This window comes from Cricetulus griseus, chromosome 2 (assembly GCF_003668045.3).
Source record: "Cricetulus griseus strain 17A/GY chromosome 2, alternate assembly CriGri-PICRH-1.0, whole genome shotgun sequence".
Lineage (NCBI taxonomy): Eukaryota > Metazoa > Chordata > Mammalia > Rodentia > Cricetidae > Cricetulus > Cricetulus griseus.
The window spans coordinates 394,151,315-394,217,882 of NC_048595.1; the positions used below are offsets into that span (position 1 = coordinate 394,151,315).

General features: G+C 43.1%; 2 protein-coding genes across 4 annotated transcripts in view; both read right to left on the bottom strand.

The window, feature by feature from the left end:
• Nucleotides 1-26,702: 26,702 nt before the first annotated feature.
• Rpap3 (RNA polymerase II associated protein 3) lies at nucleotides 26,703-56,515 on the bottom strand. Of its 2 annotated transcripts, none has more exons than XM_027396409.2 (17): nucleotides 56,397-56,483; nucleotides 53,745-53,903; nucleotides 52,003-52,143; nucleotides 48,904-49,026; nucleotides 46,858-46,985; nucleotides 45,285-45,406; nucleotides 44,326-44,396; nucleotides 42,405-42,530; nucleotides 39,927-40,054; nucleotides 36,616-36,737; nucleotides 35,751-35,821; nucleotides 35,540-35,641; nucleotides 33,233-33,459; nucleotides 31,390-31,576; nucleotides 30,588-30,685; nucleotides 30,076-30,176; nucleotides 26,703-27,167 (listed from the first exon to the last, which is right to left on the bottom strand). In XM_027396409.2, the coding sequence occupies exons 2-17, from the start codon at nucleotides 53,895-53,897 to the stop codon at nucleotides 27,082-27,084; spliced, it is 1,986 nt and encodes a 661-aa protein (XP_027252210.1). In that variant the 5' UTR covers nucleotides 53,898-53,903; nucleotides 56,397-56,483; the 3' UTR covers nucleotides 26,703-27,081. The 2 variants fall into 2 exon arrangements, with proteins under 2 accessions (XP_027252210.1, XP_027252209.1); XM_027396408.2 differs by having other exon boundaries at nucleotides 26,878-27,167; nucleotides 56,401-56,515.
• A 6,428-nt stretch (nucleotides 56,516-62,943) lies between these two features.
• The window catches only part of Endou (endonuclease, poly(U) specific), a 14,745-nt gene continuing 11,120 nt past the window's right edge, over nucleotides 62,944-66,568 (bottom strand). For both annotated transcript variants that reach the window (XM_035440846.1, XM_027396411.2), the window contains 4 exons: nucleotides 66,217-66,330; nucleotides 65,521-65,627; nucleotides 64,722-64,864; nucleotides 62,944-64,050 (listed from right to left, as the gene is read on the bottom strand). In XM_035440846.1, the coding sequence (XP_035296737.1) occupies nucleotides 63,930-64,050; nucleotides 64,722-64,864; nucleotides 65,521-65,627; nucleotides 66,217-66,330 (485 nt within the window). In that variant the 3' untranslated portion in view covers nucleotides 62,944-63,929. The remainder of the gene's footprint in view (nucleotides 64,051-64,721; nucleotides 64,865-65,520; nucleotides 65,628-66,216; nucleotides 66,331-66,568) is intronic.

The window sequence follows — 66,568 nt, forward strand, 5'->3', positions numbered from 1 at the left end:
GCAACAAATTCCTTTACCTACTGAGCCATCTCATATCCTTCTGGTTACTTTTGTACTTGCTGAAGCCAACTGTGCCCTATGAAAGGGAAAACCGTCATGTCTTCACATGTCAGAAGAGTTCAGGAGGCATCCCCAGCCCACCAGCCCTGCTTACAGGAATACTAATCCACACCTTCCACAGGCCACACCTCCCAGTACTTTTGCATGGAGGTTTAAGTTTCCAGCACATGAATTGGGGAGATAATATTCAGACAGTAGCAAGTGCTTAATTTCCCTATGAGATGCCTTGAGAGATGCCTTTACCATTCCCATGTTTACCTACATTCTGCTTGTGTTTGTTTATATATTCTTTAGAAGACGAAACTTTCCCATTTTCCTTTTCTCCCTAGACCTTACCAAACTCACCTTTCAAAACACCTCAGCACTCAGGAGGCAGAGGCAGGCAGATCTACAGAACAAGTTCCAGAACAGTCAGAGCTACACAGAGAAACCCTATCTCAAAACAAACAAACAAACAAACAAACAAACAAAACAAACAAACAAAAACCCCACCAAACAAAAAATCTTTATGGCAACATTGGCATTTATTAGTGTTGTGTTGTACCCAAGGAAATGCAACACACAAGTCTACTCATCTTAGACTGGGAGCCCACAACAGACCAAAGTACAGATACCACCAAAATCCAACTTAGTGAGCCAGTGAGTTTTATTTATAAAATAGGCATGAGGGATTACTGACAGGAGCAAATATGATTCAAAAACAGCTGCATCACCATGGCCCACCTCAGCATAGGGAGTTGAAAACTTGAAACTCGCTGTACAGCCTGCAGGCAGCTGCACAGTTTGGGGAGTGTCCTTCCCAAGTGACTCAGTTGGTCTGAACCTCTTCCAGGCAGCTCCACTATTCTCAGTCTTCTTTGCAGCTCCACATGTCTGAGAGTGACTGAGCAGTCATTATTGTTTACTCTGGTTGGGAGAGACCTAGTGAATCTGGTCGGTTTCAGGGACTTCCTGAAGCTATTTTGTTTGAGTTGTTTACCTCTGTCTCATGGAGCTTCCCCAGGACATTCAATTGCAGAGGAAATGGCTACACAACAATTAGCATACCTCCCCTCAAAAGGCTTCCAATCTCTCCCCATTGGTCAATTCTGGCTAATAAAGGACTCTAATTTGGCCTTTTGTATGTGGCAGACTGTGTTATTTTATCAGATCCAACCTACCACACCCAGCAACTTTAAAAAAATAGGGAAGAAATTTGTCTGTTAAAGTTGTGCATGCTCAAAGTTCAGGATCTGTGCATTGTCAAATCAGTGGCCGGTTGACCACATTTCCTGGGTCATGCATGACATCCTCAAACAGGACACCAAGATCTGTTTGTTCTTGCTTTGTTTTGTCATAAGTACTAATCTCATTCATGAGGGCCCAACCCCCATGACCTATTCACCTCCCAGACCCATATCCTAAGACCACCACTGGAGCTAGGACTTCCAGATGTGAATGTTCAGGTGGGAACTCAGCCCAGAGCACCACTGAGTGTTTCAGAAGGGCCCACACGATAAAAGCCTTCTGCACTTGGAAATATCTATCGCTAGTTAAGAAAATGCATTTGCTTTCTGTGGGCTGCATTACTTCAAAGCAAATGCTTGTAAAAGCAACGTTTGATTTACACATTTTAAAGTTACTGATGGGCCTTGATTGCATCTGAAGAAATATGAAAGAGAAAGAAGTGACAGGTTCAACTAGAAAAAAAAATTAAATAAAGCTCAGTCACTCCCAAGAGGCATCTTCATGTCAGTTCAGACTATGTGACTTGATTGATGGAAACCTGTTTATCATCCATCGAGTGCTATGTGCAGGTACTCACCCTTCCACACTCTGCAATAACAATTTGGGGAACACATAATTATTTCTGCAATTAAACCTAGCAAGCACTAAAAGTGGCTTACAAAGCAGCCACATGGAAATTGGATTCTGAAGGATTTGGAAGATAAATACTCGATGGAGAAAAACAGCAAAGACAAAGATTAAGAGGAAAGAAAGGAGAAAGGCAATAGAAAGAAAGACCCCAGAATCTTTTTTTTTTTTTTTAAACTGAAAACCCATTTTAAAATACTGCTAAAGTGAGTAGTATCTGGCTCCTCTTTCTGCAGGGTCTACATGGTTACTTCTTAATATTTTTTCTATTTTAAAAGTATTAGAGCCCCCCACCCCTACCCCCAGAAACCCTCTGCCAGGCTTTGCCTGATTAATTCTTTTCTCTCGCTCTGAGCTCAGGGATCTAAAGAAATCTGGCAATGCTAGATCTCCATTTGCTAATGCTCTGACCTAGATTGGGCCTATTTCATTTAATAAACAGGGAGAGTTGTAGCCTCAGGCTATCAATGCATCTGAGGCTGCTACCCTGCCATGGTTTGTTTATAAAAGATGTTTTTGCCTGCAGTAAAACAGGCATCAGACATTGCTTTCTTCTTCTGAGTTTATAGAAATAGACTGAAATCTGGGGGAAAATTGTAGGCTCTTCAAAAATGCTCACGAAGCTATTATTTTTGTATCTTAACAGACTCAGAAAAAAAAAAAAAAAAACAACAAACTGAATGTCTTCCCAGATAAACTTTGGCAGTCCCTGCCCCCTTCAGATAACTACCTAGAGGCAAAATATATCACCCGCAATACCTGGCCCTCAATAAATCATCCTTGATTCAGATCCATTTCCAAATCTCCTGGATTCCCTGAATCTAGATTGGTTCCATGCAATGCACAATGGCAGTAATAGCTAACTATCAATGATTGTGTCTTTTTGACATACCAGGTTCAGGGCAAAGATCTTTGCATTCATTAACTCACTCAAGCCATGTAAGAACACCATGAGGTAAGCACCATCATTATCCCACCCTATGGGTATCCAAGAGCACATATCTGAAAGTACAACAATTAAAACCAGGGTTTTTCTCACTCCATGTAGTCTTGCCTGCATCATAACAATGATCAGGAGCCCACGGGGTCACAGGACCTCAATCATTGTAACTACTGTAACCCCTCCTGATTCATTTCTCAGCTCTCTCTCTCTCTCTCTCTCTCTCTCTCTCTCTCTCTCTTCCAATCTGATCCATTTCTCAGCTTTCTCTTTCTCTCTACACAACCTGATCCATTTCTCCACTCTCTCAACCCAGCCCTCTGATTGCACCAATCCTTTGGTTTTTTTTTTTTTTTTTTTTTTTTTTTTTTTTGCTCCTCCTCTTCCTCAGTTCTCTCTCCTTCTATGGGCCAGGGCCAGTGCCAGAGGGCCAAAGAGGGCCAGAGAGAGCCAGAGAGGGCCAGGGGGCCAGGACCAGGGTGGCTGGCAGTCAGAGAGTGTAAATAGAAGGAGAACTGAGGAAGAGGAGGGACAGCAAGAAAACAAGGAGAGGAGGAAGTCAAGGGTCAGCCAGCCAGGCAGCCATGGAGTAGGAGTGAAAGTAAAATATACTAGAGAGAATGGTAAAAGGCCAGAGAGAAAAGGTAGATGGGATAATTCAAGAAAAGCTGGCTAGAAACAAGCCAAACTAAGGCTGGCATTATAAGTAATAATAAGTCTCCATGTGTGATATTTGTGAACTGGGTGGTGGGCCCACAAAAAGCCAAAGGAGTAAAGAATAAAAAAATAAAACACAACCCATAGTGTCAGTGCCCAGGGTCAGGCTGGTAGCTGCTGGCCTTTCCCAGCATGCTCAATGTCCCATGCAAACTGACCTTGCAGTTCATTCCTCGCCCTCGGGGACCTTCCTTTGTTGAGAGTTCATTACTCATCCAATAGGAAGCCTGAAAGATGATCACTGTTGTTATTGGGACTGTGGCCTCAGAGCCTGTGTGGGTGGGGGTGGAGGTACCAGAACTCCTGCTGGGTAAGCTCTTGGCATCAAGACACCCACTAGTGTCTGAACAATTTCTCCATAACAGGAAAGAGGGAAAAGGAGCCTCAGACCCATGCAGAACAGGGAGAGTCTGGGAAGCCCAGACGGTGTCAGGAGCCCCGAGCCTCTTTTTCAATAGATTCAAACCTTGAATACTATTCCAAAAATAGGACCTAAAAGCCAGAGGGCTCCCAAGTGAAGTAGAGATTTAATTTAGATAGCACGGCAGAAAAAAGCATGAAATTGGAACTGACAGCAGGCAAAGGGCTAGGATGCTTCCTCCAGGACGTGACCAGGACTCTAGATGAGAATAAGTGACACTCACCAGCATCCCTAACCAGGGTGCCCACTGCTGCATGGCTGCAGCCCCCTCCGATAAAAGGCCTTGCTCTCAGCTGTAGGTGATGAATAAGAGCTGCTTAGAGCAAGAGATACTTAGGGACATCCTTCCTTCTGGTGCCATGTCAGTGAGCACCCTCACCACCAAGGTCCTTCCTTCAGTTGCCTTGCCGATTTGGGCCATAAGCAGAACTGAATCGCTCTGGCTTCTTAAGTCTATGTCACACTTTAGATATGCTCATCTGAGACAGCGCACCGGCCACACCCCCTCTCAATCCACTTGCTACATACATTTCATTGCAGTCTTCTCAATCCTGCAGTGTGTACATATGGTGTGTTCACACCCAAGGTTAAGCCACAGCAACTACTCTCACTGACTGTCCAAGTCTGCTTTCTATGACTGTGATAATAAACACCATGACCAACAGCAACTTGGGGAGGAGAGGGCTTAAATTTCAACTTACAATCCCTCGTGAAGAGAAGTCAGAGCAGAAGTCAAGAGAAACCTGGAGGCAGGAGCTGATACAGGTACCACGGAGGGGAGCTGCCTACTGACTTGCTCTTCATGGCTTGCTCAGCCTGCTTTCTTATACAACCCAGGACCACCAGCTCAGACATGGCCCCACCCACGATCAGCTGAGTCCACCCCAACCCACCCCACTTGCCTACATGCCAGTCTGACAGAGGTATTTTCTCAGTTGAGATTTCCTCTTCCCAGATGACCACAGTTTGTATCAGTTGGAGAGAGAGAGACAGAGAGAGGGAGGAGAGAGAGAGAGAGAGAGAGAGAGAGAGAGAGAGAGAGAGAGAGACTAACTAGCATGCGATGTTGCAAACCCCATGCCAAGCATTTTACTCTATGAAGTGGCTTGCTTTTTTGTAATTGACAGTTGGGGAACTTTGGGTCACACTGGCCCCAGAATGGAGCTCAAACATCTGATTCTTCAGTATAAGCTCTGATACTGTACCACCTTTGTACACAAGACACACAAAATCAGAAGTGCTGTCCTTCATTCATCCACTCAGAAAGCATTTTCTGAGTAACTACAAACCATTTCTGGTGGGTGATGACAGTGGACAAACAGGATTGCTATTTGTAAGGAGCTAACATTTTAGACCTAGAAAAAGGTGAGAGATGAGTGCCCTGATACATGAAAAAGATGAGCAGTGCCATGATAACATGAATGGGGAAGGTGGGAGATAATTCTTAAATTGGTCTGTAGTTAGGATCCTGGATTGGCTCAGGCTGAACCTTGACTGCATTCACTTTGATCCAAAATGGGTACTCCCCAGTTCTTCTCAAAGAAGCCCACTTTTCCAGAATCAGTTTTCGCTAGAGGGCTTTTCCTCTGTGGGAATTTCAGAGTCCCTGGTTCTTGCTTCATCCAGTCAGGTCCCTGCTGTCACTTAAAATAACACAAAGTGCATCTTGCCTGATTCAATTCAAAAAGGAAAAATGAGACCTGGTCCTGGCCCTCATCCTACAGAAAAACAGTCCAGACACCCCAGGGGCAAAAGAGTATTTCAGCTCTAGACCCCAGGCCCCACACTGGAATCTTGAGGGGGCATGTGTGCATGTATGGGGTGAGTACCCTCCTCACCAATGGCTTCCTCACTTGGCTGAAGGCACAGGTCTCTCCAGTTTCTAAAGGAAAAAGCCTGTATAAGACACAGGAGGAACCCTTACACCTATGGGATGCCATCCTCATTTTGGGGTAACAAATTCTCAGGAGCCATGCTTGGTGTTACCCAGAGACCCAGGTCTGAGCAGGTTGGGAATCAGGCAAAGACCCACACCAGCTTCCCAAGGACAATGGATGGTGGGCTTATGCCACCTTAAACTCAATATAGTTTGCCCAATCCATACCCTTGTGTGAAAGACCTTTCAGAATAGCCCCCAAACCCATATTCAGCACAGGAAGCAGGCACACAGGCCAGCGTGTGTTTACCTCTCCTTGTCTCTGCTTCCACACGCAGCTGTCATGGTTCTTTCCAATAGCAAGGCTAATTAAGGAAAGGCACACAAAGCCTGGAAGGACGGATACAAGCCAGAGAAAACTTCCATGGACTCTTGGAGATAGAGCAGAAGTTCATTCAGTGAGAAAATTAAGTCTATTCACCCAGCTCTTTAGCCAAATTCACTTTTATACTAACATTAATATATGTTGAGACAGTCCAGCCTACTCTCAAAGCGCTGACAATTCTGAATGTGTCTCTCAGTCTCTCTCTGCATTCCCCTTCCTAATGCGCTCTTATCTCCTCTTCCACACCTGGAAAAGCCCTATTCATCTTGGAAGGCCTCGTTCATATACCATCCTCTGCAAAAAGCTTTTCAAACTCCTCATCCCTCCCACCCCCAACAAGAAGCACAGTATTCTTTATCTTGGTGCTTTGTTCTCCCTCCTGCTGGAGATTTACCAAAGTGTATTCACACACTCTGCAAGGCCAGTGGCTCATGCTCCTGTTACCGACATGGGCTCAGGGTCCACAGGAAGGTATGAGCCCTGCTTCATTCATGCTTGTAACCCTGGTGCCAGGCACTGTGCCTGGCATACATGTGCCCTTAGTGACTGAATGACTTCTGAGCCTCAGTTCCTCCTCTGTAGAGTGTCAAGGCCATCAGCACCTAATCGTGTGTACTGTGTCAAATGTGAAACACTACCTTGCCTTCCATGGACTATCTTACCCAAAGTTGACTCTGTTCATCTCTTCAGCCTCTCTGCATCTTAATGAACAAGAAACAACAATCCTGATGTCATTGTCTTAGGGTTTTATTGCTGTGAAGAGACATCATGACCACAGCAACCCTTGTACAGGAAAACATTTAACTGGGGCTGGCTTACAGTTCAGAGGTTTAGTCCATTATCGGCGTGGCCAGAAACATGGTGGCATGCAGGCAAACATGGTGCTGGAGAAGGAGCTGAGAGTTCTCCATCTAGATCCTCAGGCAGCAACAGGAGACTGTGTACCACACTGAGGGTAGCTTGAGCATTTGAGACCTCAAAGCCCACACCCACAGTGACACACTTCCTCCAACAAAGCCACACATCATAATAGTGCTACTCCCGATGAACCAAGCCATACCTATTCAAACAGGGTGAATAGAAACACATGCTAGCAAATAAGTAACTATGCCAGAAGATAGCAGAGACTTTGAAAAAAATTAAGCAATATTAATAAAGTTTCATGAGTAAGAGAAGTAGTTAGAAGTGTTCTCAGAGGGAGTGAGACGTAGCAGGTAAGTGCAAAGGCCCTGAGGAAATGCAGCCAGAGATAATGAGGGGGGAATGAGCAAGTGATGCACAGAAAGGATAGACAAGAATTAGTGGCAGGAACAGACAGTGGGTAGATCATGGGGAGCCCAGTGGACTGTAATTAGGAAGGCATATTGGGAGCTGAGGTGGTTAAGAGCACTTGCTACTCTTGCAGAGGCCCCAGTTGGGTTCCTAGCACTCTAGTTCTAGGGGAGCCAACTCCCTCTTCTGGCCTTCATGGGTACCAGGTACACACATGGTGCACATACATACAGGCAAAACACTCACACATATATTAATTAATATAAAAATGTTTTAAAAGAAGCCATATTTTAATAAAAGTGCAATGGCATACCACTTTCAGATTCTTAATCCGGGCAGTGGCAAGAACTGATCTGTGATTTTGTAGGTTTGGTGGTAACTGGTTAAAAGGTGCTTACTATGAAACCCTGACAACCTGAGTTCTTCCTTTCTTTCTATCCCCAAATGTGGAAGGCCAGCTCCATGGAGTTAACTTATCACCACACATGTCATGGCAGGTTCTCTCTCTCTCTCTCTCTCTCTCACACACACACACACACACACACACATATGCATACACACACATACATTGATATAAGTTTTAATATTTAAGTTTGTTCTTGCTATAGAGAATGGATAATGGGGGCTAGGATCAGGGAGAACAAACAGGAACATCCTATGGCAGATGAGGGAGATTGGTGAGTGAAGAGAGCAGGGAGCATGTCTGAGTGAGCTTCAGAGAGGGAACCCAGAGGACCTGGGGGACAGGTGGGGGCTAGCCAAGGACAGCGAGGACTATCTCTCGACATTCAGGCTGCCCTTCTGAAGACCAGAGGCAGGAAGTCCTAACAGATTCAGTGTCTGGGAAGGGCCTGTTTTCTCGAATGGTGCCTCCCTACTGCTCCCTTGTGGTACAGAAGGAGCAAGGCGGCTCTACAGGGCTCAGTCCTCAAAACCTAATCTCTTCCTAGATTATGTCCTTTCCTAGCTGCTGTGATAGACACCTGAAGAGGAAAGATCTCTTTAGAGAGGACACCATCCACTGTGGCAGCGTTCACAGCCTGGCAGTGGGAGCCTCAGGCCCACAGGTTGAGAATCGCTGCTGTAGACTTTCGTCTGTCAGCTAAGTGCAGTATCCAAAAAGATTCCATAACCTCCCAAAACAAAGCATGACCAGACTGAGACCAAATGTTCCAAAACAGGAACCTGTAGGCGGCATTTCACATTCCAACCATAACATGTCCCAAAGCCAGCCTGTCCCCTTTGAGACTCAACCTAAGCGTGACGAGGACACACAACAACAACAGGCCATTTTTTCCTTAAACCCCTGGGTGAGATTAAAAATATTGCTAAATAATTAAAAGTCAGTGCAATTTTGCATATTTCAAATGCTAAGTTCAAGTGATAGGCCTGGGCATTCTATATACATCAATATAAGAAGACTCCAAAAGCCAGGCATAATGGCACACACCTTTAATGCCAACATTCAGGAAGCAGAGGCAGGAAGATTTCTGTGAGTTTGAGGCCAGCCTGGTCTCCATATTAAGCTCCAGGACAGATACATAATGAGACACTGTCTTAAGAAGAGGAGGAAGACGGGGAGGAGGGAAGGAAGGAAGGAGAAGGAGGAAGAGGAGGAAGAGGATGGCTCAAATAAAGTAGAGAAAAGAAGCAGACTGGCCAGTGTAGACAGAAGTTTCTATCCCGCCCAGCCCCTCAGCTGTTTAGTCCCAAATAAACACACAGAGGTTTATAGTAATTACAAACTGTTTGACTGATGGCTCAGGCTTTTTATTGGCTGGCTAGCTCTCTCTCTCTCTCTCTCTCTCTCTCTCTCTCTCTCTCTCTCTCTCTCTCACTCAATTATTAACCCATATCTATGAAGTATCTCCATGTGGTTTTGGCTTACCGGAGAATGCCTGGTGTCTTATCTTCCCAGTAGCTACATGATGTCTCCTTGACTGTTTGAATTTCCCACCTGGCTAAATCCATTGAATTAAACAGCTTTGTTCATCAACCAATAAGAGAAACATATATTCATAGCATACAGAGGACATCCCCCATCAGATTAGGGGCCATGGATATGGAGAACACAGTGTGAATTCCCTGAGCTTAGTGTTGGCCTCAGATCCCCAACAGAGCTACAGAGGCCAACAAGCCAGAAACCAGTGGGCATATATTCCAAATGAAGCACCTAGAAGCCAATGCTCAACCAGAAGACTGGGAAACAAGTATCCAAGCCAGACAGAAACTTCCAGATGACAACCTCTCTACTACTCCAGTCAAACATCACAGAAGCTCTGCGGCCCTGCTGTCACCCACACTAGCAAAGGCAGAGTAGACAGTGCAGAGCCTGTACTGATAAGCTTGTAAAGATGACCGACAACCCCCAAGTGGACCTGGTGAAGAACAGCGAGGAGCAAGCAGTGTCCATGCCGGCCAGTGAGAAGCACCTCACCTGTGTCCACAGACCACGGCACACCTGGAGCTGTCCCTTCTCCAAAGAGCAAAGAAGAAACTTCTCAATCCCAAATGAGGTGGCACCAGAGAAGCAACAACCTCAGGACTTTGGCCACCACTCAGAAATGAGATGTGGAAAGATCTGGAAGGAACTTGGAGGGGGAAAGAATATGATCAAAATATTTGTGTGAAATTAACCCTAGCCCTCAAACATGTTTAGAAGAAATAATGAGAACGTTCCATGCCAGTCACTACATACTTGGAGACCACATGGGAAAACAGACACCCAGTTCCACCAGTCACTGATGAGGAGCCTATGGCCCTTACCCACTCTATCCAAGCTGAATGGGATCTATTGCCTTTGGGCGATTGCAGGGAGTGCCAACTCCTCCCTTGACGAAGAAATAGAACCTTGAATGGGGTCTTTGTTTTTACATTTCAGTATCTGTACCTGTGTGCATGTATACATCCACGTGTGTGAGCACACTTATACATGCCACCGAGAGTGGAGAGGGGGCTCAGAGACAATGTGCAGGAGTTGGTTCTCTCCTTCTGACAGGTATGTTCAAACTCAGGTCAGACTTGCCGGCAAGTACATTTACTCACTGAGCTGTCTTCACAGCCCTAGACGGGTTAAATGAGTCTTTAAAATAAAGTTTAAATACATACTGTGGAAAAAATCAGCATATAAAGAAACTTTTCCAACTGTATGATGAAAAGGCAATTAATAAATGCTAACCCAAAGATGATGAAAATGCTGAAATGATCTAAAAGGGTTTTAAAACAGTCAAGATAAAAATGTTTCAAGAAGCAATTGCAAACCTGGCTGAAACAAGTAAAAAATAGGTTGGGCACAGTGGTACATGCCTTTAATCCCAGTACTTGGGGGGCAGAGGCAGGAGGATCTCTTTAAGTTTGAGGATAGCCTGGTCTTGAAAAACAAGAGAGAGAGAGAGAGAGAGAGAGAGAGAGAGAGAGAGAGAGAGAGAGAGAGAGAAGAAGGAAGGAAAAGAAGGAAGGAAAGAGCTAAAAAATAGAAGCTATAAAGAAGAAACAACTGTAAACTTAGAACTGAAAATAAAGTACCTGAAATGAAGGGGCTGGAGAGACGGCTCAATGGTTAAGAGCACTGAGTGTTCTTCCAGAGAACCTGGGTTCAATTCCCAGCACCTACATGACAGCTCACAACCATCTGAAATTTCAAGTTCCAGGAGATCCAATGCCCTGTTCTGGCCTTTGTGGGCACCAGGCACACATGTGCTGCACAGGCATACACACAGGCAAAACACCCATACACATACAAGAAATGAATTAACTAAGTAATTTTTAAAAATCTCAGCCAAGTGGACTGGGAAGATTGGCTCAGTCAGCAGAGTCCTAGGCATCGAGGCCCTGAGCTCAGATGGCCAGCACCCAGATGAAAGCTAGGAATGGAAGTGCATGACTACAGCCCAAGAACTGGAGAGGCAGACTGGAGGAACTCTGGGTGGAAAAATAGATTCAGGAAGATGAACAGTCTCAAGGATCTGTAGGGCTGTAAGAAAAGAGTCCTAAGTCATCTCTTTGGGGTGTCAGGAGAGAGACAGATAAGGAGGCTAAAAAGATACTCAAAGAAATAATGGCTGAAATCATTCTAAATTCAAAAATATGAGCAATCCTTAAACAGGATAAGGCATAAGAAATCTATGCCAACACACATTATGATTAATTGAATTAATTAAACTCACTAAAACAAACACAAGTCTACTTGAAATCAGCCAAAAGAAGATGGCAGCTCACCCATAGGGGCAAAACAAGAGATTTCTCACTAGGCACCATAGCTCAGAAGGCTGCAGGATGCAACACAAATTTTTTCAGCATTGAAAAAAAAAGAAAGCTGTCACTGGGTGGTGGTGGCACATGCCTTTAATCTTAGCACTAGGAAGGCAGAGACAGCTGTATCTCTGTGGGTTCAAGGCCAGCCTGGTCTACAGAGCAAGTCTAGGACAGCCTCCAAAGTTACACAGAGAAACTCATCTCGAAAAACAAAAAACAAACAAAAAACAGAAAAAAAGCTGTCAATCAAGAATTCTGTATCAAATCAAAATATAATTCATTTGGCACATGTTTGTTTTGCTTTTGCAAGCCTTGTAAGTCCACAGAAAAGTTTTAAGCTTTGGTGGCTTTTTAAGTTTCTATTTTGGTGCCTGAACATCTAGTACCATATTTGATTGATAAAAATAAGTAGACCCCTTTTCAATTTTTCTAATGTCTTAATGTAGTGTGATATCAATGGACAGCTATGTAATGAAGTTGACAGCTCACCACCTTACCTAATCAAGAGTTTATGGAGTAACCACCCAGCTTAAATGAAAAGCACAGCTCCATATCCTGGTCATAAGCTAACAGTGTGGCTGTCTAAAGGTGCAATTCTGGATTTACTCAAAGAAAACAGTACCAGAGTAATTTAATTAATCATAAAAATTAGACTATTTGATTTCACAATAGCACATGTAAAAGACAATGTAATTAAAATCAGTGGCTATCACTATAGTATGAAACTCTCAGTTCTGAGTTTGGGTTGTCTCTAGTTAGTTGCATTGATTTGTTAATAGAATAGGATCTTCAGGCTTGAATCAATTCTCTGGTAACAGTGTGTCATAAGGTCGGTTCATGAAAGCCTTCTTCTGGTGCCTTTATCTATCTCTGTGTTTCTCCTGTAAAATAATAATAATAATAGTAATAATAATAATAATAATAATAATAATAATAATAATAATAATAATAAAGTTTAAAAACAGGCCAGGAAAGGTTGTTCAGCAACTAAGAGCATTTACTGCTCTTGCAAAGGACCCAAAAGTTCAGTTCCCAAGGCACCCACACTGAACAATTCACAACTGCCTGTAATGACAGTTCTAGGGACCTGACACCCCCTTCTGGCCTCCATGGGAACTGCACTTACCCAAACATTCACACACACACACACACACACACACACACACACACACACACACCATGGGACACTTGCATCTACAGCTCAAACACATACACATTACAGACACTGTTAATAATAGTAATAATTTTAAAGAGGATTGGCCATGATGTAATCAGAAAAGTCAGATCAATGATCACAAAACTATAACATCTTTTTGTTCTCTTTCAGCAGTTTGTCATTGCAAATAACTACTTCTCCATAATTTACAACCTGCCTATCTATAATCTGGGTCTGATGAAAATGCACATTCGGTTACCTCAGTGGGAATAATAAATACCAAACTTATTGTATTCTATGGTTTAAATATTCTAATGGGACTTAGGAAGTAAACATCACAGCAATTTGCTGCTACTGAAAGTTGAGAGACAAAGGAAGCAAAAAGGAAACAGGTGTTCCTAGGTGACCACAGCTGGCAGCCCTGACAGCCCCAAGAGACATTTGGCCACCTGCTCCTTCCTGCCTACCTTTTTGTAGAGCTCCTCATTTTCAAATTCAATCTGATATTTATTTGAAATCTGATGGGGCAGGCATGCACTGAAATACTAGGGGGTGGCTTTCTCTAAACACCTTCCAAGTCCCCGGAAAGACCTGATACCCATCTACCAAAGACTTTTCCTTTGGGGTGGGCAGCTGGCATGCCAACCTAGCCATGGCTGAATGCTGGCTAAGAGCTGTGAGCTGTGAACTGTGAGCTGTGCACCTGTCTGGATATGCCACCATGAACCCAGATGCTATGCCTGACCTGCCTACGGTGCAAGGACAGGGTGAATCCCATAGCCCTCCCTGTGGGCTGACACTCAGTTACACCACCACAGTGACTGGCACAGAGGCAGCCTCCATGAGTTGCCTCGTGCATGAACAAGCGAACAAACTGTTTCTGCCATAGTCCCTACAGTCCCTCCACTCACCATGTCCTCTTCCCAGACAACACATTCAAAGATTATGGTCTTAATTTTGCTATGGCTAATCCTGTTTATCAACATGACAGCATCTAGAATCCGTTAAGTCCAGGCTACTGAGTACCCCTGTGAGGGAGTTACTTAATCAGAGTATTTGAAACAGGAGGGCGCACCCTACATCTGGGCCACATTTTTGGTGGCAGCCCACAAGAAGGACACAGGAGAAGAAAACTTTTTGTTGGTCTGCTTACTCTCCTTCTCCCTGACAAGCTCATCTAGCCTGTTGCTGCTGGTACTAAATCCACCTTCTGTAGGTTTTCAACATAGACTGAAGACCAGAGCTCTCAAGACCTTCCAGGACTCCAGTACCAAGTCAGGACTGCAGAGACATCCAGCCTCCTGAACTGAATGACTACCGAATTATCGGGCCTTCCATCAAGAGAACTCTTGTTGGACTGTGGAGAGCACAGCCTGTAAGCCAATTTAGTAAATCCTCTTATATATTCATCTTATATCTTCCTTTAGAGAACACTGACTAATGCAACACGCTAAAATAAGACCTGCAAATACAGCAGCCAGTATTTACTAAGAAATTAAAGCTACCAAATGGCTACCAAATGTTGACATAATGTGCTATTTTCTGAAAAGCCAGCAGGTGGCAGTAGTGCCCACGAAATGCCAACGGTCAGCCTGCTGAATGCTCCAGCTGCTGTGTCTCTTGCTTTCTCACGAAGGTCGTTTGTAACACAGTGAAACAGAAGAAAGAACACAAATGTCTAAATCATAGTAGCCTCTGCTCGACCCCCAGGACAACCAGTCCCTCTTACCCTTTTCTGAGATGAAGTATTTTACGCAAAGCCCAGGATACAATGCCTAACAGTTAGGGTCTGTATAATGCTAGCACTAAGCCCATTTGAAGTGCTGTGACCCACCAAAGAGAGTTCCACTGAGAAACCTAAGTGTAAGTCCTATTCTTTCTTCCTCACTCAGCGTTCAAAACACTTTTGAGAGGAGCAGCTCTCTGAACACGATCTTGTAAAAGAGAATTGCCCTAATATCCATTAATGATGAGACAGGTCTTTAATGTTCAGATAAGGGCTTTGAGTAAGCTCAAAGGCTCTCTCCATTTGGAGACCTCATTCTCATTCTGCATCATTTGAATTTATTCGTTGTTCGTTTATTTACAAATAGCTAACTTCAGATAACAGCGCATTGCCCGATGGAGCCACCTTTATATGACTATAACCACACAGAGAGCAGCTTCATCCTAGTTCCCACTTGCCTTAGCTCGGGTTTGCTTTAAAATACATAAACAAATAAGCGGCTTAAGAAGCAAACATTTCTTTCTGTTCTAGGAGCTGAGAAGAAAAGATCAGGATGCTGCGGACCCAGTGCCTGGTGATGGTCCCCTGGTTACAGATGCCGTGGCCCCTGTGCCTAGTCACAGTCCCTCTGGTTACAGATGATGTGGACCTCATGCTTGGGGAAGGCTCCCCTGGTAACAGAAACCGCGGACCTCGTGCCTAGCAATGATCCCCTGGTTATAGATGTTGCAGACCCCGTGCCTTGGGCAGGTCCCCCTGGTCACAGATGCCGTTGCCTCCGTACCTAGTAACAGTCCCTTGGACCGTTACCTGGGGAATATCCCCTTGGTTACAGATGCCGTGGACCCTGTGCCTGGTGAAGGCCTCTCTGGTTACAGATGACCATCTCACTGCATCCCCACAATGTAGAGGAGAGAGTAAGCACAAGAATGAGAGGAGAGAGGAAGATGTCTCCTGTCCTCGTGGCAGGTTACCTCCCAAAGGCCCCATCTCCAAATGCCACATTGGGACTTTTTGGTTTCAACATACAGATCAGAGGTGAACACAAACATTCAATCCATAGCACCGCCCATTACACTCAGTAACCTCGATACTCTTGGAGTCCATGAGTCGCTGGAAGGAGGTTTGCAAAGCATGGAAACAGAAACTAAAGTCATGTGACTTTGAGCAACAGTTTAACTTTTCTAGATTTGTTTTCTGTGCAAATGACAACTGTTGCCAGTGTCTCACTAGACAGCTGCAAGAGGCTAATAAGATACAGTGCCAACAGTTTGTTTTGTTTGTGTGTGTGTGTTCACCCTCCAGCAGCCAGCATGAGGTTGCAATCCAAACTCTTTCACTGTGGCCTCTTTCTCTGGGACAAACTTCCCAACGCAGTTCAGGGGTATTTGTAATTGTGTTCATAGTAGCAACGGACACAGCTACATCTGGCTACAGAATGGTGGGGATTTGGGGTTGTTTTGTTTTATTCTACTTTCTATTAAGAGCCAACTAATTTAGGATTCAAAGCACAGAGGTGGCTGAAGTAAGCATTTCTTACTGGTCAGCAAGTACAGATAGCCCCCTAGGACTCTGCCTGGGCAGCTGGGTCTCCATGCTGAGGCAGAGAGGCAAGACTCCTTACAAAGGGTAGCCAGGCCAGAGCTTAGAGACACATTTAATATATTTCAGTAACAGCGGAGAACCTTTTATTATTGATGACATTTCTACATGTTCTCCCGTTTTTCTTAAAGCCTTATCTAAACTTTATTAATCTCATTTTCCCCTTGATTTTATCTTCTTCCTCAGTCCATGGTTGGCACAAATTTCATAAAAGAACATTTTCCCTCAGTCTTGGGGTGATCACTCATTAGTATGTTCTGTGCCCTGGGTGATTCAAAATGCCTGTTAGCAGAGCAGACAGAAGCAACAGACTAAAACAGGCCCAGAACTTAGGTACACACACACTCCCAGAGAGACCATAAAACTGACGATGGAATATCACACAGGCTTTATCTTAGCTGCACAAGTGTCTTCTCCCTTAATCCTCACTCCAACCCCTTGGTTTGCTATTTCTAAAACAGGAAGCTAAAATGTTGAAGTACCCTCATGTAAAATATAAGATCCTCCAACAGGGCTGGTGAGGTGACTCGGTAAAAATACTTCCTGGGCCAGCATGACCATCCAAGTTCCACCCCTACAATTCACACTAAGGTGGAAGGAGAGAGTCGAACCCATAAAGTTATCCTCTGCCTCCACACCCACACTGTGGCATGTTCATCAACTCCCCTACACACACACACACACACACACACACACACACACACACACACACACACAATGTGCATGCACACAGGGCAATAATATTTTTTTAATCCTCCAGTAGACAAACCAAATGACCACGGTAGTACAGTTCTCTCCCTAAGATGTCTCCTGGGTGGACAACCCTGAGCCTTGCATGTTCAGTTGGCAAACTGCTGCTAGGGTGATGTCCATCCCACCATTTTGCTACCCATGTGACCTCACCAGTTAGGACTGATCCCGAAAGACAGAAGTTACCCGTTTCACCACCCATCCAGATCCTAGCTGTCCTTGCCGGCCACACTTGACAAGCTCTTCTGTGTGTTCCTAGAGGCCGTCTCCACCCCCATCTGTCAACAACCCTCCTCCATGAGCCCTTCGACACACAGCCCAGCTTGTTTGCGGGGATCTACCCAGAGCCAGTCCCTGGTGCTCTACTACTGATACAGCACTCCATGGGGAACCAACAGGCTCCCGCCCAAATTTGTTTGACAGGCTATGACCAGAGAAGTCAAATTAACATACATAAGGGAGCACATTAGACACATCTCATGGTCCCTGGATGGGGGGGGGGCAGGGAACCAAGCCCCCTGGAGCCCCTCTCCCAACTGTTAATGGTAATCTCCTGCAGGTTGTGCTCAGTAGACCAGGACAGGAATGTCTCATACAAACCTTGGCTCCCCTTGTTGTTCGCTATGTTGGCTATTACAAAATATAGTTTTCTAGAATGATCTTTATCGGAGCAGGATGCTCTAACAAAAGACCATAAATGGAGTCACTTAAGAACTCGATGGAAATTTCTCACACTCTGGGGACAGGGAAGGCCATGATCCAAGTAACATGGGTGTGCAGTCCCTCTGTGAATTCACACAGCAGAGACAAGGCAGCTAGCTGGGGCCTCTACATGGAGACACTAATCCTGAACCCTGGTGACCCAGGCACCAATACAGAGTACCTTCCCATGAGAGCATCACTTAAGTAATTGGTTGTCCATATCTGAACCTGAGGATACACAATTAGACCATGATAAGCACATACATAGGAAATGAACATTTATTAAACAGATTAACCACAGGCCTTTTGGGGGGGGCAAGGGGCTTATTTTTAACTGTTCTCACCAACTCTTAAATTAATTTTTAGTTAGAATATAAAGAAACGGGTTTTCACACAGATATACCCTTTATCATTACACTGTTTCCGTCTGCCTCTACTGCCTGTCATGGGGTTCTCCCCTCCACTTTCTGCTGGTCCCTCCCACCCTCCTTATAACTCTCCCTCCGTTTTCATTACCCTCTCTTGTTCACTCCTCCCTCCCTTTCAACCTCTCCCCCCTTCTTATAGCCCCCCCCCCGACTTCTGTGTGTGAATTTAAATCTAGATTCAGTCTGAGAGAAAACACAGTATTTCCCTTTCTGAGTCTGGCTTATTTCACTTACAATAATGAACTACAGCTCTATATGGTCACTGTGAATTTCACAACTTCATCCTTTAGTGATGAATAAAGTCCCCATCATGCATGTGTACCACATTTTCTGCATCTATTCGCCTATTGATGAACATCTAAACTGGTTCTATGTCTTGGCTATTGAAGGCAGGGTTTAAATGAGTCCCCAAGATCCAAGATAAATGATAAACAGGTATTAATTAAGGAAGCACTTACACAAATAATAGTAAATAACCGCTGCGGTCTTACTGTTCCTGAAGATGTGGTCTCTGTCTTTCCAGTGCTCTGACCACAACCCAAGAGCACCAGCCAGCCCCTCCTCTCCCTTACAAGGGGTCAAGTCTGCACACCTGAAGCCACACCCCTAGGATGTGGTCATCACCGCAAGTTCACTGGCAAAGCAAGGTGCTACTACAAGCTATGGTGACTGGAGCAGCAACAAAGGTGACCAGGCAGCCTCTCTGTAGCATGAGAGAGTGAGTCCTTTGAGTGTGTTCTAAGGAGGGAAATAGCCGAATCACAACTGCTAGTTTATTGAAGTATCACCTTGCTGATCTCCATAGCGGCTGCACCTGTTTACACTCTACAGCAGTGAGCAGGGGTTTCTTTTTCCACAGCCTCACCAACATTTGTTGTCATGTGTTCTCTTAATGCTAGACATTTGGACCAGGATAACATGGGATCTCAAAGTAGTTTGAATATGAATTTCTGTGACAGCTAAGCATGTTGGATGCTTTTTCAAATATTTGCTAGCTAAGTGTATGCCTTGTTTTGGGAACTGTCTGATTTGTTAGCCTTTTATTCTCTGAATGATTTGGGGCATTGGGGTTTTGATTAAAGATCTAATTATAGATTCTAGTATTGTTCCCCTGTTGGGGTACAGTTGGTGGAGTTTCTTCCATTCTGTAGACTGTCCCTCCAGGGATGGTTTCAGGAAATCCCTCCTCTAGAGTGACTAGTTTGTGTCAAGTGGACATAAAACCAGCCCGTATAACTGACCCCTTGTCAACTTGACACACAAACACATCACTGTTAAGCCACAACCCTTCCTTTCTTATTCATCCCCTAAACCATGTATTCACTTGGACACCACAATATAAAACATTTTAAAAACTTACAAAGTCGCACAGTCTATAAATCTGCATTTGTAAATACTTTACATTTCAAAGTTCACAGTCTCTCAACTGTGGGCTCCTATAAAATCAAAATAAAATTAAATACATCCTTATTTCAAAAGGGAAGAACCAGGTCACAGTCACAATTTGAACAAAACAAACCAAACTCCAAAAGTGGACATCACTTGATGTCTAATTATGTGGGATTCAATCATGATCTTCTGGAGTCCTCCAAGGATCTTGGATCACTTCTCCAGCTCTACCACCTGCAGCACACATAGCTTGTCTTCTAGGACTCCTCTCCCCACTGCTGCTGTTCTTGGTCATCCCACAATACTGGCACCTCCAAAATGTTGGTGACTTCTGCTGCAACTGGGCTGCGCTTTCACCAATACCCTCTTATTGTCTCTCCTCGTGGTGCCAAACCTCAACTTCTCTGCATGACCCCTTTAACTCTGGTCTTCAATTGCTACCAAGGCTGCATCTTCACCAATGGCCTGTCCTGGCCTCTCACAGTGCCAAGCCTCAGCTGCTCTCTATGACCCCCTCATGCCTTCAAAACCAGTACCACCTGGGTGACTTTTATACAAGTCAGGCTGCCAGCACAAGGTACAACCTTGGTGGCCTCTGAACACAGCTTCTGTGTGTTGACTCTCAGGAAGCACTTCCCAGAAGATTTCAACTCAGTGATGCTGGTCTGTTAATCACAGATAATATTTTAGCTCCAGCCGACTAGCATCCATTCACAGAAGGAAAAAAGAAATGGTAGTCTTTACTTCCCTCTGAAACTTCCCAAGCCAGGCCTCCATTTTCTGTCCTGCTCTCATTATTCTTATCTTCCAAGTTCCCACAGAACATTCCACCGAGCTCTCAACACTCCCTGGCTTTTTTAGCTCCAAGTTACAAAGTCCTTCCACATTCCTCCCCAAAACATGGTCGTATCTGTCACAACAATATCCTACTATGTTGGTACCGACTTAGTAGGGTTTCTATTGCTTCGATGAAACACAACATCAAAAGCAAGCTGGAGAGGAAAGGGTTTATTTGGATTACACTTCCTCATCATTATACATCATTGAAGGAAGCCAGGACATGAACTCAGACTGGGCTGGAACCTGGAGGCAGGAGCTGATACAGAGACCCTGAAGGGGTGCTGCTTACTGGCTTGCTCCCCCGTGCCTTGCTCAACCTGCTTTCTTATAGAACCCAGGGCCAACAACCCAAGGTTTGCAAAACCACAATGGGCTGGGCCTTCCCTCATCCATCACCAATTAAGAAAATGCCTTACAGCTGGATCTTATGGAGGCATTTTCTCAACTGAGGCTCCTTCCTCTCTGATGACTCTGGCTTGTATGAGTTGACAAAACTATCCATTATGCCCAACAACCTGAGTGTGACCCTCACACCAGGGTTTCTCCATTTTCACTGACGGGAACCTGCCATATTGGGGTTCTGAACAGAGTCATGAGGGGGAGGGCAAGGATAAGAGAAAGAGAGAGTAAATGAGAGAGAGAGAGAGAGAGAGAGAGAGAGAGAGAGAGAGAGAGAGAGAGAGAGAGAGAGCGAGCAAAAGCAGTAAGTCAAAAGTTGGGACCAGAAGAGCTGAAGGACTGATGACCCAAGCCAGCAACTCTGTTAGCGCCACAGTTCTTTTTATACTCCTCAAATGGGGAAGCAAAATGCATGTCAGTCAAGAGTATCAGACAGTAGAATTACAGGGAACTTAGAATCCCAAGGTACCCCTTAGCAAGGTGCATTATGGGAAAGCAACCATAGCATTTCACATCTCAGTGTCTGGAACATTTAACCACATATATATGAGGGAAATGTCAAGTGCCAGTCCCCTGACTACTTCCCCCACCTTCTAGGCTCTAACATCAGCTCACAGCCGGCCTTGCATGGCATGACTCTGGCTAGGCAGGGGACAAGATGCCCACATCCCATCACTAGGGCCTCTGGACAGTCTCCAATCCAGTCTAGTCCCCACTGTTTACCAGTTCTAATTATTTTCCTAATATTCTGCCAGAAACAACGTAAAAGAGAAAGTTCTCCTCACAGTTCAAGGTATAGTCAGTCCATCATGGAGAGGAAGTTAAGACAGGAGGGGCTTGAAATATCTGGTCACATGACATCCACATTCAAGAAACAGAAAGATGATACATCTGCTCCTTGAGTTCTCTGTCTCCATTCCACAGTCCAGGAGCCCATTGGGGATTCCCACTTCAAATAATTTAATAAAGAGAATCTCCCTTGGGCATGCTCAGAGGCCAGCCCATCTCCCAGATAATGCCAAGTTTCAAGCTGAAAACTAAGAAAGCCAATCACAACCAGCCTCATGCAGTCTTCAGAGATCACTATGAGCACCTGGCCAGGAAGAACAAGAAGAGCTATGATTTCCTATTTTCTTTATTTTATGTTTCGTGTGTGTGTGTGTGTGTGTGTGTGTGTGTGTGTGTGTGTGTGTGTGTGGTGTACATGTGGAGGTCAGAGGTTATCCTGTGAGAGTCCTTCTTTCCTTCCACCACATGGGTTCTGGGGATTGAACTCAGGTCATCAGGCTTAGCAAGTACCTTTACCTGGGGAGCCATCTCGCCAGCCCTTGTATCCTATGCCTTGAAGAGACATGTAGCCCACTGGATCCAGAGCATCAAGGACTGAGGTCTTCCCACCAACCAGTAACTGGAATCTCTTTTTGCTCTACTTGGAAAGAAACTGTGGGTAGATAAGAAACTCTTCAAATATTCATTTCCAGCATCTATTGAGTCCACAGCTGTTTGACAGCAGAGAGGGACAGCAGTGGGCAAGAAGATATAGTAACAAGCAGATAACAGCCCCCATGAAGGCCTTCAGCATCAGGACCCTTAGCCCTACAAGTATTATAGTCCCTGTGCAAGACTTGGGTGCTGGAACTCTTGGTACTGGTAACCAGTGATATAGCCCTCATCCTCAAAGATGTGCAGTTCTTTGGAATTCTTCTGGTAAAAAGGGCTGTAGGTTCTCTGGCTCCTCAGTCTACTCTCTCGTGTCTTCCATCTTCTCTTCATCCTTCCATGCTCTCTTCTCCATCCCTGGCCTCTCTTAAAGTTTTAAATGCTGTCCAGTTGTCAATGACCACAGCCAAGACTTAGGAGTACTTGCCTCTGTGGAGATAGCATAGGAGAGGCAGGCTAGAGCTGGGGCGCCTGCCTCTAAAGATCTGAGGCATCTAGAGGGCCATTCAGGAACTGGATGCGGGATGTGGCTAGGATCAGCCAGGCATCCTCTGCCACAGTGAGCAGGAACCTAACAGACAGGTGGGGTTCTGGGGCAGAATCACAGCAGTATGGGCAGCGACAGCACACCATGCCACAGATGGATTTGAGCCCAGGGGTATTTCTAGTACTGAGGCTTCTGATGGCAGATGCTTCCTCTGCTGTCACATGGCACATGGCACATGTCCACAGGCCTCCAAGGACTACATCCACTGCATCTCCAGCTCTTAAACAACACTCGTCAGTCCTTTGTGCTAGAGAGCCAGATCTGACGCTCATGAGCTGGGCAGCATCAAGTCCCAGCTCTGGGTAGTTATGGTCGGCTCTGCACAATGTTCAGCTGTCAAGCTGGGAGGCGGTGCGTGTGATATCTGTGCTGTTAGGGTCGCAGTGGCACCTGCAGGACCCTCCGCTGTCAAATCATGGCCCAAGGCAGGAGCGTTTTCAACCATCAAGCAGCTACCTGGAACAGTGCCAAGGCTGGCTGGCACTCATCCTACTGTCAAACCATACCTGCTGCCACCGTCACCATGGCAGCCACCTTCTGCTGTCCCATCTATTTCTTTTTTGTTACCAGCTCAGCCTGCACTCCCAAAAGTAGGTTAAGAAAAGCCACTTGAGAGAAGTCTTTATTAGACCTGATGTCGCAACACCAAGGGAGATGGTACAGGAGAGTCCCCAGACAACTCTGATCGAGCCTAAGCCACCTACTGACATAGGCTGAGAAGGGGTGCTTAGACTAGTCACCTTGACACCTGTTGTCATAGTCCCTACCCCAGGGGAGGGGCTCCCTCTATGGACAAGGAGAAAGTGGTTATCTGGGCTGGTGATGGCAGAAAGCCTGGAGCATGCCATTTCTAACTGTCTTGGCAGAGGCTGTGCCTTCAAGAGCCAGGTAATCAGCGCACTGTAATCTTTTGCATAGTTGTGTCAAGGGATCCAAGGACTATTCCAGATGGCCAGTGCTGGCATAAGGGGAATCAGGTGACTTACAGTCCTTTTGTTCAAAGCATTTCAGCTTGCATAGGAGTTCATTAGACAGTCAAATGACCCAATTTCCAGTGCTGGTGCTTGTTTATAGGAAAACAAACATAAGGAGAGTTTATAAACGTAAATGAAAACTTAATACCAGTAGTGATGTTTTTAGATTTCAATGGTTATTTAACAGTGCTTTAGACCTGTTGAGTGTTCAGGGACAGACGGGTCCCCAGTCTGTCTCAGCCCAACCTTGGGCAAGCACACCGTGTGCAACTTAGCAACCACAGTTGACTGAGAAGTGGGGCTTCTGCATCCCCTATGGCACCATAGCCTTAGTCCCAAAGTCCTGTCAGCAGGTATGGGCCCTGCTCAGCTACGGCTTGGCTTGAATGAGAATGCTCGCAATAAGCTCTGATGTTTGAATACTTCATCCCGGGTAGGTGGCGCTGTTTGGGTAGGTCTAAGAGGTGTGACCTTGCTGGAAGAGGTGTGTCACAAGGGACAGGCTTTGGGATTTCAAAGACACGCATCATTTGGTTTATTTTCAGCTTCCTGCTTGTGGTACCCCATGCAAGCTCTCAGCTTGCTGTTCCTACCACAATTCCCTGGCATGGCATACTCTAACCCTTTGGAACTGCACGCCCAAATAAACACCTCCTTCTATAAAGTTGCCTTGGTTGTGGTGCTTTTATCACAGCCACAGAAAAGTAACCAAGACTTCCTCAGAAAAGGACTGCCTTATTGAGGAACTCTACCACCAGCTTAGTAGAAGAGCCCGACTTCTGCCAGTTATGAGCCAGGTGTGTGGTGGGAGTGACAGGCAGGTGGAATGCTTTGATAATATGAGCCATTTGTAATTGTTGCTTTGTCCTCCTCCCTCTCCCATTGTCTTCCCCGCTCCCCGGCCAGCCCATTCCTTTCTGCCCCATGCTTGTCTCTGAAATTTATACTATGTCTCAGGGAGGAATCACTGAGGTCCATGAAGTGCCGCCACCTGGTTTAGACACAGTGTTGGGCATCTACATGGGCAATGCTGTTTACCAACACCCACTCACACATTCACACATGTACACAAAGAGGCACTCCCCACAAGCCTCTCCAGATTTGTGAATGGATGAGGGAGTGGTCCGGGCATTGTAGTTTTTGTGTTGTCTTCTTTCTACAAGGTAAGAGGATTAAAAGCAAGACTACCTCTCTGTAGTGTAGGAAAGGGGTCTATTTCTCCCATCCCTGCCTCTACCCCAGACCCCACTCCCTCCCTTAGAGCAGAGACTGTGCCTCCTCTTCACCTTTGCCTGCTGGTGAGGTTTTGCTGAATTCAGACCTCATTAATTTTCCCGTCTGTGATGCTGTTGCACCTCCACCCAAATCTCCTGGCACCCCCAGCCCAGCAGTCTGATAAATCCTGGGAGTCTGGCTGACTTTTGGATCTGTCTGTCAACAGCTGTTTGTTTTGATGCCAAAAAGAATTTGAAATGTTTTTGCTTTCTGTAAATAGAAATGTGCAATAAAAGGTAAATTAAAGCCACAGAAACTGGCAAAATCAATGTGCAGTGAACCAGAGTTAAAAATCAGTGAGGGTAAGTGTAGAAATTACAAACACATGAGATATGGGAGCCAGTAGGTGTTGGTGCACACCTTTAGTTCCAGCACTCGGGAGGAGGCAGAGGCAGGCAGATCTCTGTGAGTTCAAGGCCAACCTCGTCTACTGATCGAGTTCCAGGACAGCCAGAGCTGTCTCAAAAAACAAAAAAAGAAAGAAATGAGGTTGGAGAGATGACTCAGTCGTTAAAGGCTAGGCTCACAGCCAAAAAAAAAAAAAAAAAAAAAAAAAAAAAAAAGAAAGGAAGGAAGAAAGAAAGAAAGAAATGAACGGTAGTAGAATGTTAAGAAAGAGAAAAGAGTTAGGAGATTAGGAAAATTTAAATTAGAAAACAAAAATCACAAAGAGAAAACTGGTAATCAGATAAATGAAGGGAAATAAAAGGTCAAAACATAGAGCCTTTTTAAAAACAACAAAAATTGAACAAGATAGCCAAACCAGTTCTAAAAGTATAAACAAAATGAACAAATGGAAGGAAGGGATATGGGGATGGGTGACAATGGTTGCTCAATAATTTAAGTGTCAATTGGTCAAATGCATGAAGAGAAGTGAAAGGTAAAAAGTATTTTTAACACAATAAGTAAAAACACTACCAAAAGTTGTAGGGGATGTTGTAGCCAGGCCTACGTGGTCAGGGTGACGTAGGGAAGGTTTAAGAGTGAGGGACGCCCACATGGCGGCCCTGCTTTGGCTTTCATCTTCAGCTTGCTGTACAGACTGCTGCCCCGCCAGCTGGCTAGGTCGCTCTGTAAGTAAGGCTTTTCCCTATCAAATTCCCTTGTATTTTTACCTGGCTCCGTATTGGTAATTTCCCACATTAAAAAGTAGAGTTCTGCTTTCAAGGAACATAAACACTAGCTAAATTAACTGGAGACTGTACGTTCTGTTCAGGAGAGGACCAGCTGAACCATTGTCCCTGATTTATGTTGGTGCTGAGCCTGGGTTAGTGTCTCAAGTCTGCCCAGGCGGTCTTCACTTCAGGAGAGCCCCTTGCTGGTAACACTCAGGGGCCCCTACTGGTAACTCAGCTTTGTGGTGTGTGAGCTGAGCAGGCTCTCCTAGCCTCCCTCAGGTTCACCAGCTGGGGGTGCCTCCCAAGTGTTAGGGGTGTGGGAAGCAAGCACCCCACTAGGTTAGTCAACACTTGCTCTAGGGCTTGCTCTAAGACTCACTACCCTCATCTATGCTGGGCATAGAATCGGATTCTACATCGCTAGCTGGACCGGAACTGCCAAGTCTAGTAAGCCATGAGCATCACAGACAGCCCCTCTGAGGGGCTGAGGACATGTCTTTGGCCCTGCTGTTGATAAAATGGTTTTCATTTAGATGGAAAGGAAGGGAAGGAGACAATTCTGGTGTCTCTTCAAATATCCTCTCCACAGAAATCACTTTATTTAGGTGGTAATGAAGTAGCTTTGTGTGTGGTTACAAAAATTCATGAAACTATAAAAAATGTTACAATCATGAGACACTTAGGAATGTAGCTAAATATAACATTTCAAGTTATTTATATAATAAAATACTGACGCTTACAAATACATTTCATTACTTAATTTAAATTTTCATAAAAAGTTTATTTGAAGCATTTCTCACTAGCTAGGTCACAGTACACTTTACATGAATTAACACCATTGAGATGAGAGTTCTCTCAGGTATGATTTCATTTTCTTAAAAAGACAAACAAAACACTTGATTTCTATGAGAAAAATAATGTACACGTAGAAGACAAAACAACCTCATGGATCATGGTCAGCCACCATATCTTTTCTTGAGTTCTTCAATAGAATCTGACTTCAATTCTGATTTTTCTAAGTGACTGAATAATACATTTGTGACTGAAAAAGAAAATAGAGCATATATTAAAAAATAAGCCAAACGTAAGTTCAAGGTCATCCTTAGCTACAAGTGAATTAAAGGCTAGCCTGAGATTCATGAAAACCGGTCACAAAACAAAGGGAAAATAACAATAAAACCTAAGCCAGCAACATGATGCATGCTCTTTAGTGAATTTACATCACGATTTACTAGGCTCCATGAAGTTGAAAGGCCAGTTTGGTTTTGACTTACTTTCTTCACAAAAATCCAGAATGACTGTTTATACCTAGGTGAGATCTGAATATCCCCAAAGGTTTTTGTTTCCTATCCCTGCCCCCCCCCCCAAAAGAAGGATAGAGCAGAGTCTGAGGAGATGGTTCAGTAGATAAAGCACTTGCCAGATCCGCCTGAGGACCAGATCCCTAGATCTCACATAAAGCTGGATACCGTAGTGAACATGAGCAAGAGAATCCCCTGAAGCCCAAGGGCTGGCTAGCCTGGAGTATGCAGCAGCAAACAAGAGACCTCGCCTCAAGCGTGATAGAAGACAAGAACTGATACCAGAGGCTGCCCTCAGACAACCCACATTCATACAAATATCAACACATGCCGGGCGTTGGTGGTACGCCTTTAATCCCAGCACTCGGGAGGCAGAGGCAGGCGGATCTCTGTGAGTTCGAGGTCAGCCTGGTCTCCAGAGCGAGTTCCAGGATAGGCTCCAAAGCTACACAGAGAAACTCTGTCTCAAAAAACAAACAAAAAAAAAATATCAACACACATATACACATACACATACACACACACAAACACACACCACATACTCCTACACTCACATGAAAATATTTTTATTTAAAATTCTTTTTAAAAGATAAAACAGAAACTTTTGAGTTAAATTCTTTAAAAAAAAAAAAAAGATTCATTTTATGTGGATGAGTACTTTATCTACATGTACATCTGTGCACCATGTGTGTGCCTGGTATCCAGAGTCAGAAGAGGGCATCAAGCCTAGTAACTGGAGTTACAGATGGTTGTGAGTCACCACGTGGGTGCTGGGAACTGAACCCAGGTCCTCAAGAGCAATAAGTGCCCTTAACCACTGAACCATCTCTCTAGCCCTAATTACTTTTTAATCCCTCCTGTCTACTTCCTGACGTAAGGGTGTCTTTCTCTTGCTGCTGTTTTTTTTTTTTTTTTTTTTTTTTTTTTAAAACAAAGTCTTCCCTGTTATAGTCTAGGCTGGCCTCTGAAGGGGATGTATTCTATATATATGTTTCTCTTACTGGTTGATGAATAAAACATTGTGGCCAATGAGGCAGAAAGTGTAGGCAGGACTAGGAGAAAAGGAGAATTCTGGGAATTGTAGGCAAACAGCAGATACTATGTGAGACTGGGAAGGTAGGACATACCTGGTGTTCTCCAGTAAGAAAAGACCACATGGAAATACTTAGATTAATAGAAATGGGTTAATAATTAAGACAGAGCTAGCCAATAGAAACCCTAGTCACTGCCCAACAGTTTTATAACTAATAACGTCTGTGTTTATTTGGGGCTGAGAAGGGCAGCAGTACCTGGCAGGATAAAAGAACCTCTTGTAACAGGCCTCAGCCTCCAGAGGGTTGAGACCACAGTACATGTACCAGCACACCCAGCTGACAGTGCCTAGACCCTGTGTGTCTGGAATAGAAACTAGGACCTAAGAGGCGCCCACCAATGCTTAGTGTAGGGAGCATCTGAAAGGGCACACTGAAGATTTTGTGGTTATTTTCAAGACAGGGTTTCTCTGTGTAGCCCTGGCTGTCCTGGAACTCGCTCTGTAGATCAGGCTGTCCTGGAACTAACTCATAGAGATCCTTTGCAAGAGCATCCTTTTAACCTGTGAACTTTCTCCAGACCTTGTTTCTGTTTGAGACATGGTCTTACTGTATAGCTCTGGCTGGCCTAGGACTGACCAAATAGATCAGGCTGACTTCCGACTTGAAGCAGCCCTTGTGAGTGCTGAGTGCTAAGATTACAGGTATGTGCCACTGTGCATAGCTAAGAATGCTAATTTTTTTAGTTTTAAAACTTAGCAAAAGCTGGAAGTGGTGGTTCACACCTTTAATCCCAGCACTTGGGAGACAGAGGCAGGGCAGATCTCTGTGAGCTCAAGGGCAGCCTGGTCTACAGAGCAAGTTCCAGGACAGCCTGGGCTACAGAGAGAAACCCTGTCTTGAAAACAAGAAAGAAATGCATTCTTTTAATTGAATGATTTACCTTTTGTCTAAAACCAGAAACAGACCCCCAAACTCTGTATAACTAAATTTTTACAGAGTTTGATTGTTGTGCCACACTGCAGTATAAATAAGGGCTAGAATTCAAGGTCATCATCTGCCATATTGACCCCAACCTAGAATTCAGCTGCGCTGCGCTGACGACACTCTGAACCTCCAGCACATGCTGCTCCCTCGGCTAGAGGCTTCTGTTCCCTGCCCTGCTTTGTCTAACTAACTTCTGCACTCGAGAATTCAGCTGGAATTAAATACTCAGGAGGAAGCCCCTCAGAGGGATGACAAGAACTCTGTACCCAGCTCCGTGGCAGGAGCCTCTGCGTGCTCCACCATGGCAGGATTCAATCTGTATATAATTCTGTACTACATTCCAAGAAGGGCCCACACCACAACTGGACAGCCTTGGCTCAAAGCTAACCCTGTGACCTCTCCATGCCTTGGTTTCCCCCTGTAAGAGAATGATAACAGTACCCACACTTGAAAATACTGCCAAGAGTTACAACACAATTTTAACTGTGTGTATCCAAATGCACATCAATTAACTTAATTAGAAGTAACTTATACTTGACTGTATGTATCTTGTATGTGTAAAGGGCCAGTCGTAACAAACCAGCAGAGGAGGACGAGGAGCTGTGGTAAAGCTTGCCTTCTCAGAACTTACTCTTTCTCTCGGGTCCTGACATGAACATCACTGCCATGTCAAACCTTCTCAGTTCAGAAAGCCTCTGTAGGATTTCGAAGATGAGAGCTGGCTTTTCTTTCCTGAAATAGGCCAAACATAAATACAAATGATCAGTGTCAGTAGCCTTTTTTTTTCTAGTAACAAGTTCTTCACTTTCCCCCGAGGTAAGTTTATATTTTAATAGGATAAAGAAATGTGTCCAGCCGACTGAAGACATTACAGTATCTTAAAGAGAAGCACAGCCTGGTGCTACTGCTGTCTCTCACCCAGGGTACTTTATACACTACTTGACTCTAAAAAGAGGTCTTGCCCCATTTAGACTGTCCCTTCTTTATGGTTTGTTCTTGTCATCTCTTCATTTCTGTAACAGTAAATCTTACTAGGAACCTAATGTTGTTATATACAAGATATTATGATCAAAGAGAATGAATTTCCCGAATCACTGGACATAACATTACAAAGTGAGAAGACAACTAAAAAATTCAACTTACTCAATGTAAAAGTCATGCAAAATTTTAATGATTTGATTGAATACATCTGGATCTAGGTTCTTCTGAAACAACTTTGGATATAAAGATGGTTCGATTTTCTTGGAAAAATAAGAGTTTGAAAGTTGAATTGTGACAACATTCATATTACATGTATTATATAATAACTGCTCAGGTAAAAATAATTTGAATAATTACTAAACACTAATATTTAATGAGAAACAGTGGAAGAAGGATGGACATGATAGGGACATAAGATAGTCACAACTGTTAGCTGGAGAGATGCTCACAGTTAAGAGTGCTTCCTGCTCATGCAGAGGACCTAGGTTCAATTCCCAGGACTCATGGCATCTCACAACTGCCTATGAATCCTGCTCCAGGGGTTCTGACACATACTCTTATGTGTACACACACACACACACACACACACACACACACACACACACACACACTAAAAGCCCACTTTCAGGAAAATAAATGCCCAGATACTGCAAGCACTGCCTGGCACACAGAAAACACTCAAGGATTTCAGTTTCCTTCCCACCTCTTGAAAAATGAAATATTAAAGCTTAGGTTATAAAATATGAAATTAGACTTAAGTCATTTTAGGCCCTGGAACTTCACACACAGCTCACTTCCCTGATTACAGCCTGTCCATCAGTCTGTCCAGGACAAAGCACACCAGGCAAGGGAGAAGCATCTTCTACAGTTTCATTACACAAAAGGCAAATGCAGCATTGATATAGCAACCAGAAGATAATCTCAGGCCTGCTTCTAGGGGCACTGCTGGCTCCCTCCTGCTTACCTTTAAATACTGATACAACATATCTGGGGAACTTCTCAGATGTCGGAAGTCAGACTCCAGCTGGAAGGAGTTGGCAGGAACTGGAGGCAGAACAGCAGTGGCAAACTGAACCGGTATCTGCTCCACCTTCACAGGGATCTTCTCACTGAAAGACTGGCCCACTTCCTGCTTCAAATCAACCTGTGGTCTGGAGTATTTTAGAGCATTAGTCAATCACCTAAAGAAGTGTAGTCAAAAATCCAATAAAGGAGAGCAATAGGAAATTTCTAACTTCTGATTTTGTTAATATTATGCTTCCTATCTGCATTCTGACAGTGTTCAATTCTTTCGATGTGTGTTTGTGTGTATGAGTGTGTGAGTGTGCCTGTACACAGCATGTATCTTTACAAGGGTGTGTGTGTGTGTGTGTGTGTGTGTGTGTGTGTGTGTGTGTGTGTGTCCTTGCAAATCTTCCACATTCTGGCTTTGCAATGATGCAGCATGTATCTTTACAAGGGGTGTGTGTGTGTGTGTGTGTGTGTGTGTGGTGTGTGTGTGTGTGTGTGTGTGTGTGTGTGTGTGTGTGTGTCATTTGCAATGTGCAGCATGTATCTTTGTGTGTGTGTGTGGTGTGTGTGTGTGTGTGTGTGTGTGTGTGTGTGTGTGTGTGTGTGTGTGTCCTTGCAAATCTTCCACATTCTGGCTTTGCAATGATGCAATGGCTGTAGTTCCTGCTGGGTGGTGAGCTAGGCCACTCTTTGAGAATATCACCTTTATTTAGTACAACTCAGCCTTTCAGAAATCTGAGTTATCACAGCTTCAAGACTTTTAAAGGAAGAAATACTTCACTTTAAAGCCACCTAGTCAGCATTTCTGAATAATCCATACACTACCTTCAATAAAACTACTACTAAAGTTCAATGTTTTTATTGAGTGGCAAGACTAACCAGTAGCCCAAACCAACCCTGTGACTTTTGTGTCTTCTCTACCATCATCAGTAAGAAAATGGTGTGAAATTAATTTTAAGTTAGAATACATTTTCATACACATACATCATCAGACTGTGTTCTAATTCACCACACTCCCATAACCACACTATCCCTGCCTCTGTTGCTGAGGCCCCTTCCTCCCAGAAATAGTCTCCCTTATTTGTTTTTGGCTCTTAATTCTAAACCATACTTAAAAGGTGCTCAACAGTCTTCAGTATTGATGAATATAACAATGATAACATTTAAACTCTTCTTTTTGGGGGGTTTTTTGAGACAAGGTTTCTCTATGCAGCCCTGGCTGTCCTGAATTCACTATGTAGACCAGACTGGCCTCGAACTCAGAAATCAGCTCTTCATTTTATTATGACGCTTACTTCGATCAAATATTCATCATCATATTCTCTCTCTCAACAGTAAAACTGATATATACTGAAGGTCTACAGAAGAAAATAAGCACAATCAATTTGAGCAAGAATCAAGTCAGGCAGTGATAGCAAATGCCTTTATTAGAAATAATACAGCACTAAGGAGATGGAGGCAGGAGGGTTGAGGTTGAGGACAGCCTGGTCTACAGAGTGAGTTCCAGGACAGCCAGGGCTACATAGAACCTGTCTTGATAATCCCCACCCCCGCCACACACACACAAAGAATAAAGACAATTTGTTCACTTCTAAATCACCTGTATTTCCTTTGGTAAAGGAATGATTGTTCCCTAAGCAAAATCTCACAATGCAGATGGAAAAGCAAACTAGAGCCTGCTGACAGTCAGCTGCTCAAGCATCAATGATAAGAACGAATGAGAACTCTTATCTGTAATACCGACTGCTTATGGAATTACTGTCATTATAGAGACTATTGTAACAGTAGCTACTCACTGTAGGGCCAAAGTGTCACTGATTTCTTCTATTTTCAACACTTTGGCTCTTGGAGTATCACCTGCGGGAAAGGTGTCCCCCTGGCTTGAATTCTTCTTGTTTTCGGTGACCACAGCTGCTGTTGAATCTGCTTGATTACTCTGGGGAGCAGCGGCAGTGCTATCTGGAGCATTAACAGTCTCTATCAACTTGCCAGTTTCTTCAATAAAAATCTTCTTGAGTGCTTTCTACAATAATTAATATCAATTCTTTAAATCAATATATTAAAAGCTTTCCCATCCTAAGGTCACAAGTCTAAAAATACTTCTATGTTCTTACAGCTAATATCCCAATTAAAAGTAAATTAAATTTGTTGGCTAGATAGATTTAGGAACATTATATGTCTGAGAATACAAACAACAAAAAACTATTTGCCTACCCCAGACACCTAAATGGGAAGCAAGGGATGTACATAATACCAGTAACAAAGGTGAAAGCTCACACTGCCAGAGCAGGAATGGCAAGTAGAAAGAAGGCTGCAAGGCAGTCCATGGGCAGGGAGGAGTAGTGGTGCAGACAGCTTGGGGAGGGTCTGAGGACAGCCAGCACAGGAACCTGTGTGCACACCAGAGTCTGGACTCTACCCAGGACCACTCTAACAACAATGCTGTGGCCTAAGGGAGTATCACAGGACATATAGGAGCAGTGCAGCATATGAAAATCTAACTCGAAACCCTAAGTACACTCATGAGTGTGTGACAGCTGGGTAAACCAGTCCAGGATACACATCTGCCAAACATTTACAAGGTTGGTAGGGGTTATCCAAAATGGTTTTCCAGTTTAATAACATTCACTACTGATCATGGAAGAACCAAACAGGAAGAACTGCTCTTGCTTCTGCTGCTATGCTGTGCTCTCCAGACCAGCTGCCCAGGAGCTTCTGGCTAATTTGTCAGAATGTTGGGACCACAAGATGTACATCCCTGAATCCAGCTTTTCACGTGGATCCCAGGAACTGAACCTTAGTCAATAAGCCTGCACAGATACTGCTTTTTTCTTTGTCTAGCCATCTCCCTGGGCCCTTTTTTGTTTCATTAATCTTTTACTATATTATCTATTGGGAGGGGTCTTGTGGAGGTCAGAAGACAACTTACAAGTCAGTTCTCTCCTCCCACTATGTGAATCCCAAAGATCAAACTGAGGGTGACTGGCTAGGTGACAAGTGCTCTACCCACTGGACCATCTCACTGGTGTTTGTTACGTCATTTTTAAATTTTTGACTTTTTTTAGTATTTACAAATTTGTACTGTCAGTTGTGCTGTAACTTGTACCTCACTGGAAAAGGCATGCATGTCTGTCCTTCCTTTCTCTAAACCTAAGACACAGTATTTTCTTGACAGCTTTTCATACCTTCAACACTCTCCTCCTTCTCATTCTTCACCCCTCTTTTCTGCTTTCCCACTCCCCCTCATTCACTACTTAAATGCTGATACCCTTCACTCTGAAACAAAAATGCCATAAACTATATTTTCTCCAACCAATACCCTAGTGGTCTCACTGACTCTAAGCACGGTGAAATGCCAACTATGTCAGCTTTCTCCTGAACATAGATAACTCCAAGCAAAAACAATCCATCAGGACAAACAAAAACATCTGGGGAAAACTAAAATCTGAAGAACACATACATCCCAGATGACATACAAGCACAATAAAAGAAACAGCAAAAACCACGAGAGCATTCCACTATGGCATACTCCCCCCCCCCCCCAAGGCTGACATCTGATAAGAAAAACAAAGATGATGAGACGCCTGAAATGCCAGAAAAAAACTTGAGTTCTACCATATAAAGGACCCAAATAAACAGATAAGGAAATCAATTCAGGACATAGACAAGAAGCTACCAAAGTGAATGAAATTATCTGTAACTTAAAAAGGGAAAATGCAGCGAGGAAGCTGACGCTAAAAAGGAACCAAACAGAAATTTCAGAAATGGATCAATCAATCAAAAACACATTAGAAAATGTCATCAATGGATAATACCAAACAAAATTTCAGAGACAGAAGACAAAGTTGAGCCGATAAAATATAAAACTGACTCAAATTCCTTTATAGAAGAAAAATACATAAAAATCTGTAAATGAAATTCTAGAATGATTTCTCCCTAAGTCTGTCAATAAATTATATGAGGCATTTATTAATAAGTATTGAATAGGTATATCAAGAGTTTTCAATATTTTTTTATGTTTACTAGTTCAAAAGTTTGTTTCCAATTCTAATAATGAAACAACGATATTCTAGAGAAGGGAGAAATGAAAGTGATTTACTTACAGGTGACCCACGATGAGGCGGATTATCTACAGGTTTTATCACATTGTGTCTTTGTGTGGAGTCAAGAAAGACATCTTCCCAATGTCCCTTCTCAATTAATTCCTTGAAAATAAATTTGTAATAGCTATCAAAATATTCTTAAGTTAATCATGTAACTAACAAATTTATTTAGCAGGTGGTATGATGATATACTGGGGAAGAAATATATTACCTTTTTAATTTTGGAAAGCTCGGTGACTGCCTGCGTATTTCCAGGTTCCAGGAGTAATACAGTTTCAAAATCTAATGAGAATAAAAAAACAGCAAAATAGTGAAAGTACTTTTATGACAATCAAAACACAACATCTTTAGTCAATAGTCCCTTTATTTTATTTATTCATTTATTTATTTATTTTGGCTTTTTGCAACAGGCTCTTGCACAGTCCAGGTTGTGTCAAGTTGAGATAAAACTAGCCAGTACAGACTTCAAAGGAAACAAAAAGTGAGAAATAACAAGTGAAACCCACAGATGAAGGAACACAGGGCAAAAGGCAACAAAAGAAAACACAAGTAACAGAACTAAGTTAGTGTTCTGAAGAGAGATAAAATGAATCTGCAGGACAAGACCCCAAAGAAGAAAGGAAGGCTTGTAAGATATATGTATGGAGGCACATGTCTTTGATCCCAGCACTTGGGAAACAGGCAGGAGGTTATCTGTGGTTCCAGGACAGCCAGGGCTACATAAGAGACCCTGTCTTAAAACAAAACAAAACAAAACAAAACAAAATAAAAAGAGTAAGCAAGGAATCACTGTAGCCTTCGTGTTACTCTCTATGCCAGCTGCTGATTCCTTCTCCTCTCATTTCTGACTATTTCTCACTTTTCCTATTCATCTACAATTCACATTTTCCTTTCTTTCAGCTGGCCATTGACCAGACAGAGTATGTTATAAATAGTCAAGCATACTAGGGAAGGTGCAGTTTTCAAACTTACCTTGATTACCAGTGTGCTTCATGAAATTCAGTATCCTTGAACCGTGGAAAGCCACAGAAATCTAGGAGTCTTATTAGGGTGAGTGTGAGATCTTATAGCCTTACCTTGCTTGGCCTCACTGATCTTTCCCAAAAATGTTCTTGCAGTTCCTCTCCTGGCAAAAGCCTTTGCATAGGAGCCGTCTAGTAAGATAGCTTGTGTGCAGTCTCTTTCAGCTTCTTCATATCTATTGAACATGATAAACTTACTAACTGGAAAACATGCAGCTTACAGAAAACATAATACTGGGACTGGTGAAATGGCTCTGTGGGTAAAGGTACTTGTTACCAAGCCAGAGGACACAAATCCACTATCTGGGATCCACATGGTAGAAGAATCAGCTTTCACAAGTTGTCCTCTGACCTCCATGCCATGGTGCATGCACAAACAGGCATGCATGCACACATACAATAGAGAGATGACAGGTAGATTGATAGACAATAGGCAGATAGACAGAAAGAAAAGCAAGAAAACAAAATACAAGCTAAGTTTTTGTTGCTTTGTTTGAGACTAGTCTTACAATGTAGCCCAGGCTGGCTTAGAATTTGCTATCCTTCTTCCTCAGTCTAGCATGTAATTTCAATTAACAATTCCCAGGGAAAGACTTTTTTCAAAATTTCTCAATCCCACTAAATCTCTGAACCATCTGGAAATGAAGAGTCTCAGACTAGAAAGAGTCAGGGAAGGATGGAGCCCATGACAGCAGAGCAGTCTAAAGAACAGCAATGGCACATAGCTCTACAGCCCCAGTGTGCAATGGGCTACATGACAATCACAGCCAGCACTACTGGCTTCCTAATAAAGCTCACCAATCTCTGAGTAGCTAACTTAGGGGGAAAACCCACACAAAATTGAAGGCTTGTTAGGTATGTGAGTGATGGCACATAGCCTGGTATCTGAATACTAGTCAGCCATGCAAGGAGTAGTCAGTTCAGACTGGTAGGCACTAGTCTACAATTTACAAAAGAACAGACACACACACACACACACACACACACACACACACACACACACACACACACACACCCTACGCCTTCAGGCCCTCTCATGACAATAATAAATAATTGCTAATTTATTAGGAATGATAAGCAGTATTTTATCAATGTATAGGACATTCTTTTCTTTGGGAATGAAATCTGTTTCATTTTTTAAAAAAAGACAGATACCTAGACTTAACTGCATTCTTTTCTTAGTTTGAAATCCTGCAGTATACTTTTTTCCAATATCCTGTGACTACATTTTCTGACAACATCTGTCATCTAAAATCTCTGGTTTATTTACTTATTTTTTTACTTTCTTCTTCTTCTTTTAAAGGCAGGATCTCATGTAACCAAGAGTGACCTTAGACTTCTGAGCCTCCACCAAGTGCTGGGACCCCCCACAACACCCAGCTTTTCTTTACTTTACTTTCAGCACAATGAGTATGTCTGTGCCCAAGCTCCCATCAACAGCTTTTCTGTGTGTGACTTTCAGATGCCTGCACAGGCCCTGTACTTCTGAGGATGCCAACCTTTAAGGAGCACAGAGGGACTTTGGTCTTCTCTGTAACCTTGCCATACAAACCATGAAGTCTCCACTCCTACCCATTTTATCCTGAACACCCCTGTCAGGACACTAACCTCTAGCCCAGGGAATCTCAACCTCCCTAACGCTGCAACCCCCTCACACCATAAAATTATTTCACTGCTACTTTATAACTCTAATTGTGCTATTGCTATGAATGTAATGTAAATATCTGATATGCAGGCTATCCGATATGCGACCACTATGTGGGTCATGACCCACAGATTGAGAATCTCTGCTCTGACTCCCTCCATTTCACCTGACTGGCTCCTGCTCCTTTCAGGGCTTTACTCATCTGAGCTCCTCAATCAGCTGTCCATAAGTCCTCACACCTGTGCTCAGTCCTCATGTCAGCATCTCCCCACCTGTGTGCCCTTACGCCTGCCCCTCGGCATCATCACTGTGCACTTTAACTATTATTGTCTTTGATGTCTCTCCCTCCTTTAAGAAACTTTATGTTTATTAAAAGCAATTGTACATTTACTTATTATCTGTTTATTTAACACCTTTGGTGGTGCTACCAGGACACCTAACACATTTTAGCTCAATAAATGCTGGCTGTATACATACATACATACATACATACATACATACATACATACATAATACATACATGCCAGAAAACCATATAATAATTCAAAGAAAATTCTGAAGATAACTGTTTAGAAAGACAAAAAAAAAAATCTAACAATCAGTCTGAAAACCTAAACTCTCTAAAAGACAGATGGTTATTGTTTGTCAACAGAAGTGTTTAATGTTTAATATCTCATATGTACTACCAAGTATAAGCTGGATTTAGAAAAATTCAATTTATAAGACCTTTAAGGTAGTGGGGAAAACCAACTAATAAAAAATAAACAGTTCAGAGAATGGCCAAGTCCTGGCCTAGCCCTCCAGACACCCTACAGCACAAGTGTCCACCCGTCCCAGTCAGCAGTAACTGACCCCCTTGCTAAACAAATCACAGGGCTTCCGGTTCTAGCAACGAATATTCTACCTTTTGTGGGGACCAATTCCTAACTCTGTTTCCTGTATCTAACACTACTGAGTTGTGGGTTTGTTCGGTTGGTTGGTTTGTTTTTTCAAGACAGGGTTTCTCTATATGGCCCTGGCTGTCCTAAAACTCGATCTGTAGACCAGGCTGGCCTCAAATTCACAGAGACCAACCTAAAGCCGTGTGCCACCACACCTGACATACTACTGAGTCCTTTTCATATGTCTTATCTCAATCTGGCACCTCAAGAATAGGACCCAGATGAAGCCCTTCCTCAAACACCTGGCCATATTATTTCTATCTCATACCTCGACAGCTCTTCTGAAGCTAACCTTTCACCAGCCTACATTCCACAGTTTGCCTGCTTGCAGACCTCCAGTCACTGTAACTCAAGGTTGCCTTGCTCATCTCCCTGAAACCAATTATTGATACAACTACCACTCAAGAAACAGTATTTCTTATATACATTAGCTAGCTTAACAACTTGAATTTCTTTCTTTTTTCTTTCTCTTTCCTTCTGTGTGTGGTATATGTGCTCCTATGTGCACATGTGGAAGCCAGATGTCAGCATCAAGTTAAGTGTCTTTGATGACTGTCTTTTGTGAAGCTGGAGCTCACCAACTGACCAGACTGTGCCTGGCATATCAGAGGTCCTGGATTCTAACCTAGCACCAAGAAGAAAGAAGAAACTGGAAAGAGGGAAAAAAAGAATCAAAGACAGATGACAAAAATACTAAATCAACTCAACTTTATTAGTTAATTAAAAATGCACTCTATAGTAAATTTTTATCATGAAAGCAAAATATAAGCCATACTTACTTCTGAATCTTCAGGTAGGCCATGGCTCTGTTAGCGGGAAGGAGGGCATTGGTACTATCGGCAGCTATCCCTCGAGTGTAGCATTCAATTGCTCGCTCATATTTTCCCTCCTTGAAAAACCCATTCCCCTATTATTTTGGAGAAAGGTATAAAAATTAAACATGTTGAAAATTCAAACCTTAAAGAAACATACCAAAACCAATATTAAATCAGTAATTATATTATATTCTCATTGTTGATAATCTAGAGAGGGGAGACAGCCCAGTGAGTGAGGTGCTAGCTGAGTAGGCATGAGGACCTGAGCTCTGATCTCCAGAACCCACAGAGAAGTCAGGAGTGATGGCACAAGCTTAAGTCCACACTATGGAAAGTGGATAAAGAAATCAGGGGGTTCGCCTACCCAGGCGGTCTAGTCAATTTAAGCTCCAAGTTCAGAAAAGACCATGTCTCAAGAAGAAGAAGAATAAGATGAAGAGTAACAGAGAAGGATGATCTGTGGCCTTCACACAACCATACCTCACACACACACACACTTAAACACACAAAAATAAATAAAAATCTAGTTCATGAGACATTTAGAATCTATTAACATGTTTTTTTTTTTTAATGACACTACTCTCTTTCAGCACAAAAATAATTACTCTACAACTTCATCATTATTGTACTAATTAAATAGTAAAGGCCCAAACATTACACTAAGTCTTTCCTTACATTAGGAATTGATCAAAAATGGGTTGAGGGTATGGTGTAAAGATGGAGAGTTTGGCCCTGGTTTTGATTCCCAGCACTGAAAAGCCAGAAAGGGGGGAGGGGAGAAGAGGAAAGGGAAGAGGAAAGAAAAAAGAGTAAGAAGGAAGCCAGGAATAGAGGAGGAGAAGAGAGGTGAAACTACAAGAGATGTGCAAATGCTTTTCTGACACAAGATCTCATACAACTGAACCATCTCAAAACACACTAGGGAGCTGAAGATGGCCTGAGCTCCTGATCATCCTCCAACCTCCACCTCCTGAGAGCTGAGATTACAGATGAGAACTAACATTCTCAGCTCCAAAGTTAATTTTTGTGAATGAACATAGTGCTAGAATTACACAGCCCGCTCTTAAGTAACATTAATATACCTAAATATAAGGAAGACTTTTAATTTTTTGAGATTTTTATTTTATGTGTACAGGTATTTTGCTGTGTGCTTATCTACACATCATGTGTTTGCCTCATGACCAAGGCCAAAAAGGGTGTCAGATCCCCTGGAACTGGAACTTCAAATGGTGGCCAGCCATGCGGAGTGCTGGGAATCGAACTCAGGTCATCTAGAAAACAGCCAGTGCTCTTAACCAGTGAGCCACTTCCCCAGCCCCAATATAAGCTAAACTATATTGAAATAGAGCTTCTAGTTATAATCATTCAAATCAATGACAACCAGTGATTCCATCAGTACTTTTAGGCATCCTCCATGGACCCACAGAGACTATAAATCCTTTAGATTAGGAGTTGGAGAGACTCAGCAGTTCAGCTGGCTGCTCTTGTGAAGGATCTGGGTGTAGCTGCCAGCACCCACATAATTCACAGCTATCTGTGACTCCACTTCTAGAGGTTACAATTTCCTCTTGATTCTGAGAGCACCACGCATGTGTGTGGTGCACATACATTCATGTAAACAAATGTGTACTTTATGTTTATGAAAATACACATAAAATAAAAATACATCTTTACACATTAAATTTATGTTTTCTTTTCTTTTCCAAGTCAGGGTTTCTCTGTGTAGCCCTGGCTGTCCTGAACTCACTCAGTAAACCAGGCTGGCCTCAGAGATCCAATCTCAGCCTCCAGAGTGCTGGGATTAAAGGTCTGTGCCACCATGCTTGGCTGTTAAAATTTTAACTAAAATATAATTAGATTGCTTCCTTCCTAAAAAATTCATTAAATCTTCTCAATGAAAAATAAAGAAATTTCAATCAGAAAGTTTTGAATGAATTACAAGCACATTAAGAATGAACTGTACCTTAATTCTATATTAAATCTATAATTAATCTACATATAATTAAATTTGTTTTCTTAAATGTATGTAATTTGCTCCCTAAACTTAAATGCAATTATAATTATTTTGTACATGGTTATATAAGTCATCAATAACTTAATTCTGAATTAGTAGCCACCAGAGGTTTTAGTGTATTTAATTTCAACTTCCTAATCAGAACACTTTTTTAATGTTAGAGAAATTTAACTGACGTATAGGTACCTAGGAGTAACATCCTGTTGAGCACACTCTAACTGATTACAGGAACCTAGGAGCAATGTCCCACTGAGCACACTCTGACTGACATACAGGAACCAAGGAGTAATGTCCCACTGAGCACAGTCTGACTGACTACAGGAACCTAGAAGTAACAAGCTGCTGAGCACACTCTAACTGACTACAGGAACCTAGGAGTAGCATCCCACTGAACACAGTCATTACACATCAGGATCCCACTGGATTACCAGATCTTTCTCTGAAATGGCCTTCTGCTTGTTCTGCTGTTCCTCAATTTGCTTCTTGTCCCCTTCAGTTGGTTTAATCACTGTAGCAGCTTCTTTGGGTCGAGAGTTTTCTTTGGATTTTAAAGCCTAGGAGACACAGCACTCAACTAAAATAAAACAAGTAATGCAAGATGCATCTGTATTAGACTCAAAATGCAAACTACTGAAATACAGTAAAATGTCTGCTACACTCAGATAACTGGAGTACTTTCTACTCTGATTCGCTCTAGTTACTAAAAAAAAAGGCAATATATGTGTAAATATGTAAAACGAACTTAATATGTAGCCTGTTTCAGTTAAAATAAGCAGTATCCAATAAATAAGTTGGTCATTTACTTAAACTACAAATATTTGCCAAATTTCTACATAGTCCAGGCACTATTCTAGGTACTGTTTTTCAAACATAAAATAATTGAGAGCACATCACTAAATTTCCCAGATTATTGTTATTATTTGATGGAATAAATAAGAAAATACACTTTGCAACTATAATGAAGTTGATACACTTATCACCAATTTTATGTGCAGTAAATAATATTTAAAACCAGATATCCTCAATGACTGTCACACTTTTTACAATGTGCCAAGACTGCAAAACAACTACAGCTTTAATTCAAAGGCAGAATGACAGGAGTATGCAACTGCTCTCTGCCACCAGACCATGAATTTCACATTTAAATAATAACTATTGTCTTTTTTTTTTCTTTTGAGGCACAGTCTCTGACTGGCCTCAGACTCATTATGTAGCACAAGCTGGCCTCAAATTTGGGCTCTCCCATCTCTCTTGTCCCAAATGATAGGATTACTGGAGTGAGACACCATGTCTGACTGTTTCAACTCTTACTGTTGAAAAGTTAGCATTTTTACAAACATACAGCTTACACAGCAGAGACTCATGAAATGCAAACATTTATCACAGAAATAAGAGCACACAGAAATAATCAGTGAAGTAATTTTAAAACTGGGCCGGTTAAAAGTGATTGCTGTTTTTGCAGAGGACCCAGGTTCAGTTCCCAGCACCCACATCAGGTGGCTTACAACCACCGATTAACTCCAGCTCCAAGTAATCTAGTGTCCTCTTACGGGCACACATATGCTCATAATTGAAAATAAAATAAATCTTTAAAAATTATCTTTAAATATTTTCAATTAAAAAATAATTTTTAAAAAAGGAAGAAAAAATTTAAAAGCCATCATTGGGGGGGAAGAGGTAGTAGTTCTAGAAATTTCAGCCAATTTTTTTCTTTAAACCATAATTTTTTTAATATAGCAATATAACTTACAAATAAAGAAATGACTTGATGGAGTTTTAAACAGAATTCAAAGAAATAGAATTATTAAGAATCATTATTCCTAAGTAAGCCAATGTTAGCCAACTTATAAAAAAGTTTACCAGTTAGGGGCTGTATCTCTACAGTACCTCTCTGCCTTACCACTTTGGTTAAACTGCAGAGTACAAGAAATAGAATTGTAAAATTTCTGTGTAATTCCAGCACTGGGGAGGCTGAAGCTTGTTTTGAGTTTGAAGTTAGCCTAGGCTACATATTAAGATCCTGAAGAAGAAATCTGTTGGGGGCAGGAGGTTGATGAAATAGCTCAGCAGTTAGGAGCACTGTCTGTTCTTCAAGTTCAACTCCCAGTACCCACATGGCAGCTCACAAACATCTGTAACTCTAGTTCTAGGAGATCTGATGCTCTTCTGACCACCACAGGCACCGGGCAAGCCTGTGGTGCACATATGTACATAGGCAAAACATTCAGACACATAAAAATAAATAAATGTGCTTGCTTTTAAATGTACAGTATATACAAAACCTGAGCAAAAAGTTTCACCTTCATGATATAAAGTCAAACCAAAGGCACTTAAATGTTTATAATTTACCTGATCAATTTTCCTGAGTTCATTCGTTGCTTCAAAGTTATCTGGTTCCAGTTCTAATACTTTTTCATAATCTAAATAAAACAGAAGATAGAAAATTTCTGAAAAGGATAGTTTTACAACTTGTACAAAATCACAGTCATTTGCTTCATGTGACACAGAAGCAATTACTCTACAGTAAAATGAACTATCAACAACTATTGGGCTACCAAGCACTTTTTATTCTCTCCCAGGCAGACAGGACCCTGAGAAAATCCTCTAGCAAGCCATCTTCTACCAGCTCCAGGTGGTTATGTCATCATAAAGTGTACACCCAAACCACACAGAGCAAAATCCATTCCACATCAGCTTTATTCATACTTTGTAATTACTACACAGGGCTTGTTATAGAACAGGACAGAATTTACTAATAAATAAAACACTTTGTTCTTGCATCCTGCCTCACAACAGCCAACAAGATGATGTCACCTTTATTTTCCACATGAGAACTAAAGGTCAGAAGACATGAGTCACACCTGCTGTTGCAGTGTTCAATTAGGTAGAGTCTGAAATAGAGTCTGATCTTGGCAAACAATGCATTCTTCCCAGAATAAGAAGATACCTTTTAAATTACCAAAAGGACTGGTAAGATGGCTCAGCAGGTAAAGGCATCCAATGCCAAGCCTGACAACTTGAGTTTGATCCCTGGTAGCCTTCCACAAGGTGGAAGGAGAGAACTGACTACCTCAAGTTATTCTCTGGCTTCCACTCACGTGATGTGGCATCCAAACACACCTGTATCTTAATTGTAAAACAAAAATCTTTCAATTGTCTAAAAGACAAGCTTTGTTCAAACCGTGACACAGAAAGGGCACCATACTTACTTAGTGCTCTCTGTATACTATACTTAGCTAGTATTCTATGTACACTGTGTGTTAAACGAATGGAGAAGTACTTAGATGCTGATCTAAAAAGATGAATACCTTTTTTGGCCTCCTCTAATTTCCACAGAGCAAACCGAGCAGCACCTCGCCTGATGTAAGCCTTGGTGTAACTCCTGCTCAAGGCAATTGCCAAATTACAGTCAGACTCAGCAACAGCAAATCTGCAATTCAAAAAAATTAAAATGAAGGAAGGTATAAAAATCATTTAACAAACCAAACTTCAAAATTTATTTCTGAAATTCCTAAGAAGAGATTTACTTCACAATTGCAGGGATATCTCCCATCTTCTTTTATTTAATTAAACTTAAAGTAACCTCTCCTCTCACCCCATCCCAATACTGGGAATAAAAGCCAGGACCTTGTATATACACTACACGCCCAGTCCATAAAAGCAGCAATTTTTTTGTTTTTTTCTTTTTTTGAGACAAGGTCTCACTGTGTAACCGTAGGTGTCCTGGCCTAGAACTCAACCTGTAAACTAGGCTTGCCTTGAACTCCCAAACTCACAGAGATCTGCCTACTTCTGCCTCCTGAATGCTGGGATGAAAGGCATTTGCCATCATGTGCCAAGCTATTTCTGGTTTGTGTGGGATTTCAAGAGTCAATAAGGAAACAAGAGACAAACTACAAAACTGTCAAAAGACAAATCTCAACCAGTCATGATAACGCACGGTGCTCAGGTGGCAAAGGCAGGCAGGTCTCTGAGTTTGAGGCCAGCCTGAGTTGTTACACAAAGAAACCTGTAGGGGAAGTTGTAGCCACGCCTGTCTCAAAAACAAAAAACAAACAAACAAAACCCAAAGAAAAGAAAAAGTAGAAAGAAAAATTCAAAGCGTAATATAATCTCTATTTCCAAATAATTGAAGCAGTAAAAATGTCTTCCTTAACAGCTGTCTTTTAAAAACCCCCATGTTACATCAGCCATGTGCACATAACATTCCACAACATTAAATATGTACTTAAGAGTCAACAGAATGTAAAGACAAGCAAATACTGGGATATAACTTAAGTTTACCATAAAAAGGTCTGGATACTAAATAGTAAACATATGTTTTTCAAATACAAGAAATAATTGCTAAAAACTTTTTTTTGGGGGGTGGGGAGGCGCTAGCAGTGGGGATGACTGAACCCAGGGCATGCCAGCCAAGCAACCCTCAGCCAGAGCAACCAATCTTTTTTTTTAATGAATTAAGAACGTCATTACTTGAATTTCACAGGAGGAACTCCTTAGCACACCAACTTTGCGCACACAATGTAAAAACCCAAATGTTTACAATGGATTGAATAAGTTACTCACTAAGGGAGTAGCCTACAGGGATTTGCAGAGTAAAAAAAAATGAAGCGTTTTCAATCTCTCTGCAGTCCATTACAAAACTCTTTGGAAAACCAATCTCCAGGCAGGTGTGGTGGTGCACACCTTGCATCCAAACAGTCAGGAGACAGAGACAGGTGGATCTCTAGTCTACAGTGAGTTCCAGGCTACAGAATAAGACCCTGTCTCAAAAAAAAAAAAAAAAAAAAAAAAAAAAAAAAAAAACAAATAAAAAAAATTAGAAACCCAATCTCCACACACTCATGACCACTCACTCACACACGTGTAGAAAGCCCTCACTTTTTCAATCTAAAGTAAGCTGATGCTCTGTTTGTTGGTAACACAGGATTATACGGGTCAGCATCCATGCCTTTTGTGTAGCATTCAATTGCTTCATCATATTTTCCTTGTTTGAAGTATTTATTGCCCTGAAAGAAAAGAGAATCAAGCAAAATGGGTTCAATCCAAGATATCTTCCAGAAGAGTGAAAACAGTCAGTATCACACTTCCCCTGACGGTGCCAGACAAAAGGCAGCACTGTTAACTAACCTGAAAGAGAAACAGAGTCTTTCAAAGCCATTGAGGATACAGGGCTGAAAAAACATCCAATATTTTGGACTCTGCTCCCAGGTTGGCTCTTTCTAGGGGCCTAGGGAACAACAGGACACCTCTAAGTGTCCTAAAGCTCCATAAGTCACCTGTTCTCTTGGTCAGAGAGGTCACAGATTTCAGAGTTGGACTCTCAGCAGTTCATTCTACAAAGAGGGTCAATACCAAGAAAAACACCCTCAATGCTTCTAAGAGAAGTCTTGCTGTTCACAAGACCTTGACCTATGCCAAAAGATGCCACAAGTGATAAAGAAGACTAAGAGTCAAGAGACCTAAGTTAAAGAAAAAGGTTGAGTTTTGGCAACCTATATGGTCTTAAACACCCAACAAGAAGTATCGCTAAAAAGTAAAATGACTGGTAATAATTCAAAACAAACAACTTGACTAGACTTTTCAAAGGGACAGACAGTAATTCAGGCCTTACAGATGTCCCCATTAGCCCTAAGTGTAGGCTGCTAGCAGGTAGGACACTCATAGCAACCCTAACAGTAACACAAAGTTACGCTCCATTTCTAATTCATCGGTGGTTACAGCCTTACTTTAAGTTTTGGTTTGTTTCACTATTTCTTTTCTAGGTGCTGTTGATACGCACCAGTGATTATAATCTCAAGTAATTTTCCTTTTATTTCACTTCTTAAAACTGGTCTTATGTTTTGCTATAGTAATAACTATCAACATGTTCTTTTTACAGTCCATGGGCACTCATACTTAAAAGTTAAGATGATAAAATGAGATGTACTACAAAACCTGATTTTAGAGAGCCTGTGCTATTATTAAAAGAGTGTGGTGTGTTCACCTAACAACTGGGACAATATGTCCTAGTCCTCTAAGATTTGCATACCCTAATTAAATCTCTTCCAGATTCTGCCATTACGCGTTAATGATTTACTAACATCACAGTTCTCAGGATAACAGGCCCTGCTATTTTTAGTCCTAACCTTAGGAACAGCAATTCTCTATGTGCTTTATTAGTTATATATAGCTTAGTATCTCAAGTAATGACATCCTCTCCTCCAGACTGTCTTCAAATGACAACCCACCAAGCTATATCCCACTCAGGACAGGTTGAAACTTCTGATCTCTGGATGGGGAAGCTCCATGCCCCTGTTCAGTATCAGAAACACTGAAGATGAAGGAATCAAGTCTCACAGGGGCAAACTGAGGCAGAACAGAAAGACTGGGAAAATTATTGAGACATGGAAAGGAAAAGGAAACTTTCACCCCAGAGTCTCTCATTAAAGCCTCACACACTTGCTGAGAAGCCAAAATTCTAGACAATAAACATCTGTTGTGAAGGCTGCTAACATAAAAATGGTATTCTCTTATGTTAAAATAGCAATGCCTGCACATAGAGCCGGAGTGTGTATGACCTCATTGTCATCTCGTTTAGGTTTCTTAGTAATCCTTCAGAGACACCTTCAAAACCCACCCAACCTCACACCTGACTGCTAGCCCATACCCACGCTGTCTTTCCTTCTGAGCACCCTCCTTAACTCTTCTGCTTAAGCCTGTGTTTAAAATATTTCTATTAAAACCCTCCTCTCCAAAAGAGAAATGAGATACTGAATGTTGCAAAAGTAACCAAAGATGGCCTATTATACACACTACCACCCAACAAGGATGTAGCCAATAACAACTTAAAATGGGAAGATCCCCAAAACCATGCTAAGAATTTTAGAATTCATATAATCTTACACACAGCCTTCCTCTAAGGAATCCAAAACTAACCTAAAGTACCTTTTCTTTTAGAACAAGAGCCTTCTGGGAATCCACTCGAACACCGTCATCTTCTGACTCCGATTCCTGGGACACAGAATCGTGGGTGTTATCTTCTTTGTCAAGTTCATCAAGGATACTGTCCTAAAAACAGAAGCAGAGCAGTGCTCATAATTATGTGGAGTTAAGAAAGCCGATTCCCTTCAACAGATGGAGGGACTTACATGAACATAAATGAAAGCCAAACAATCTCCTACAGTTAAGATAACAAGCAGAGGGGCTGCAGCAATGCTCAGCAGCTAAGAGACAGCCCATATCCACCTGAACTGCAGCTCCAGGGGATCTGACACTTCTGGTCTCCAAGGGTACCTGTACTTGTGTGCACATACACACTGTTAGTATTCAGTCATCTGTACTGGCCTGTTCTTGGGGTTCTGACAGGATACACGCTCAGCTGCAGCTACTAAGAGCAACACCTGTGCTTCTTAAATTACAACACACACATGCAGACACACATACCTACACATACTAAAGTAAAAACAAATTTACACACACACACACACACACACACACACACACACACACACACACACACACACACAATCAACTTTGAGCCAGGCATGGTGGCACACACCTTTAATTCCATCACTCAGGTGACAGAGGCAAGTGGATCTCTGAGTTTGAGGCCAGCCTGGCCCACAGAGTTTCAGGACATTCAGGATATACAGAGAAAAAAGAAGCTACTCACTTAAGATTGGGAACTTATGTGCAATATACTTTAGTAAATATGTTAAACAGAGAAATACAAAGGCAATAAACATAAAATTAATAGCAGTTACTGTCTCTACATATGTGAGAAGAAACTGGCAATAGAGCCTCACAGCACTGGAAAAGTCTCCTTTAGACTGTGAGCTCATATGTTAATTTCATTATTGTACTCTAGAACATGTATCTCCAGATATTTTTTCAAAGGAATAAATAGTATATAATATGTGCTATTTATCCCAAGCTAGATTCAAATTCCTGGCAATCCACCTGCTGCAACCTCCCATGTGCTGGATACAGCCATGCAACATCAGGTCTAGCTCTTACATAATACCATTTTTTAAGGATTTAATTATTTTAGTGTGTGTGTGTATGTACACACATATGTATCACATGTGTGCAGATGTCTGTGGAGACAAGAAGACAGAATCAGAACCCCTGGAACTGGAATTATGGGCAGTTGGGAGTTGCCAGTAAGTGCTAGAAACTGAATCCAAGTCTTCCGCAAGTACCCTTGATAGCTGAGCCATTCCCTAGCTCCTAATTTTTGAAAGACCATATTGTGAGTGACTGTCTGCCAAGCCAAGCAACCACATTTCTGGGAGCTCAGCTGCACCCCTGACACACAGAAGATCACCCAGTGTGGTTAGCTGATGATTTACACCATATCATCTCCATGGACTAGAGTAGGCGATTCTCACCTGAGTATCCAAGTCTGCCCATGGCCTGGGGAAGGGACAAGAGTATACAAAGGTAGGGGAAGACTACAGGGGCGCTCCATCTATGTAGCTGGGGGGACACCCTCACCCTTGCTAGGTAGGGCTTCCCAGGTGCAGATGGTCTGGGGAGGAGTATCTACAGCCCTAAAGTAATTCTTCATCTAGACTCTGTAAGAAAACCCATACATTCATGGATCCCACAGAGCAATCATTGGCAGAATTGTGCCTCAGTCTGTCATTTGGACCTTAGGAAGAAAAGCAGACAATATTTTATATCTCTTCCAGAAAAGGAATTTTAACAACAGACTAAATAAATCTTTTTAAAAATAGAGAAAAGACCAAGCATGGTAGTATATGCCTTTAAACCCAGTACTTAGGAGAAAGCAGCAGGCAGATCTCTGTGAGTTCAAGGTTAGCCTGGTCTAAAAGAAATGAAAGAAAAGAGAAAAAATAAAAGGCAAGCAAGAAAATAAATAAATGGGGCTAGAGAGATGGTTCAACCATTTAGAGTGCTTGCTGCTCCTTCCTGCAGAGGAACCAGGTTATTTCCCAGCACCCACCGCTCCGAACCACACCTCTGGTTCCAGAAGATCTGACTCTCTTCTGGTCCCTGTACACTTAGAGACATGAGAACACTCATACACAAAAAACTAAGTAAATATTCCAAAAAACAAAATACCAAAAAAAAAAAAAAAATGTATATTCTAAATTGCGTTGTCATTTCTCTCCCTCAAAATCCACACTTCTAACCATATTACTTTAGGAAGTGTGAGTCCAGAATAAGGTGGGCCAACTGGCTAATAGGTTCCCTTCCACAGACTAACGTGCTGGTACCTATCTGGACCCTTGGGAAAGGTTGAGGCCAAGCGTGTCTAACCACCATGAGTGTCATATATGGGAAATGGGACACACAGAGCACACAGTAGCTATCTACCTAGGAAAGTAAAGCCCTACAATGGCCTACTTGTGCTGGTCAGCTGTCAGGTTGACACAGGCTGGGGTCATCTAGATAGAAGGAACTTCATTTGAGAAAATGTCTCCATCTGATTGGCCTGTAGGCAATCCTGTGGGGTAATCTCTTTTTATTAATGTCAGAAGGCCTAGCCCACCATAGGCAGAACCACTCCTTGGCAGGTGGTTCAAGGTGTTTAAGGAAACAGGCTGAGCAAGCTATGGAGAGTAAGTCAGTAAGCATTGTTCCTCTACGCTTCAGTTCCTGCCTCCAGGTTCCTGTTTGAGTTTCTGCCCTGGCGCCCTTTGATGGCGCACTTTAATCTCTAAGATGTAACAAGCCAGTTCCTCCTTGAACAGCTTTTGGTCAGTGTTTCATTAATGGAGAAGAAAATCAGGACACCTACTTGGAGCTGACGTAGTAGTATGGATCTGTCTATGATGTGACTTGGCAGTCCTAAGGCTAAGGCGAGAGAATCCCAAGTTCAAAGCTAGCCTGAACTATATATGAACTGCTTCCCCACCACAAAGAGACAGAGAGAGAGAGAGAGAGAGACAGAGACAGAGAGACAGAGAGAGAAGCAGATGATACAGGCACTATTATTTTTCACATCATCTGTGACTAGTAGCTACACCAAGAAATGTTTATCTAATTACTAAGAAGTATACAACTAGATAAACTTACCACATCAAGTTTTGCCCAAGCATCATAATCGTAAGACTTTATTCTGTTTTTTGTGTTTTCCTCTTTGGTTTTCTTGGAAGAATCTTTAGCTTTGCCTTTCTTCTTTTTCCTAAAATTCCCATTTCGAATAGGAGGTAAATTCTAGACAGGAGAAAGAAAAAAGTTTTGAGCAAAAAAGCTTTGAGCACTTTGAAACTTTACTCTGTTACTTTTGTATACTAACATACGAAATTATCATTAAATGATATATTCTTTTTTCCTTTTGGTTTATTGAGACAGGGTTTCTCTGGCTGTCCTGTAACTCACTCTGCAGACTAAGCTGGCCTCCAACTCAGAGATCCGTTTGCCTCTGCCTCCTAAATTCTGGGATTACCATGCCTGGCACTAAATGGCATTTTCAAATAAGAATTTTTTTTTTCAGTTTAATTTTCAAGTGCTTCATTGGGAACTGGAGAAATGGCTCAGTGGGTAAGAGCACTTGCCATACAAGCAAAAGGACCTGAGTCTAAATCCCCAGCCCCCAGGTAAGAGAGGTGTGACCAGGTATGCCTGTAATCCCAGTACGACACAGAGTCAAGCAGATTCCAGGAGCTCTCAGACCAGTCAGCCTAGCCACTCCGGCACAGGGAATGTCAGAGTCACTGGAAGATCTTGACTCCAAATACAAGGTGCTGAAGATAGAAGAAGGTATCTCAACATTCACCACATTCACACATGCAAGAGTGCACACGCGTGGACACACGCCACATATACACCATACCCCACCACACACCCACACACCACACATGCTTGAGAAGGAAAAAAACAGCAGTGATTATAAGTTCAACTCATTATTTGATGAATGTTGCAGATTGTTCAATCACAAAAATACTAACTTGAAATCCAAATTATGTTGTTAAATTTACAATTCTAAACTCAAATTTCAAAAACTCACTGATTCTCAATTAGTATGTATGATAAATGAACACAAGTTCAAAAGCAACCTGACATGCCTCCAATTACTACACAAATCATGAAAACCTCGTCAGATATAAACACACTGGCTTAATATGAATAGCTCAACCTAGCTAGACGTGGTGGCATGTACCTTTAGTCCCTGCATTCAGGAAGCAGAGGCAGGTGGATCTTTGTGAGTTCAAGGCCAGCCTAGTCTACACAATGAGTTCCAGGACAGCTAGGACAACATGAAATCTCTGTCTCAAATAAATAAATAAAAATATAAAAAACAACAACAACAAAAGTATCACAAGACCATTCTTTCAAAAAACACCAAGACTTAGAATATCTTATGATAGTTAACACATTATAACTAAACTTGGTAAGAAGCAATGTTAACAGTGACATAAACCACCAGATCTCAGCATTTTTATGTTTTTGTTAGCAAGATCTCATGTAGCCAGGCTAGACTCAAACTCTCTACATAGCCAAGGAGTACCTTAAACTCTTGAGCCTTCTTCTGCCTACTGAGTACTACTATTACAGGAAATTCCAAGCTTTTCACAACACATTCTACAAGGTCATAACTTATTTTAAAATACGTTTCTGGATCAATAACACGCTCGGCAGGTAAAATGCTTGCTGTGAGCTTGATGACTCAAGTTCGACTCCTGGAAACTACGGAGAGAACCACTCCAGGGAACTGTCCTTTGACTTCTAATCACGCCTGTGGCATGCTGGCACATGTGCATGCACACACACAGTCTACACACACTAACAACAAATTATCAGAAACCTTCATCTACCTCTTCAGGAACACCACTTTGTCTTCTTAGTTCCATGTCCTTTTGTTTAATGTCATTTTCCCAGTGCTCTAAGTCCCTCATGAAGTCCTGCAATTCCTCTGCATTCTGCTTCACTTGTAGTTGTAATTCAATCGCCTTACTTGTTGAAGTCATTCTGACCTGCAAAGTTTTAAGTGCACAACCTCTGTTAAGAATTAGAATGGCAGGTGCTTAAATTTACAGTGGGAACACATCCCCATAACCACCATAATCCACCATAACCATTAAATAGAAAACTGCATTTAAACCTGGTACATGCCTATGAGGCCAACCCTCAGAAGACTGAGGCAGTAGTATCAAAGGTTCGGGTCAGCCTGAGGTGTTCAGCAAGGCCCCAGGGAGAATTAAACATGCCTACCCTTCTACATGCAATGACATAGGGCACTGCCAAGTGTCAGCTGTTCACTATGGTGATGGCGTGGCATAAGTAAACATAAATCAGAGGGCAAAACAGTAGAGTCAACCAAGTGTTCAAACCTCAGCTGGGCTTCAAAAGTAGGCCAGCCAAATGAGTAACAGGAAGGAAAAGGCTGCAGAGAGAATGAAGAGGTTACAAGTAGACATGGGACAGATCCTCAAGTGCCAGGCCAGAGGGTGTTACATACATTCTAAAGCCACATAAAGGCATTGATGGGTAAAATAAAAATTCTTGATGACTGTTTAAGTTGAGAAGTTAGTTAAGTAGAGAAAGATTTAAAATGATATTCTAGATTTCTGATTGGTAGAAACTGGTAATGTCATATTGAGTCAACAAATGACATTTTGAGGGACTGGCAAGATGGCTCAGTGACTGAAATGCTTGCCACTCAAGCCTGACAACTTAAGTCCAATTCCCAGTACCCACATAAAGGTGCAAAGGGAAACTGACTCCAAAGGTGTCCTCTGACATGTGCACCATGGCACAGGCATTCACCATCACACATCAAATACACACAGTAAAAACAAATCAAATTTTTGAAAAATGCAATTTTACCAGGAAAAAGACTTACATGGAGGGGGAACAAATGAATAATAGAATGCTTTTAGTTTGGAATACTGAATGTGAGTCCTTAGGGGCCATCAGAAGATAGCTAGTATGTAGACAAAGAACTAGAAATGTGGGTGACAGCAGCATTATTTTTTGCTTTTTCAAGACTGGGTTTCTCTGTGTAACAGTTCTGGCTGTCCTGGAACTCAATTTGTAGACCAGGCTGGCTTCAAAGTCACAGAGATCCACCTGCCTCTGCCTACCAGTGCTGAGATTAAAGGCATGCATCACCACCCCTGGTGACACCAGCATTAATAAAGGTAGAAATTCATCATGTGTTTGAACATGGTTAGCTATAGTAACTAATGGAATACTTAGGGAACAGGAAGCTGGGCAGAGCCTGAAGAACAGTAATACTTAGGGAACAGAAAGAGATGACAACATCAGAAAAACTAGGCATCAGTACCTTGGGAGCTGGGAGGAGAAGAGAGCACTGTCACCAAAGATCTGAGGAAATCAGTGCCAAATACCACAGGATCATACAGAAAAGAAAGTGCATTACACTAGGTCTTATAAAGAATGAGAATATACATAGGATTTTTTTAAGGGTAGGAATTAAATAAATTATATTGTTTGGGACTAGGGAAACTTTGTGTTTAGTAATGTTAAGACTGGATCCATTGAAGGCACATGAAGGCTATAGCTAGGCACAGTTGGTCACTGCTTTTGATTCCAGCTCTTCAGGAGGTAGAGGGTGCATCATTACAAACTAAGGTCAACAGGAAAACTTAACTAAGAATAATTTTTAAAGGGTTAGGATATAGCATTTACCCAACATGGGAAAAAGATGTTGAGTTCAACCCTGAAGACTGCAGATAGATAGACAGACAGACAGACAGACAGACAGACAGACAGACAGACGGACAGACAGGAAAAGGGATAAAGTGATAAGACTAGGTACCCTATCGTGGAGAAACTATGGGGGTGGGGAGGTTATAACAGCTCCCCCTGACTGATTTAGGTGCAAATGGATCTTCTGACTCAGCCTACACAACACAGTTTAAGCGTCAATCAGTGGCCATACTTTGTGAAAAGCGCATGCATTTCATTCATAAACAAAACTAATATAATGGTTTGCTGGAGACAAACCAGTACAAACGGAGAGGCAGCCGGTTCGAGGCCAGCCTGGTCTACTACAAAGAGAATGGCAGGACAGCCCGGTGCTACAGAGAAAACCAAAAAGACCATGAAATGCTGTAGGGTCGAAAGCTCTACCGGCCCCGCGGGCCCTACAGCAGCCGGGGCTACAGACGAGCAACCAGAAACTTCCAGCGCCTAGGGAAACGCCTTCACACCCGGTATCCAAGCAGCAAACCCCGCACAGCCCGGCCAACAGGAGGCGGCCGGTGCGCGGCGCTCTCCGGACGGTGGCTCCGCGGCTCCCACCACCGCAGACCGCCGAGACGAGCCGGGACGGAGAACCAGCCCGAACGCGCAGGCCTGGGCGGCGCGCGGAGAGCCCACTCAGGAACCGGCCGCACTGCCCGGCCACCGCCGCCTACTCCCGGCCAGGCCCGGCCCGGCCCGCGCTCCCGCCCGGCACCCCAGCGCCCCTGCAGCCAGCGGTATCGGGAAAGCGTGCTCACCCACCCGGGCCGTCACCACACACCGCCGCCAGGGAGACGCGCGGCGTCAGACGCCGCCTCCGGAGTCCGGAGTCTTCCCACAAGGCCCTGCGCGTCGCCCGCGCGTGCGCAGAAGGTTCAGTTCCCGCGCCGGGCTTGCCTAGATCCGCTCGGTAGCTTCAGCTACAGACTTTTTTTTTTTTTCTGCCTGCATGTCTACCTGCAGGCCAGAAGAGGGCACCAGATCTCGTTACAGATGGTTGTGAGCCACCATGTGACTGCTAGGAATTGAACTGAGGACCTCTGGAAGTGCTCTTAACCGCGGAGCCATCTCTCCAGCCCCCTGACTGAGTCTGTAAGCTAAGCGTGAGAACCCCGAAAGTGTGCCCATCCTGACATATTCCGCGCCCCCCCCCAACAATAAGGCCTTTAACTTCCCTCGATTGTGTCTCTGAGAGCTGCCTTGCTCTTGGCTAGCGAGATGCTTGTGGCCTCTGTATGAGGATCATAGGAGAAAGTTACTGTTGCTTCTAAGAACTGTCTACACTGGTAACCCTGCTGTTCCCCCTCTAAGGCTTGCATTTGGCTGCTTGTCTTCCTTGTACATTTTGCTGGTAACCTTTTTCCTTCTCTGAGAATATCTGTGGATCCCAGGTCTTTAGATAGACCCTGACTTATCTAAAACATAGAATTTGAAACCTGTACTGCTCGCTTCTGCCTCCTTTGTGAGTGAATTTTTCCTGCTGTAACAACTCTAAAGTTGTATGATGAAACACATGTAATTTTTAAAAGTCCACAAACACAAACCATTTTTTCAAATTGAATCCACTGTATCATCCCCAAGTTAAGATCAGTTAGTTATTCACAAATTTGACAACTTTAGAATCATCCAAGGAGGCAGTGTGTGTGTGTGTGTGAGGGGGGGTGTCCCACACATGCCCTCATGCTGATTTATGACTCTTACCCTAGATGTTTCACATAATCAGAAATCCAACCTCAGCATCAGATATTTCCAAAGTATGAGATACAGCTAGCTGTGCAGTTCAATCGGAGAGCCACTAACCCAGGCTCCAGTCAATGATCATTAGAACCATTCTTCCACTTTGTGATTGTTTATTTTAAATTCATTTAAAAGTAAATAAAGATCAGAGGCTGGAGAGATGTCTCTATGGTTAAGAATGCTATCTGGTGGTTGGAGAGATGGCTCAGTGGTTAAGAGTCCTGTCTGCTCTTCCTAAAGGACCCTGGTTCAATTCCCAGCACCCACATGGCAGCTCACACCTCTCTGTAACTCCAGTTCCAGGGAATCTGATGCCCTCTTCTGGCCTCCATCAGCACCAGGCATGCACCTGGTATACCTACATACGGGTAAGCATGTGTGTACACATAAAAATAAATATTTATAAAAATAGAGCATTAAAGATTCTGTTGATGGTATTGTGTAAATAAACTGGCTATTAGCAAAGTGTGACCAAGACTGGCCTTGAACTCATAGTTCTCCTGCCTCTTCAGCATATCCTACTGTGTGTACAACACCACAACAAGCAGGAGCCATAGTAGGGAAAACTAGCTTTTAAAACAATCTTAGTGTGCCTGGAATGATGGTACACCTATCATCTTAGCATTTGGGAGGCAGAAGCAAGTGGATCTCTATGAGTTCAGAGTCTACATAGCAAATTCCAGGTCAACCAGAGCCTTGTGGTGATACCCAGCCTAAAAAATAAAAATAGAGCTAGAGAGATGGCTTAGCAGTTAAGAGTGCTGGCTGTTCTTCCAGAGGATCTGGAATTGATTCCCATAGGTGACTCACAACTGTAACTCTGATTCCTGGAGAACCAACATCCTGGGTACCAGGCACACACATCATACACAGACATACATGTAAGCAAAATGCTGATATGCATAAAATTAAAAATATTTGTAAAAATTAAAAAATCACAGGGCTGAAGAAATGGCTCAGAGGTTAAGAGCACTGATTGCTCTTCCAGAGGTCCTGAATTCAATTCCCAGTAACCACATGGTGGCTCACAACCATCTATAGTGAGATCTGGTGCCCTCTTCTGCCCTTCAGGCATACATGGAGATAGCACTCCGACCAAAAATAACTAATTAATTAAAAATAAATAAAAACTTTAAATAATCTTTATATGTTTAAATTAATAATGAATCTATTTAAAATAGATATTGGTGTTCATTTTTAAGATTTATTTATTTACTATGTATACAGTGTTCTGCCTGCCTGCACACCAGAAGAGGTCAGCAGATCTCACTATAGATGGTTGTGAGCCACCTTGTGGGTGCTGGGAATTGAACTCAGGACCTTTGGAAGAGCAGCCAGTGCTCTTAACCTCTGAGCCATCTCTCCAGCCTGATATCAGTGTTCTTAGGAAAGCAACTGTATTTGTTTTATTAATTTTGGGCAGTCGATTAAAGTCGACAACAGGGCCAGTCAGTTGCTCCAGGAAAATTCCATAGCAATCTCCCCTTCTTCTCCTCCCCCCCTTGTGGAATATTAGCTTAAGATGTGTTACATTTGTTTATGCTGTGGACTATTTGTTTAGTGATGCAAAGATACGTTGCATTCTTTTATGCTGCATTTTTTATGCTGCAGGCAAAGTAACACTGTAAAGCTGTGTTACTTTGCCTGCCTAAAACACCTGATTGCTCTAATAAAGAGCTGAATAGCCAATAGCAAGACAGGAGAGAGAGGATAGGCAAGGCTGGCATACAGAGATAATAAATAGGAGAGAAGAAAAGGGGAGAAACGAGAAAAGGAGGAGAGGAAGATGCCAGGGGCCAGCCACAGAGTAAGAAGTAAAGAAAGGCATATAGAATAAAGAAAGGTAAAAGCCCAGAGGCAAAAGGTAGACAGGATAATTTAAGTTAGCAAAGCTGGCTAGAAACAAGCTAAGCTGACAAGTTGGGCATTCATAAGTAAGAATAAGTCTCTGTGTACTTATTTGGGAGCTGTGTAGTGAGTCCCAAAAGAGTAAGAAAAATCAACAACACCCCCCTCCATGTATGTGCTGAATACTATCAAAAGGAGAAACACTAATTGTAACTGAATGATCTCCATGGTCATTGCTTCCTAATTTTGAGGCACCATTGTCCCACTATGACAGACATGACCAGTTTCTCTTTAGATGGCATGCCTGTCCACTTCTATTTACTATCTTTAAATGGGCTTCTATAAAACTGGAAAACTGAGTCTTTTTTTATTTATTTATTTTTCTGTGAATGAACTCCAGTCATCTCAATTGAATTTATTGTTAATCTCTAAATAGTTATTTTCAAAGAAACAATCTCTATATGTGCTTTATATGTTGAAATTGTAATGGTCAGTGGAAATAAGCATACATTTATTACTGCAAAGGTGAAATGCTGCAATGACTATTGCAAATGCTATTAATTTCGTATCCCAATAATTGAGCTCTTTCAGTTAAGCATGGAAGGATTCTACAACCATTATGAGTCTTAAGAAAGGGGTTATTAAGCCAGGCAGTGGTAGAGCATGCTTTTAATCCCAGCACTCTGGAGGCAGAGGCAGGTGGATCTCTGTGAGTTCAAGACCAGCCTGGTCTACAGAGTGAGTTCCAGGACAGCCAGGACTGGCTTTAAACAAAGAAACCCTGGCTTGAAAAACAAGCAAACCAAAAAAAAAGTGTTATTAATTAAGTAACTTCTTTGTTGGTTGTTTTTTTTTAATTTTTATTTTCATTTGTTTCTTTTTCAGGACACTATGTAACCCAGGCTTGCCTGAAACTTACTCTCTATCCAGACAAATCTTAAACTCAGGATCTTCCTACATCATTGATGCACATACATGGCATTCGCTCACACAGACTCTGGCCTCCCAAGTACTAGCTAGGGCTGTAGGGATGAAACACCCATGTTTACAAAGACGTGTGAGCCTTGGGACTCTGTATACCACTCAGTTGTGTGTGAAAGAAAGCCTGAAGTCAAAGTACCTTAAACACAACAGGAGCTATTTCTCTCTTACTTTTTAAAAACATTTATTTTCCAATGTCTGTATTGAGTGCCTGCATGTATATATGTGTGCCATATGAATGTCTGGTGCCTGTGGAGGCCAGAAAAGGGTATCAGATCCCACTGGAACTGGAGTTACAGTGCTTATGAGTCATCTGGTGTGGGTGCTGAACCCAGGACCTCTGCAAGAGCAGCAAGTATTCTTGACTGATGAGCCAGCTCTTCAGCTCTGCTATTTCTCTTTTATATAAGACCAAGTATAAACAATCCAAGACTGGTATGACAACCAGTGTGAGACATAGAGTCCTACTAAATCCCTGCTCTCTAGTGAGCACACAGCTTTTTCTCACAGTACAATCTCAAGCTCCACAATATTGTCTACAAATCAAGCAAGCAGGAAGGGATAAAAATAATAATACAACCCTCTGTTTTCTAACAGTGCATCCATAGGTGATGGACAGATGGCTTAGCAGTTAAGAATGCTTACTGCTTGTGGTGGCTTGAAAGAAAATGCCCCCCCCAAAAGGAGTGGCACTATTAGGAGTTGTGGCTTTGTTGGAGTAGGTATGGCCCATTGGAGGAAGTATATCACTGTGGAGGTGGGCTTTAAGGTCTCCTATGCTCAAATTACACCCAGTGTCACAGTTCACTTCCTGTTGCCTATGGATCAGGATATAGAACTCTCAGCTACTTCTCCAGAACCATGTCTGCCTGTATTCCACTATGTCCCACCATGATGATAATGGACTAAACATCTAAAATTATAAGTCATCCCAATTAAACATTTTCCCTTATAAGAGTTGTCATGGTCAGAGTGTCTCTTCACAGCAATAGAAACCCTAAGACACTGCTCTCTGAGAGAACCAGAGTTCTGTTCCAAGCACCCACATCCATACTGAGCAACTTACAACTATCTGTAATTCCAACTCCCTTGCACATGAGTGGCATTCGCTCACACAGATACAAACACATACATATAAACAAAAATAATACCCATCTTTTTTTAAAATCTCTTCTAATTGAGACATTGTCTGTAAAAATACTGTTGATCATAGCCTGAGACATACTAAGATCTTAACAAATGCTACTTCACCCCTGCCTCCTGCAAAGTTTAGGTCTAGACACTGTGATACACTAGCTTCTAGTGTCTTTCTGTCTCTCTGGTGTCTACCAAGAAGACTTTTAAAGAGAAGAGTAAGAATCAAGAGTGTTAGGGATCACTGGGTGGAAGTTAAAGTTAATCTAGGGAAGGTGAATTGCCTCTCCCAGTGCAAAGTAAAATGAGCATAAGTCAGACAAACAGGGATAATAAACATGGGCTGGAGAGACGGCTCAGCAGTTAAGAGTTCTTGCTGCTTTTGAAATGACCTGGGTTTAGTTCCTGGACCTGCATGAGGGTGGAACTCACAACCGCCTGTAACTCCTATTCCAAGAGATCAAACACCCTCCTCTGGGCTCCACAGGCACCCAAGCAGGCATACATTCAGGAAAAATATTTACAAATAAAATAACATTTTGAAAAGTATGGTGGCGGGGCTGGAGAGATGGCTCAGAGGTTAAGAGCACTGACTGCTCTTCCAGAGGACCTGGGTTCAATTCCTAGCACCCACATGGCAGCTCACAACTGTCTGTAACTCCAGTCCCAAGGTATCTGACACCTTCACACCAATGCACATAAAATAAAGTTAAATAAATTATTTTTAAAAATTAAAAAAAAAGAAAAGTGTGGTGGCATGCAGAGGCTGGCAAATCATAGTCAGTTCCAGGACAGCCAGGGCTACTGGTACCCCGGAAAGAAAGGAAGGAAGGGAAGGGAGGGAGGGAGGGAGGGAGGGAGGGAGGGAGGGAGGGAGGGAGGGAGGGAGGAAAGAAAGACAGGCAGGCCAAGGAAAATGGCATGTTATTTTTACAATGCTAATTTCACCTTGATAATTAGCAGCTTCCTCATGTTACTGTTAAAGACACTGATATAAACAAGAAATTTACCCTGGCTAGACAACATGCAGCCTGACTTCAGTATCTATACCTTGACCACTGCTAACCCTTCTCTTGCCTGCTGGACCAATAACACTCCTGGGGAGGGCAGAACAAAGCCCTGATTCATCCATCTAAGTGCTGTACCTCCCAGGAGTTAGTCCTGCCTGATATCTTCCTCAAATTGTGGCCTAAATGATCTGTGAGAAATCACTCTGGTACATCCTCTTCCTTCAGCCTCTGTAGTCACAGGAGCTGTGTGTGTGATCAAGGAGACTGGTGCTGAGGCTGAGGCTGAGGCTGAGGCTGAGGCTGAGGCTGAGGCTGAGGCTGAGGCTGAGGCTGAGGCTGAGGCTGAAGCCACCAGTCTCCATTCCTTCCTCACACCCCACATGTGATGCTCTTTGTTATGTTACAGGTGTACCAGGAGGAATTCTTTCTTCCTCCTGGTTACAGAGACTTGCCGACCGTCAGGGGCTTCACCCAGACCCCACATTCTGTGAGCCAGGCTGCAAAGACCTCCATTCCTGCTCCAGAGAGGAGGCCAGGAGACTGACAGTCAGGGTCAATGTATACAAGGATGAAACACATTTCAGGTTTTCTCCAGTGACTTTAATTGGAAACTCGATGCCTCTAAGCTGTGGTACAAGCCTGGCTCTGTGGGGCCACATCTGGCTTCTGAGCATCAGGGGGGCATCATAGAAATTGAAATAGGAACCCCAGGGTCCCTCTTCTACAAGTCTAGAATGTTTCGAATTATGGCAGCTGGAAAAACATTAATATAATTTTCAGTGACACCAAGTTATAGTTTCCTTTGTTCCTTTGAGGTTCAGTCTTCCTCCTGTGAGGGGTATTCTTTCGAAGCAAAGCAAAGCATTATGTGGGATCAAAACATGTCTGCAACTGCACTAAACATCTGCAAGCAGGAAACTTCTAGAAGTGTGTGGCTGAGGTGGCCACACAGACATCTAGGATCAAGGGGCCACCTGCCCTAGCCCACTTACAGCCCAACCCCTGACTTCACTGTCACAGATTTGATTCTCCAAGACTCTTCTGCTTTGGTCTAAGGCCCACTTCCTTGGGGCCCAGCACAAGGCTGAGTCAGCTGCAGAGCTGTGAGCAGTGACAGCCGTTTGGAAATCCCAAATTTCTACCCCCTGTTCTTCTTACGAACAACCAAAGATGCCGTCACAGTCATAATACTGTCTGAGTCACCTTCTCCCCAAACCCCAAGCAGGAAAGGGGAAAGACCCCTCCCCTTCACATTAAAGGGAAATGTGAGGCCAAGGACTTGCTCATGGCCCCACTATGCTTTAAAGAACTCTCCAGGGCTGATACCTTTTCCAGGCAGAGGGCCTCTATTTCCTAGTTCATGTTGCTAAAATAGAAGACAAAGATTTGGCTGATTTTCTACATTTTTTCCTAATTGTATTTTTTTTCCTCCCACATGGGCATTTCTAGATTTGAGATCTCTTTCATAAAACTGGGCTTTGGGGTTCTTCTCAGGCTCCTTCCTCCCCTCCCCAGTACAGAGCAACTAGCACCTGAACCCAGCTTGACCCTCTGCCCTCATAACCCATCTGCATGCAAGCTCTATTGGGTAGAAGACACTATGTAGGCTGTGGCAATGTACTTCTTGCCATTTCCATAGGTGGTCTTATCCCAGGTGTAGGTCTGGATGGACAAAGGATAACCACCCAGGCTCAAGTGGCACCTGTAGAGAAAGACCATATTGAATCAGCAGAGCCCACCGCTTTGCCCACCCCATTCCAGATGGGAAAGACCTAGCCATCCGCAGCAGAAGGGTTTCATCCTCCCAGACAGACTCTACCCAAACTCCCTATGTTAGCAAGTTTTCCCGATCTGGACCTCTCTGGACCTCAGCAGCACTCAAGAGGCTGTGAGGCAAGAGGCCCTCTAACCCTGGCTACATAGTGAAACAGAACCCCCACCAACACACACACACACACACACACACACACACACACAAAGTAAAAACAAAAAGCATTAGGACCCAAACAAATTCTCAAATGACGGAGGCCAGTTATTATCAAGTGTTCTCTTTGGGACTCTGTGGTTCTCCAAAACAGCCAATGGGAGGGTGGGGCACACTCAGGGATCCAGAACAAGTACACTGCTGACTTCTTGGTAGATTATTATCCTAAATGCTTCACTTGAGGAAGTAAGGGAGATAGATGGTTCTGCTGCTTAGAAAACTGGAAGCTACCAATCTAATCTAACCATTTCACTGTCGAAGGTAAGAACAATCATTTCCCCGACCTTCTCAGCCAGAGTGGCAGACTCAAGTTCTCCCGACGTCATCCTAGATGACAATAGTTGGAGACTCCCCTACTGCCTGATCCCCTTGGTCACCCCAATACTTACTTTCTGCCTGGCCTGGTGATGAAGCACAGGGAGTAAAGGGCAAACTCAAACTCGGGGCTGCTGCCAATGAAAGCTGAGCCCACTTCCTTGTAGTAGCCATCCCAATTGAACTGCATAGCTAGGACATCTGGGTAGGAATCCCACTGCAGAAGAAAGGACAGCAAAGGTCACATGATAGAACCAGGAACCAACCGTCTGTTAGTATTTAGGAGGGTCTTTGAGGAGCCTTCTGGAGATACTAACTTCTTTAAACAGACAAAAGGGACAGCGTACCGTTCAGTGTCTCAGTCCTACTCAGATCCACTGTCTGAAGCTACCAGTGGCAATGAGGCCAGAGTGACATCCACATGATCAACCCAGAATGCAGGGACACAGCTGTCCCCTATGGCCCTCCACACGTATGAGGCCAGGTTATTGCCCAAAATCATTTCCCAGTAAAGGGCAGCCAAAGTTTCTCAGGAGACATGTGGAGTTGAGCTCAGTTAGCCAGGGTGGACATTGCTGCCACCCTCTGAGGATGTTCAGGCAGGGGGAAATGCATGCTTTGTTTTCTGGTCTAAGAATTGGGCCTTGGCCTCCCACCTGGATGTAGTACCCTCTGGCTCCTGTTTTGGAGGTTTCACTGTTGGGACTTGGGGTAGAAACTTGCTCTCTAGGAGATAAGGGCATGGTATCTATCCATAGTCCCTGCTGGGTGGCTGTGGAGAGCCAGAATGAGAAGCAAGACTGACTGCTTGGAAGCCAGAGGAAGAGCAGTAAGTTTGGGCACCTACAAGGCCCCTACCGCCCAGGCACTCACAGGCCCATCGTAGTTGTGACTGTAATAGTCAAGCAGACCCTCCTTCTCCTGCAGGTAGAAGCGGATCCAGTTGTGAAAGCCAGTGACCTTGCCCTTTTTCACTTCACCTGTAATAGAATCCAAAGTTGGTGGTCTGGGCTGTCTTCCCATCCCTCTCCCCTCCATTCCATGCCAAGCCTGTTTCCTATCTCCAGGTCTATCTAACTTCTGAACTATTTAGTGGGTTACTCAGACCCTTGCCTGACACCCTCATATGACTGTTCTCTCTTTTGGGCTCAAGAGACTCAGGAGACTCCATTCTCCTAGATAGTCCTCTGCTCTGGCATACTCCTCTGTTTCCACAAGATCAATCCAGGCTCAGTGGGAATCTTAAGGATGAGTGGACACAATAGCCTCTGTAGGCAGCCCCTAACCAAGACATGGAAGCAGAGGACCACTCTGAGGCAGACAGGCCAGCGAACACTTAGGCATACTAGATGGAACCCTGGAAGCACCAGGACTGGTTTTCCGTCCCTCTTAGATATTCTAGAGAGACTGTCATCCCTCAGATATCCTCTTACTTGCCCTGGGAGTCCCTCCCTGCCAGGTGGCTTGACTGCCTGTAACCAATGCTCAGGGCTGTCCAGCCTCTAAGCAGTACCGTTCTCCTTCATCTTTGTCCCTCCCACACTTCTCTGCCAAGCAGAGTGAGCCTACCTGAGAAGACATGTTCAAAGCCACTCGAATCCCTCTCTTCACTGCCTCTTGAGTAGAGCCCAAACCACATGTTCTTCAAATCGTCCACGAACTGTTGTTCAGAGCTATAGCGGTCTGTGGAGAGAAAAACAAAGAACTCTTCAGTGAGGAGGGGGGGGTCAATACTGAGACACAAGGAAGGGTAACCTGCTCCAGAACACCAGGAGAGACGGGGGTTCAACAAATGTGATCAAATGCTCATTCAGCATGGTCAAGGGCCTGAGGAGTACACACACACACACACACACACACACACACACACACACCACCACCACCACCACCACCACCAACAACAACAACAACAACAACAACA

Excerpts from the sequence above, each read along its gene's own strand:
- Rpap3 (XM_027396409.2), bottom strand. The coding sequence starts at position 53,897 with ATGACTTCAACAAGTAAGGCGATTGAATTACAACTACAAGTGAAGCAG. Across the intron at positions 52,144-53,744 it reads AAAGTGGTGTTCCTGAAGAG|AATTTACCTCCTATTCGAAA; the intron begins GTAGATGAAGGT and ends TCTCCTGTCTAG. Across the intron at positions 30,177-30,587 it reads TTGCATGACTTTTACATTGA|GAAAGAAAAGCCAGCTCTCA; the intron begins GTAAGTTGAATT and ends GGCCTATTTCAG.